This window comes from Meles meles, chromosome 5 (assembly GCF_922984935.1).
Source record: "Meles meles chromosome 5, mMelMel3.1 paternal haplotype, whole genome shotgun sequence".
Classification (NCBI taxonomy): Eukaryota; Metazoa; Chordata; class Mammalia; order Carnivora; family Mustelidae; genus Meles; species Meles meles.
Window position 1 is genome coordinate 130,884,459 of NC_060070.1, and position 61,068 is coordinate 130,945,526.

General features: G+C 38.9%; 2 protein-coding genes across 14 annotated transcripts; one reads left to right on the plus strand and one right to left on the minus strand.

The window, feature by feature from the left end:
* Positions 1–4,543: 4,543 nt before the first annotated feature.
* PRPF4B (pre-mRNA processing factor 4B) lies at positions 4,544–43,245 on the plus strand. Of its 13 annotated transcripts, XR_006818284.1 has the most exons (18): positions 4,544–4,721; positions 12,584–13,783; positions 15,875–16,051; positions 19,837–19,992; positions 21,586–21,667; positions 23,036–23,246; positions 26,739–26,812; positions 28,567–28,657; positions 29,309–29,456; positions 30,705–30,842; positions 31,460–31,613; positions 34,676–34,790; positions 35,378–35,529; positions 36,890–36,976; positions 38,616–40,515; positions 40,773–40,845; positions 41,291–41,336; positions 43,069–43,245. XR_006818284.1 is itself a non-coding variant. In XM_046004562.1 (15 exons), the coding sequence occupies exons 1-15, from the start codon at positions 4,585–4,587 to the stop codon at positions 38,817–38,819; spliced, it is 3,126 nt and encodes a 1,041-aa protein (XP_045860518.1). In that variant the 5' UTR covers positions 4,544–4,584; the 3' UTR covers positions 38,820–43,245. The 13 variants fall into 13 exon arrangements, 2 of the variants coding, with proteins under 2 accessions (XP_045860518.1, XP_045860520.1); XR_006818282.1 differs by having other exon boundaries at positions 38,616–40,845; XR_006818281.1 differs by having other exon boundaries at positions 41,291–43,245.
* Positions 43,246–47,469: 4,224 nt separating this feature from the next.
* On the minus strand, positions 47,470–54,444 carry FAM217A (family with sequence similarity 217 member A). Its single transcript, XM_046006424.1, has 6 exons — positions 54,382–54,444; positions 52,200–52,284; positions 52,028–52,041; positions 51,350–51,424; positions 51,196–51,263; positions 47,470–48,733 (listed from the first exon to the last, which is right to left on the minus strand). The coding sequence occupies exons 1-6, from the start codon at positions 54,442–54,444 to the stop codon at positions 47,515–47,517; spliced, it is 1,524 nt and encodes a 507-aa protein (XP_045862380.1). The 3' UTR covers positions 47,470–47,514.
* Between the last annotated feature and the right edge of the window lie 6,624 nt (positions 54,445–61,068).

A 61,068-nucleotide genomic window follows, 5' to 3' on the forward strand; every position in this document is an offset into this window, starting at 1 on the left:
TTCTTCCTTAAGTTTTCATGAATAATTCATGTAGTAAAGTATATAAAAAGCCTATGTAGAAAAACCCTTAGACACAATGTGATGATAGTATTTAACCATATACCAAATCTGGGAATAAACCATGCATGTTACCAAAAAAATCATAACAAAAGAAATTTAAAAATACAAAAATCGAAAAAACTTTACATGTAGAAATAGTGTTTACTAATAATATGATCCAGGCACTTTCACATTCATTGTCTCAGTTAATTCCCATAAAAACCATTTGTGATGAGAACCATTATCCTCAGTGTAAAATGAGGCTCAGAAAGGTTAAATAAATTGCTTGAAGTGGCAAAGTGGTGAAGCCCAGGTCAACTCCCCTGGAGTTGGAGAACGGTCATGTTCTAAATACAATTCTAAATAGCGCTTCATCATGGTCATAAACAATAGCGCAAAACTGAAATGACATACACATCCACCAACAAAGAAAAAAAGAGACGTCACCTAGTTATAAAAATGTTTACGGAAACCAGAATTATGTAAAAAAAAAGATGGGTGTGTTACATGAAAAAGCGAACTATAGCATTCTACTCATGAGTACAAGAAAACTTAGTATTTCATATGGAAATTGGCCAAAATAAGCCAATACCTTAATGCTGGTTCAGTTTGGACAATAGAACTCTGGGTGGTTTGGTTTTGTTTTGCTTTTTGTATTTTCCAGATTTTCGTGAATGCATCAGAACTGTTTTTAAAACAAAACAAAAAACTAAATTACATGGAACAAAAGTAAAAGTTTTTGTTTAGTAATTTAAAAAAAAATTCAGCCTCCAGTGTCTTCCCAGCTACGGATTCCAAGTCTAGATCCCAGCTACGGATTCTGAGTCTAGATCTAAACTAGATAAAACCTTAAGTATTATCTAAAAGGGGATCTACATTCTTTTAACTGACATCTGAGAACTCTCCTCGGAGGAAGAGTTTTCTTCAAAGGATTTTATGATGCACTTTTTGTTCTGTTGGTAGCCTACGCTAAGACGAGCCAGTTAAGAGCTTATCAGGATTGATGCCTGTGCAGCTAAGGTGGCCCAAACATAATAATCTCTTTCCATAGGAGGAACATAATTCAGAAGCACTTTCAAACTACCCCTGGAGTGTGTATCTTGAACGAAAATAATAATACTTAAAAGGAACCAAAGATGGTAAGAAAAAAAAAAAAAAAGAGTACATGCTTGTTCCCAAAACCTTGTCTCTGGGGCAGAACACTTTGTGGTATTGTTTGGTAGCGGGGATCCAAGCGTTGTGGGTTTTACGCTCCCTGTCTGCAAAACACAGTCAACGTCCGCTTTTTTGAGTTCGGCCTTCGCGGGGGTCAGCAAAGAGTGCTGGGTCCCCTGGGCCCTAAACCGCGGCTCTCGGACCTACTCACAACTGGTCGGATCGGCCCCGTAGCTCCGGAAAACCGCCCTCGCTGGAAAGGTACCGAGAGCGGCGAAGCTGACGGGGGCAAAAGGGCGCAGGCTAAGGGCCCGGGGAAGGAAACTCCGCGGAGGTTGGGCGGTTTCTCCAGGCGCCACGAAAACGTACTGATCCGAGAAAACCAGCTCTCCCCCTACAGCCGTGGATACCGGACAGGAAGTACTGGGAACCGTGGGCCACTGCCACCCTCAGGCACGCCCACCCCTTTCGCCAGACGCACGCACGCACGCGCGCGCTTCTCTGGGCGCGCGGACCGAGGCCCAGAGTCGGGAAGCCCGTGCTCGCCGAACCCCCGCCTCTTCAGGGACTTCCGGCCGGTTGGTTTGGCCGCTACGTTGTCCCTTCTGCGCGGGCTGGGTCTGGCTGTGTCTGCACGTTTCCGGTGCGGTGGTTCCCGAACTCTGGGAGGAAAAGCAGAAGAGTGAAAACTTGGACTTAACATTGTCTCTTAATAAACGTTTGCTGACTTATTAAAGTAGAAAGTGATGTTTGCCTTAATTTTAACTCCGCCTTGCCTAAACCCCATTCTTCCAAAACTACAACACAGTTTCGGGTGCACTCTTGACAAATCCCTCTTAGTGCGGTAGTAACTTACTAACTGGTAGTAACCGTGTGAGGGAAAGAGAATTGGCGAGAAAATTCTAAAGGAAATTTGCCAGCATCATTTTCTGAAGTGTTTTGTTTTTGCTTTTACTATGCTCTTTTTTAAAAATTTGAAGGGTTTGTCCAAATCTAAGTCTGAACCAGTCATAATGTGGCTTCAAACCTGAACAGCTTAGCGTCTATTCTCCCCACCTGTTCTCCCTTACCCACACTGGTATAGCATGGTCAGCATTGTCGGATCACTCTGTTACACATTTGAAACTAATAAAACATTGCATGTCAGTTACACTTCCATTAAGAAATTTTTTAGATGGTGAGTGCAGTGTGTAAACCTGACGATTCACAAACCTGTACCCCTAGGGCAAGTAATACATTATAATGTTAATAAAAATAATTAATAAAAAATATTTTTTAAAAGATTTTATTTATTTATTTGACAGAGAGAGAGATCACAAGTAGGCAGAGAGGCAGGCAGAGAGAGAGGAGGAAGCAGGCTCCCTGCAGAGCAGAGAGCCCGATGCGGGGCTCGATCCCAGGACCCTGAGATCATGACCTGAGCCAAAGGCAGCGGCTTAATCCACTGAGCCACCCAGGCGCCCCTTAATAAAAAATATTTTTAAGGAATCATACAGCAGAGGTGACAAGGCAGATAATACTATGGTTGAGGAAATTGAGATTTGCCTATGAGCTCTCAGTAATAAGCTACACAACAATAAGGAAGACACTACAGCCTTGGGACCCAAGGAAAACAAGATATCCGGATGCCCATCCAGTGCTCTTTCCATTACTTTTAACTCAAAACATTTGAATTATCAAAGAGCTGTGTGGGGGGGTGCTCAACAAGTAGATGCTAAACAAATGATGTTTCTGTGGGAAGCAGCAGGGTAAGAAAGGAGAACGACGGGAATTAGATTTCACTTCATATCCTAGCTTCACACTTGGGAACTAAGTAATCATAAGTTACCTTACCTCCTGGTGCCAGTGCACTAGGCTTCTTTCGCCTTAAGGTATATTCTACTTTATATCCAAGATGAGATCTCTTACAGATTTGTACTGGCTTCCAAGAATAAATCTGAAATAGGTTTGCACATGCATACACTATGTCCTTCTATTTTAATTTTAAAATTTATTTTTAAGTGATTCTTTGTTATTTTAATAAAATCTGAGCCAATCTGGATACAATGTCACATGGCCTTACCTTCATGGGGGTTGGGACAGAGAATATAATAAATCATAAATATAAGACTGAATTCACGCTACTTTTGAAAAGATATATAGGGATAAGAATTTAGAGGCAGAAAACAATTAGAACTCTGAAACCCCAACCTACACACTATTAGTACATAAATACACATATGGTTGAATATATAAACCATCTTCAACATATTTCTGAAAACTTTTTCCTATGAAAAATGTCTTCCAAGTTATACCTGAGTCTCATTGTTAAGGAGAAAGAAAAATCCTTCCCAAAGAAAGCAATATAATTAAGGACCATATAAAGAAATGCTACAGTGGAGGCAGGGAGGAGAGGGAATCCACAAAAATCAGTACTTATCCAAGGATTAGTGCCCCATATTAATAGAGTCCACGAAGGTAAAACGTCTAACATTTTGAACATGTTTAGGTGTAAGCCAATGAGGGACTCATTTTGTACAAACATTTGTAAATCTTTCCTTCTAAAAACCAAGATATATAACAAGCCCAGATATTCTGAGGTCAAATTTCTATGGCGAAACCAAACTCAGTTGATTACAAGAATAAAAGCGATCGGCACCCTGATTTTGGGTTCCAGAGTATAAAGATAGATATTTTTGAAAGAGAACGAATATAGAAATCAACGTGGTGTTAAAAGCTCTCCAAGCTAGTAAATATTTTCTCATAAAATGTTTCATTTAATCGATTACTGTAGAACTCATTATAGAAAAAAAAAATGACATGAAGTGATTTGGATAAAAAATACTACTGAACCAGCAAACCTAACGACTCCCGAACTGCTACCCCCAAATTAAGCAAAAGCTGAAAGGAAATGCAAAAGTTTCAAATAAATGTATAAATAATAATTCCATATTAAAAGACATTTACGTTCTAGATATAGTCCTAACCTCCTAGTATTCTCAAAATGTCTTTCTACAAACTTTCCCTTAATGCCATTTCAGATTGGATTATCTAGCCAGTAATAAGGCAACCCAGCAGCAAAATCATTTTGTTTGCCCTCGTTTGAGAATTAACTCAACTCGTGGGCCCCTCAGTGAAACCTGCTCTCGAAACCGCACACGAAATACCTATATCCGACTTCCTTATATAGCAAGTTATCAGAACCAAATGTCCGGTGCCAATACTGACAAGCGGGTAAGCCTAAATCACTCACCCCTAAACCCTTAGCAGGTGCCGCCTATACCTCCTCACGCCCAACCCCCGTCCCGGAAGTTGCGTCATGGCGCTCGTGCGCCATGTCCCCGGATGCACTTCTATATCCGGATTCTTAGAGCGGAATCAGAGCTCAGAGGTTCCCTACGCGGTTAGCACATGCGCGAGGGGTCTGCTCCCTCTTCCTCCACTTCCACTAGCTTCTACCGTCCGGGAAGCCGCCGCCACCGCCGCCTAGGAGTCAGGAAGTTCAAGATGGCCGCTGCGGAGACTCTGTCGCTGCGAGAACAGCCAGAGTAAGTAGTCTCCGGGAGCGGTGCGCAAGGCCGGCGCCTGGGAGACTGCCGAGTGGGAAACCGCGGAGACCTGCACGGGCGGGCGGGAAAGTTAAGGCCTAACGGCGAGAGCCAAACTTTGCCTTTCCCCGCGTGATACGTTGTTGGGCGGGAGGCGTGGGGGGCGGGCGGGCGGACGGCCTTCGAGCTTCGCTCTCCCGGAGGCCGCGGCTGTTGGGTCGAAGGCGGCCGCGGCCTGCCGCGCGTCGTTGCCCTGGGAGGCGTACGCGCGAGCGGCCTCTACAGGTCCCGTGCGCGAGGTGGCTGCCGCGACTGTGCGGTCGCGCCTTAGTATTCCTTCCTTTGGGACCGAGCGGTGCTCCCTGGCTGCAGCACTCAGTGGCATCGGTGTTGGGCACCCGAGGAGCAGTGGCGGGAGAGGGGCAATCCACAAGACTTTGCAAGTCTTAAGACGTCCTGCCGTCGTCCCGATGCTGGTGTCCTAAAGGACTTGAAAACAGGAAAAAGGAATGCTAGGGCCACCCTTTTTGACCCTCCTAGAGCTATATAATAGTTTGTCGCTAGCGGGATATTTCATGTCCCCTCCCCTGTGCTTTTACTCCCGAATCATTCCTTAATATATTTTTTTTTTCTCCTTTGCCTATTGGCAGCTTATTTGCCAACTTCCAAACTTGAGGCAAAGTAAGATCAAGTTCTTGGTTTTGAGGCCTGACATTTTTGGCCTGAGTTTGTAGGGCTTCTTTGGGAGTACAAGAGGAAGAAGTAGTAGCTATTTCCAAACCCAAGCACTTTATGTCTATAATTAGGCTAAAGTAAGAATCGATGTGGCCAAGTGAAAACATAACTTGTATATGCTGCAAAGTCTAATCGTTGCTTAAAAGTAGTATTTTGTTCTGTTCATGTTGGGAAAACTCAAACAAGAACCGAAAACAGTGGATTTTAAAACAATTCCTAGAGCGGTCATTTTGTGCATTAGCATTATCTGATTTTTTTTTTTTTTAATCCATTTTAGGAAAGAGGTAGATAAAGACTCCTAGCAACTAGGGACTGGGAGGAGAAATTTTTACTACCAGGAGCCCCAACATTTCATTGCTATATATTCTGTTCTAGACTCCTCAATCATTTGCTTTACTCAGAGAATTATACTAAGCTTTTCATTAAGGGCTTTTGACGATTGCTCTATTATCTTCACAAATTGACTTAGAAAAGAGCAGATGGATTTCTAAAGTTTTAATGAAACTTCACCATTTTGTTTCTCATTGAGTCCACAGTGTGGCACGTTCCAGTATTTATGCCAATACAGTACAGATGTTATGCAGCTGTTTTTTTTCTAGCAACCTCTTCAAAGTTCTGCAGTATCATGTCCATTTATTTGATTTCAGGGACCGTTCAGATTAATTTTGAGAAGTGCTTGAGTCATATTTTATATGCATATTCAAATTCTAGACTTAATAATTAGCATTTATTTATGCCTCTGCAGTATGAGTGCCCCTGAAATAAATAGTCTTTAATTCCACCTCGCCTCCCCCACAGAACTCTTGGTATAAATAGAGTATTTGGTCTGTAAGTGTCCCACTTAGTTGGAAATGTTTAACAAATAAAATAAATTTTGTATGAAAGCAAGTACTGTGTGTGCTCCTTATAGTGAATGCTGGAATATAGTGTCTAAACAGTTCTTTTAGAGGACACCAAGTAGTTTACAATTGTATGAACTCTGTTCGAAGTGGAACATTTGGGAAGAAATAAAAAATTTTAAGTAGTTGAAGGCCTTTTAGTGGCTTTTACGTTTGTCCATCTCTTTAGCTCAGCCTCTTTGATGGTTTTAAACATTTAAATTTTTATCTGCATTCACTTATTTGCACTTACCGAGTACCAAATACTGTTCAAAACACTGAACAAATATCCTTATAACGACCCTATGGACGTAGTTGCTGTTTTACGAATGATCAAACTATAGCACAGAGAAATTAAGTTAACTTGCCCAAGGTCACATTAAGTGACAGATCCAGGATTTAAATCCAGGTAGTCAAATTCTAGAGTCCTGCTCCTAACTATTCTGTTCTCTAGTCATCCACTATACACTGTGGCTCCTTTTAAAAACAGCCTTTAAGGTTTGAAATCCTTTTTATTGACTTCCAGTGTCCCAGAAAAGGTCCATTTTATTTTGATGTGACAGCTCTAATTCTTTGAAGCTTAATTTTCCACACCCGATTTGGAAAAGGAGGGGTGGAGGAGTTCATTTTAAGACTAGTTGGTTTTTTTTAATCCATTCTTATTTTTACATCTACATTAATTCCGTATTAAAGTAGTTGAAGTTGTCAGAGAAACAGGCTTAATTACTTTCTTTGTAAAGACGTAATGGCATTCACTTTGCTCACCATTCTCTGTTTCCAGAGCATAAATTGAATGCCTCCCAAATAAGATGTCATTAAGAGTATTCTTTTTTAAAAATTTGAAATAGGAAATTAAAATAACAGTAGTGGTTCCTAATCAGTCTTTATTTTAAAGTTGTTTCATTGTACCAGATGCTCAGAGACCCTTGAATGAAGGATGAAACTTACATGTTGCATTTAACAATAAATGATAAAACCAGTTTTTTAATATTCGCATATAGTCTGCACTTCAAATCAGCTTCGTTTCCAAATAATGTGATTTGAAGGATATTACTCAATTCTCAGTAAGTACTGTTTTATGACAAACTTGTTATAGACCATATTGGTTTAAATGTAGACCTGCTAAATGTGTAAATTGCAAGGAAGTGTTAAATTGCAGAACGTAAATGCTAAAATGTAAATTTGCATATATGGGACTTAAATACCTATGTTTATTACAGATTTGAACTATGCAAGAAGACTATTTTGTTATCAGGATATCTTTCCATAAAGTTTTAGAAGAAAGTTGTTGATGTTAAACCTAAATTAGCTGCTTTCGCACAAGTTTGTTACGTGTAATATGCCATCGATTCACTGAGTTCACATTTTCCTGATTTATGTAGTCAGACTTCAGCTGGTATTTTCTATGGAATTTGCATTGAGAGAGCAACTTGAGGGTGAAGGTCTACGAACCCTAGTGTAGGAGAACTCTAGAATTATTAAGGTTAAACTAGTGGGCCGTAAGTGCTTTTCGCATCTTTGTCAGTAGTGTAATTATTTCTTTAGATAACATTCATTAAGTTACGTTAGAAGCTAGGGCCACTTGGATAAATAACTCTGAAGTGACACTGGACATCACGATGTAGCTTCTAAATTCTCAGAAGCTTTAGGAGCTGGATTTTCTTTTGAAGGAAATTACTTCCTCTCTGGGTAAACTGTTAAGAATTTTGATTTGCAACTCGTTGAACACTTGTAAATTGTAGAAAGCACTATAAGAGGGTTCAAAGAGTAGATTTTTCTTGGGGAGGGAGGTAATTAAATTTAAATCATTTTGAGGTACTGCATTCACCAGATAGGTGTATGCAGTGGACATATAATTGAGCAAAACCAAAATGTTTCCTGGCAAGAGATCAGTGTAGTAAGCCGAGCTATAGTCTAGTGAATACAATTTTTATGTGTTATCTATATAAATCATTTCATTGACAACAAATTACTAATTGAGTACCTGGTTACTATAGGTTCAAAAGTTTACTAGGCCTTAGGGATAGAGCAGTGAACTAAGTAAATTACAATTCTGCTCTCATAGGGCATATGTTACAATATGGAGAGGCAAACAAGAATTAGGTGGTGGCAGTTACTTCAGAGAAAAAAAATAAGAGAAACGGGATATGTCTGTGGTAGGGTGAGGGTAATGATTAAAATGAATTGGTGAGGAAAACTGGACTGAGAAAGTAATTTAAGCAAAGATCTGAGGCTGGGGAAAGGAACCAGTAATGTATATGTCTGGGAAAAGCATTCTAGTGGAGATAATGGCAAGGACCAGTACCAAGGCCCTGAGACAGGTTTTAACTACTGTTTAAGGGGAGTGGTGTGGCTAAAGCATAGTGAGTGTGGGAGGAAAATAGTAGGATCAGTGTGTTGGGGAGGTTAGGCAGATAGAATGCGGCCTTGTAAACAGTTTTGGTTTTTACTCTGAATGTGATAGGAAGCAATAATCAAGTGTCACACAGAGTAGTGATATGATCTGACATTTTAAAAGCATCTTCAATCAAATGGAAGAGCTCTTGACTGACTTGTAATATTAGCCTTCTCACTAGCTTGATGTGTGTTTGACCAAAGGCATGATGACCCTTAAACTTCCTTGAAACTTAGTCTCCTCTGTCCTGGAGACTTAGACAATATTTCTTCAGTAATTTGTGTGGTAGCCTTTTATATATGAACTTATTGCTACAACAAACCTGTGATTTATCAATACTGTTATTTCCCCAGTGTACAATTAAGAAAACTGAGGCATGGAGGAACAACTTGCCTAAGGTTGTTACACTAGGTGTGTCATATTGGAAACACCATTTGAACAAGGTAGTTTGACTCAATCCATGCTCTTTGACCATTTTACTGAAAATAATACTCTTAGTGTCAGCCCTGACAGCTCTGCAGTGTTGTAGTGAGTAAATCTATTTATCCAGTAAGAGTAATCTCTTACTTTTGAGGCACTTGGTTTGTGCTAGGCCCTATCATGAGCCTTAACAACATCTGTTAACAGCCATGCAATCCTGACAGCTTGCTTTGAGTAGATACTGTTTTCTCCATTTTGTAGATGAGGTGCCTTCAGGGCAGAGATACTGAAATTTGCCTGAGGCCACACAGCTAGTAAGTATTGCAATCAGGATTTGAACCCAGATAATCTCACTCTGGAGACTGTTTCCTGAAGACACATTAGAGGGTCTATATAGATAGTTTTGAGTTTTAACTTATCACTAGAATTTTGTACTTTGGGACTGAGATTTTATATACCTGAAAATCATTGTCAGCCTTTAAGCAGGTTCTCCATACTTGTCTCTATATCTTAAATTAGCCTAATTCAGTTTTTCTCACAAGTTTCCCCCTACAAGTCGAGTTTGGGGGTGGGGGGGACATACACCATTGCTTTCTAGATTGATGGGAGATTTCAGGTGAAGGGATATGGTTACTTATATGAGGATACAGCTATATAAGGAACAGAGTTGAAATGGCTTTATATTGGGGCACCTGGGTGGCTTGGTTGGTTAAGCATCTGACTCTTGGTTTCAGGTTTTGATCTCAGGGTCTTGGAATGAGCCCCATGGAGGTCCCCATATTCAGCATGGAGTCTGCTTAAGGGTTCTCTTGCTCCCTCCCCCTTTGCACACTCTCTTTCTCTCAAATATAAACCTTAAAAAAATAAATCTTTGTATCTTCTATTTAAATCTGTGATCTCCCCTCTTTCCTCGCCATAATAGAACCATACTGGGTTTTTTTCTCCCCCATGTAAAGATAATACACTTTGTTTTTTTAAGTCTTTGAGAAAATTTGATGATCCCAGAAAACCTTGCTATATTTATTGTCATCTTTGTTCCCCATTAGAGAGAAGTCAGTCCAAACTAAAACCTGTCATCCAGAAGATTTCTCTGCAGCTCTCTTCAGTACTCACAGTTCACAGTACCAAAATGGAGATTGGCAGTCGGATAAAAATTAAGGTTCTTGCTATGTGGTAGTTGTATGTTCTTCATGTTCTCCACACCACCTCATTGTTACCAACTAAGAACTTTTCAAGCATACCTCTAGTATGTCACCTCCCTTCTCCAAGCCTTCTAAGTTTACTGAAGACTGAGACCTGGCTGGGGGACCAGACTCCCCTCTGACTCCTGCTGTAATGGCAGTGTCCTTACAGACCACTGTCTAGCAGTCTAACCCTGTAGATCTGGGCCTCTGACCCCAGTGAGCCTCTGACTCTATCTCAGCCATTCTAGGAAGAATCTCCTATAATACCTTTTTATCTCCTGGAATTGGTGCATTTGAGATCTTAGCCATTAGACCAGTTTCTTCACAAGTTTGATGCCCTGGCAACACTGATCTGCTTATAGTTTGCTATTTATAACTGTGCCTTTTGTCACCTTCCCCTCCCCCCCATCTAGAGTACTCTTTTCCTTTCTTGTTAATTTCTTATTACTCAACCTTTATTTTCTGATCCATGTTCCTTCTCAATAAATATTTCTTCTCTCCTTTTAGAGTCTCTGCTTAACAAATAGCTTGGGTTTTTCTGTGATCTCCTTTATCTTTTTCAGAGTGATGTTAGGTGATCAGTGTTCCATCATGCCCTTATTTATGTCTTTTATCACTGCATTCTTCCAGTGTTTCATGTGATTTTCTTTTCCACTGGACTATAATTTCCTTGAGGATGGCTGGTACTAGTCTTACACATCTGTTTTCCTGCTACCTTCCTAAATGCCTGTATTAAGGGCAGTAATTAAAAAAAAAAAAAAATTGAATTCCGAGGTGCCTGGGTGCCTTGGTGGCTCAATCAGTTAAGGGTCTGATTCTTGATTTCAGCTCAGATCATGATCAAAGGGTCATGAAAATGGGGCGCCTGGGTGGCTCATTGGGTTAAGCCTCTGCCTTTGACTCAGGTCATGATCTCAGGGTCCTGGGATTGAGCCCTGCATCAGGCTCTCTGCTTGGCAGGGAACCTGTTCCCCCTCTTTCTGCCTGCCTCTGTGCTGCTTGTGATCTCTCTCTCTCTCTCTCTGTCAAATAAATTGATAAAATCTTTAAAAAGGAGGGGGGGTCATGAAATTGACCCCTGGATCTGACTTTGTGCTGGGTGTGGAACCTGCTTAAGATTATCTCTCTCCCCTTCCTCCCTCCCCTCTCCCGTTCTTTCTCTTAAAGAAAAGAAGAATCGAATACCTTAGTTCTTAACTTTGGCACAAATAATAAATTTACTAGAAGTACAGAAGTGCATAACTTGAAGGACTTAGACAAAATAATCCATATCTTCCTCCAAAAATAGTGTGATTGTCAGAATAGATGATTTAAAGTCTGGGATGTGATGTTTTAGTATGGAATGATTTTAGAGGAGAAGGTTAAATAATGCTGTTGTATTCTGTGTTTAGCCTGGTATTAATAAACTGCAAGGATTTAGCAAAATAATTTGGAATCAGAAACTCAGCGTAGTCTAAACATTTAAGCACAAAAGCTACCCCTTTGGTGTAATTAATTTTATTAACATTATTTTTGCATGGCACCAATCAATATGAGCATACTTTGGGAAACTGATCTTCCATTTGAAATTTAAAGAGATTAAATAGCCCATTGAATAAATATTGGTTGAACTGTAAGCTTTGGCTGATATTGAACTATTGTTGACCTACAGGAGATCAGTTGATGCGATTCATTCTAATACCACATGGCTGCTCAGTGGCCACTACAGGCTGAGCTTCGTAACTCCTGGTCAGATCACTGTGAAATTTTAACTCTTGGAAGGTGTGTTACACTCAACATCAGCCACCACTGCACATTGATAGAATGCCTGTTTTAGATATAGCTGAATACTAGTTGTAAAGATTTTAAAAAGAAAAGTATACTTCTCCATTTAAAGTGGAAAAAGAGATTGGGGGGTGGCGCGTAGCTTTGATTTTAAGTCTGTGCGGGAAATTATGGTTTAAAAAGTTACTGAGTGACTGTAAATCAGTATAACATTTTATTATACTGGTTTTGGATTTTCTTTTTATTAAGTGTGAGTATTTTAACCTCCCTCATGTATATAGCCTGTGTATTTGAGTTCAACCATTAAGTTAAATCACTAAGTCAGTTTTTGCCATATAGCTTTGCAGTAAAACGTCTGAAGCTGTTCTGAAAATATTTCAGTGACTAACTTCATGTATTACATTGAGATGTATTTTAGTATTATTTTGTTGTGACTAAATGCTTGATAAATGATACAGTTTTGAAATGTGTTTGATACATTTATAGGATAGAAGATGCTGACAATTCTGAAAAGAGTGTAAATGAAGAAAATGGAGAAGTATCAGAAGACCAATCTCAAAATAAGCACAGTCGTCACAAAAAAAAGAAGCATAAACACAGAAGTAAACATAAGAAACATAAACATTCCTCAGAAGAAGACAAGGATAAAAAACATAAACATAAGCATAAACATAAGAAACACAAAAGAAAAGAAGCTATTGATGCTTCTGACAAAGAAGGTCTGTCTCCAGCAAAAAGAACTAAACTTGATGATTTAGCTTTGCTGGAAGACTTGGAAAAACAGAGAGCCTTGATTAAAGCTGAACTTGATAATGAGTTAATGGAAGGAAAGGTCCAATCTGGGATGGGGCTCATATTACAAGGTTATGAGTCTGGCTCTGAAGAAGAGGGGGAGATACATGAAAAAGCAAGAAATGGAAATAGGTCTAGTACCAGATCTTCCAGTACAAAGGGGAAACTTGAACTAATGGACAATAAAAATAGTACAAAAAAGCGAAGTAAAAGCAGATCCAAAGAACGGACTAGACATAGGAGCGATAAAAAGAAAAGTAAGGGAGGTATTGAAATAGTTAAAGAGAAGACAACTAGGAGCAAGTCAAAGGAGAGGAAAAAGTCCAAAAGTCCATCCAAGAGAAGTAAGTCTCAAGATCAAGCAAGGAAATCAAAATCTCCTACCCTTAGAAGGCGATCTCAAGAGAAAATTGGGAAGGCCAGATCTCCTGCTGATGACAAAGTTAAAATTGAAGATAAAAGTAGGTCAAAAGACAGGAAAAAATCCCCAATTATAAATGAAAGTAGAAGTCGTGATCGAGGCAAAAAATCCAGATCCCCAGTTGACTTAAGAGGTAAATCCAAAGACAGAAGATCACGGTCCAAAGAGAGAAAATCAAAACGGTCTGACATGGATAAAGAAAAGAAGCCAATTAAATCTCCTTCTAAAGATGCTTCTTCTGGGAAAGAAAATCGGTCACCCAGTAGAAGACCTGGTCGAAGTCCTAAAAGAAGAAGTTTGTCTCCAAAACAACGGGATAAATCAAGGAGAAGTAGATCTCCACTTGTAAATGATAGAAGGTCTAAACAAAGCAAATCACCTTCCCGAACTCTGTCTCCTGGTAGAAGAGCCAAGAGCCGATCCTTGGAAAGAAAACGAAGAGAACCAGAAAGGAGACGACTTTCTTCTCCAAGGTAACTTGTTTTCAAAATGTTAATACTTTTTACCAATGCACCAGATTTTTTAAAAAGGAGAAACTAGAACTTGTGGACAATAAAAAATAAGGTAATGTAATCAGTCTTATGGTTTTAAGTAGTCTTACAGTAGTTTTATGGTTTTAAGTCTTACGGTAGTTTTATGGTTTTAAGTAGATCTTGTTCACTGTATTAATATTTGTACTTTTTCAATGAGTAGCTTGACTAAAAGATTTATAAATACAATCAGTCTTTTTCCCCAAGTTCTTAATTTAGTATCAGATTTGCAGTCGTTCCTTTAAATCTAAGTAATTTGGCCGATAAATCATGTATACCCATTTATATAGTCCCATTTATGGGAAGTGAGGGGAATTTATATAGTACTTTTAGTCCATCAGTTTTTTTCCCTCAAATTCTTGTGATTATCCCCCCTCACAAAGTGGAGTGACTCTCATATTCAGTTTATAAGTGAGAAAATTTATAAATTGAGAGATTATTCCGTTTACCTCGCATCATAGAACTAGTAGGTATTTAAGGCACAAGAAGGATTTTAGCAGAGTGGGTGGGGATTATTTAGACTAGTTTAAACTACTTTAGAAACTGATTTTTTAGTATCTTTATGTTGAATAATTAGACATGTGAAATTATCAGCCAGGTTTAGCTTAAAAGAAGGTTTGCTTATACAACGTAAAGATAAATATTCCTGGCCATGTATTGTGTGTGAATATAAATACAAGCTGACCCTGAAGTTTAAATCGTTTTCTGAAAAATTTCACATTGAGACAGTGTTGCTGATTATGTCCTCTAAAGTGTTCTAAATCTTTGTCTCTTTCAATTTGCCTTCAATTTAAAAAGGAAATTCTGAGCAGTTTATTAAGGACTACAGTTGACTATTTGGAACAGTTGTTTTGTTTTGTTTTTTAATTACAGGAAAGGTACTAATTAAAGAGAAATTCAGATAAGGCAGAAGCCTGTAAAGTCTTTCCCTTTTCATCTCTCCACTACAAGTTCTTTTTTATGCACATACAATTATATGAATGTTCTTTCTTACAGAAAGGGAGTCCTACATGTTAAAATATCTGCTTTTTTTCCTGAAACTTTACTGTGATCGTAAAGATCTCTTTTAGCTCTTTATATAGCAGCACCGTATTTCATAGTATATATATGCAAAGTTGAGCTTTGAACAACATGTTATGGGCACCAGTCCTTTATAGTCAAAAACGGGCACATAACTTTTGACTCTCCCGAAACTTAATTACTAATAGTTTGCTCCTACCTGGAATCTACCAATAACTGAACACATATTTTGCATGTTCTAGAATTATGTATACTGTACTGTTATACTTAAGTTAGAGGTAAGAAAATCCTAAGGACGACTAAATACATTTATAATACCGTACTGTAAAAACAGTCTGCATGTGAGTGGACCTGCTCCATTCAAACCATATTCACGGGTCACTTCTATTCATTTCCGTATTGAAACATGAAAATTTTGGTTGGTTCCAGTTTCTCAGGATTACTTGCAAAGATGTCCATTGTTTATGTGTGAAGTTTTTAATAGAATAGATTCATAGAAGTAAAAGTTTAAGGTAATGTACATTTACATTTTATAAAGTATTGGCACATGTCTTTCCAGGAAAGTTATACAATATGTATTTCCTTGAGTAGATGACTGTCCCTTTCTCTAAACCCTCAGTTACATTTTCTTTGTTCTAAGGTTAAGAGTGATTGTAAGATGCTTTTACATGTAATATATTAAAAATAAGACTATATTACAAAAATGTCAAAATTTAGAAAGACAAGTTTTATTTGAGTTGTGTGTCTGGAATTAGAATCAGTGGCTTAACAACGTGAATAACCTTTATAATTTTTCAAATTGTGAGACCAGAGGAAGTAGACCTTTTACTGTAGTGCATACCATAATACCAAAATGTCATTGTGATTTTCTGAATTCAGGTTTTGTTGCAAAACATGTTAATCTCTGTGCACTGTCTTCAGGTTAGTGAGCCTTTCTTAAGATGTCTTTTATGTGCAAAACAAATTCATTAATTTAATATATTTTTCTATTAACCTGTATTTGGTCCCTTTAAGAACACGACCTCGAGATGATATCCTCAGTAGACGTGAAAGATCAAAAGATGCCAGCCCGATCAATAGGTGGTCTCCAACCCGAAGAAGAGCAAGTAGATCTCCCATTAGAAGGCGGTCTCGTTCCCCACTCAGACGTAGTAGGTCACCCAGGAGAAGAAGCAGGTCCCCTCGGAGGAGGTAGAGATATGTTACGTATATTGACCTTTTTAATTCTTTAAACTCTGTATGCTTCTCTTGTTAGCTCATTTGGTGGGTTCATATTACATGTGGTGGATTTTCTTAAAGACCATTTTTCTCTGTGAAAAATTGTAGCTGCAGTCCCGTATGGTTTCCTTTTTTCCACTTTGTGATATTTCACACACACTGATTTTCCTTTAATTTATCTTTTTTTCAAATTTAAATCAGTGATTCATTAAAAACAATCTTTTGAAAGGGAGACACTTTTATCCTACTTCTTGAGAAAGATAAATCCTACATGAGCTATGCTACAGGTTTGTTTTGTTTTAAGCAGGATGGATCATAAGGTAATAAATAAGTAGCCCAGTTTCCAGTCTTTATGTAATTGCGGCTCTCCATTTTTCTGTTAACTTGTATTCGGTACCCTTAGAACATGATCTCAAGATGCTATCCTCAGTAGTTGTGAAAGACTCTTGGGCAAACACTTGTTTAACTCAACAGTAGTAAAAACCATTTTTTGTGAAGCACACGTAGTGAGTTGGTTAATCAAAACATTGGTTTGTAAAGCAGGAATCATTTTAAAATATATGCATTAAATTTTTTATAAAGGTGTATCTATTTTAGGGAAAGCATGCAAGTTGTGGGGGGAGGGGGTTGTGCAGAGGGAAAGAATCTCCCGCAGACTCCCCACTGAGCGCAGAGCCAGCCTTAGGCTCCATCTCACAACCTTGAGATCAGGACCTGAGCCAAAACCAAAAGTCCACTACTTAACCTTAACCAGATGAGCCACTCAGGCAGTTCTGTGTTTAAACATTTTAACTCAGATGTAAGTGGACTTTGATTTGCCAATTTTTTTAACGTTTTTAATTGAACTAATACATTCATGTAGTTTAATATATGTGCTGCCGAAGCGAGCACACATTCATGTAGTTTAAAAAGACAGCACACCAAAGGCTTATATTCCAGTTGGTGGATACATCATTGCATTATCTCTGAGTATTTTTGTATACTAGATTTCTTGAAGCAGAAGTGCTTTGTTGGAGGTTGTGTATGTTTAAATTTTTGAAGTTATTGCCATATTATCTATTGATTTCTTACTTTGGGCAGTTATGTGTGTTTCTTTTCTTTTTTCTTTTTAAGTGGACTCCATGATCATTGTGGAGCCCAGTGTGGGGTTTTAAACTCAAAACCCCACCTGAGATTAACACATGAGCTGATGCCGAATTGGGTACTTAACAAACTGAGCCACCCAGGCACCCCAGCATCTCCTTTTTTGTTAATTCCACCCATCACACTTTCTCTTCTACCCAATTGTATAACATTTTTCTGTGTTGCTGTTACAGTCATTATGCTCTTGTGAGTATTGCTCATTGTTGAGCCAAGTAGTCAGGGGAAGGGGGCAAGGAAAGACCTTACTCCTAATGCTCCTGACCTTCTGGCTCCAAACTGACTAATGGGCCTGCTTATACAATTACTGTAGAATTTATTTTCCCTTTTCTGTCCTCCGGATATTCCCTTGTTTCTGTCTTATTTTGTGATTCCCTTTCCTGTGTCCAGCATCATCAGGTTTTACTTCCTTGCTTTGTTAACGCATCTCCAGTAGCTTCCTATGAAAAGGATATTTTGGGGGACCTTTGTTTTTCAGAAGCCCCCCCTTTTTTAAGTCCCCATTGCTGATATGATTTGTCAAGGAGTAGAATTGCAAGTTGAAATAATTTTTTCTTAAGAATTTTGAAATTGTTACTTCACTGATTTCTAGTTTCCAATACTGCTAGTGAGAAGTCCTGTTCTGATGCCTGGGCATTTCTTAAAGGACTTGCTTTTTCTCTCTCCCTCTCTTTATAATAAATGTCCTGTGTTCTTGAATTCCACTATAACATGCCTTGGTGCATGGCTCTTTTCTTTCCATTAATTTTGTTGGGCACTACATAGGCCCTTTAAAGCCAGAATATTATGGCTGCCTATTCTGGGAAATTTTATTTCTTTTGTTTTGGTTTTGGTTTGCTTTCTTGCCTATTTGCACTCTCCCTTTCACTGAACCTTCTGTATTGTTCCATTGATTTCCCCCCACACACAGTCCTCTTTCATGCTTGTCCTTTTGTTCCACTTTCAGTCTAGGAGATTTTCCCATTCACCCTTTCTTATCTTTCTATTGATTTTTTTCCCCCCTGTGCTCATTATACATATTTATTTTTTATTTCTAAGACTTGTTGGCTGTTTAATTTTTTTATGTCATTTTACTCACGTAAGTAACATCTCTTGGGTCAAAGGTGATAATGAGTTTATTTTATAGAATTTTTGTTCTTAAACTATTAAGTTTTACCTTACCTATGCTTTGTTTCTTCCCATATTTCTTTTGTTCCTTTACCTTTTTCATTTGAGCACTTTACTCATAAACAGCTAGATCCTTCTTGTTGCCTATTCTCATTTAAAACTTAGCCACTGTGAAAGCTGAATGGAAGCTTTCTTCCATTCTGAGAATGTAGAATTTGTGTATTCTTGGATATCACTTCAGTGTAACTAAATCTCTTTAGCATATCAGTGACTGTAGCCCTATTCTTTTGGGCTATCAGTTTTCCAGAATTCTCTCATCTGCTGGAGAATATTGACATGGCTGCTGGGAGAGTTGTGGTTCTGCATAATGTAGACTTCCCCTTAATCCTTTAATGTTCAGTACTCTGCCTCCCTGCTACCTTGGGTCAGTTTTTATAACAACCTACACCTCTCTATAAAATAAATCTTAAGTATTATGCCAGAACGTGAAGGGGAATGTTTGGCATTTTCTGCTGAGTAAGGAATGGGACTGTACAGAGGCAAGCTGTTCCTAAGACTTTCAACCAGTTCTTTTAGTTTTTACTTCACGCTGCATCCAACAGAATGTTGTCTCCCATTCCTGAGGCTTTCTTGGGTTTTGTGGCATGCATTTACTGGTTTCTTACTTACTTGTCTGTTCCTATTGGATTAATATTTAAATTTGATTTGTTACTATTCTGTCCAGTTCACACATCAAGATTTTGTTAACATTTCTGTTGTCATAGATCTTCGCATTCTCTTTGCCTGAGGATTTTCTTTTCAGTTGTTCTTTTCATGTTATTTTAGTAAGGTTTCTTGAGAAATGTGACATAGCGTGGTAGTCAGATGTGACATTAACTGGGAGTTTGCCAATTCTTTGTAGACTTAGCAGCCTTTTCTCTTTGGAGTTCCATAGCATCTTTCCAACATAAACTTCACCTTTAACGCTTGAGCCATGATACCAGTTTTTGTTAGACATGAGGCAAGACCTCAATGCACTTAAAAAACGTCTGAAAGCCATATTAATTAGACTTGGAATTTTTGTCATGTTTATCTTTTCTATATCTTATTACCAGTGATCTCTTCTTAAATTCGGCTTTATTTAAACATTCACATAAAATCACCCTTTTTGGTGTAAAGTTATATGAGTTTTGACAAGCACATAATCACCATAATCAAGAACATTTCCATTGCCCCCAAAGTTCTTCTGTGCCCCTTTGCAGTCCAGTAAGAACAATAGCTGTGTTTTAGTTATCTTCAGTGAAGCTGATTACCCCTGATCTTTCTGATATGTTACTTAACTTTAAATTTTTAATTAATCTCTTTTTAAAAGATTGCATTTTTAGAGCAGTTTTAGGTTCACAGCAAACTTGAGCTTTTCAAAAGTACAAGTTCCTATATACTACTGCCCCCAACACATCCACAGATTCTCTACCTTTAACTGGTCTTTAAAATATATATATGTATAATTCCCTCCCTCCCCCCCAAAATAGGGACAGAGGTCGGAGGAGCCGGTCACGCTTGAGAAGGCGGTCTCGATCACGGGGTGGTCGTAGACGTAGGAGCAGAAGTAAAGTAAAGGAAGATAAATTTAAAGGAAGTCTTTCTGAAGGAATGAAAGTTGAACAAGAATCTTCATCGGATGATAAGTAAGAATGGAATTTCCCACATTTTCCTTTTTCCAATTTAGACAAATACTATTGGACCTGGAAATCTTTTAATTTCCACCTGGGTACTGAATTTATTAATTAGGTCCTGAATTTAAAAGTTTATTTATTTATTTTTTAAATTTTACTTATTTGACAGAGAGAGAAAGAGAGATCACAAGTACGCAGGCAGGCAGGCAGGTGGGGCCGGTGGCGGGGGGAGGAGCAGACTTCCTGTTGAGCAGAGAGCCCGATACGGGCCTCAGTCCCAAGACCCTGAGATCATGACCTGAGACGAAGGCAGAGGCTTAACCCACTAAGCTACCCAAGTGCCCTAAAAGTTTGTTTTTTGTGCATATTTTATAGGTAATGTGGCAGAGATCATGGTTTTCTGAATTTAGAGGTTTCAGTTTTGGCTGGAGTAAATGTGAACCTTCCCTTTTTCATTTTTATTAGGGATAACAGATCTGTTAGATAGCCCTACCAATCTTGATTACAAGTTTTGCAGTGGTTGGGGATGGTGGGATATAGTAATTTTTAAACTTCAGTTTGTGAAAATGGTAACCTACTTTGCAGTTGAGGCTGTCTGTTGTTAGGAATGCCTATTGCAGTGTGGAAAATACAGAAACAGTTCAGTGTCTAGTGAGAAGATTTTTTAATGTGAATTTAGTTGTCTGGTTGGAACATCTCAAAAAATAAGATAATTTAGAGCAGTGATCCTCAGCTAGGGGTAATTTGCATTTCTGAGGACATTTTGGCAATATCTAAAGGTATTTCTGGTTGTCATCTTGTAGATAGAGATAAGAGATACTGTTCAACATCTGCCAGTGCACAGGGTACCACTCTCTCCCATAACGAAGAATTGTCAAAATGTCAGTAGTACTAAGGTCATGAAAGCCCAGTCAGAGCTGTGTGATATGCAAGTTAAGTGAAGGGTGTTGAACATAGGTCCTGATACCTTTAGAGTACAGTTTGCTTACTGGTCTCTAGTGAACATTCAGCAGATCATAAAAGAGGCTGTGTCGGGAGGGATTGTAAAGATTTGGAGGCCTTCGGGAGGAAATTGGGACCAGTCAGGGCCAGTGTCTAGAGGTAGAGCCACATTCCCTGTCGGACTGTATGCAAATATTTACATCTGCATTTTTTTATAGAAAAAGGATCCATAGCTTTCCAAGGATCTATAGCTTTCTATGACCCAGAGAAGGTACTGGTTTTATGTGTCTCGCTCTTGTTCTGTTAGGGGTTAAAACTGAGCCTGGCTAGGTGAAATGACTTTAGTAATACCAAGGTCATGGTAGAGCCCCTGGTCACTTTTTTGAACTTAAGGATCTTTCTTTTCTCCCCTAGTTTGGTGCCATGAAACAAGTGAGGAGAAAAACGAGATATAGAGGGTTAAATTACTTGTCAGGATTCTAAACCAGGCAACTGAGAGAGTTTATAAAGAGAGTAAGATGGCTTAAAACTTTTGCTGGAACTTGTGGATGACCTACATTTTCTAGTTTTTATTTTAATACTGTGTAACTGTTATGGTTTGTGACTTTCTAATTAGGGATGTTTGGATTAATTATGTATATATATGTGTATTTTATTTTAAAGCCTTGAAGACTTTGATGTAGAAGAAGAAGATGAAGAAGCCCTAATAGAACAGAGAAGAATACAGAGGCAGGCAATTGTTCAGGTATGTGATATTAGTAAAGTGTTGAGTAATCCTTTTTAAATAATTACTCTTCAAGTAAAAGGGTTTTTACTTTAATAAAGAATCAGTGGTAGTAGCAATTGAGGAAGTCTTAAAGAAGTGTATATGTGAAATTACCTTTATGAGATTTGAAAAGATGGTTTATTAAGTTGAAATGGTTGTCCTTTTTGTTATATATAGGATTAAGATATAAACCTTTTATTAAGACAAAATTTGAATTTTTTTAAGAAAATCCTCATAAATGAGTATAGAATAAATTGGAGGAATTTCATGTAGCAAAAAAATATGTACTTGTTTCTTTGTGGAGGGGAGAAAAACCATTTTAATGTCTAAAAAAACAAATATTGTGTACAAATTCTTGTGTAAATGTGATTGCTTAAATGGAACATCTCAAAAATAATTTTAAAAGTAGTTTAGAAGTAAGTGATTTAGAAAATGGAGTGGGGAGAGGGTATTACACATAGCTGTTTGTGTGGTCATTTAATAATAAGATTACCTGCCTTGGAAGATTGTCCATTATGTCTCAGGCATCCTGAGATAGAGCCATGGCCACTAGATCCTTTGTGGATGGCAGTCCCTGTAAAGTGTAACACCTTCTCCTGATAATGGGAAGGTGAGTGATAAAGTTGAGAACACATTCTGGAAAAAGTGAGAAATGTTTAGATGCTATAAGGAAGACAACAGGCAAAAGAAAATAATAGTTTGTGCCAGTTTACCTACACATACATAGCAGATCATAAATCAGGCACTGGTAGGTCAGAGCAAAGGAAAACTTGAGTCACCAGAGGATGTGGGCAAAACTGGAATTCCAAAAGAAACTTCACTGGGGCACTGATGAAATTGTTGTTACTAAACTGATATCCCTAGAGACTTGGTTGAATCTTTTTTTGTTCTTGCCCAGGTCCACAATCCCTTATCTCCAGCCCTTGGGGCCAGATGTGCTTCAGAACTCAGAACTATTTGAATTTTAGAAAGGTAATACGGTGCATCTATGTATATTACTTAGCCCCATCAGTGGGGTCTAGAACAGCACCCCACTATCAAACACATTAGTATTTCTACAGTGAGACATACTGTGTTCACACTGGGGGAGATAAAAATAAGACTACAAATAGTATCACATCTGTTCAGGTGAGGTTTTGTCACCTAATGAATGTGCACCAAACATTGAAAAACTTTTTCAGAATTTTGTGGATTTTGGAAATAAATGTAAGGGATTGTGGATCTGATTCAGTCAAGACATCAATAACCTTTTAAAAATTTTTACCACTGACAGTCTTTTCAGTGCAATACTTCTTGGCAGATATGCATCAGATTTTATGAAAATAATATGTTGTATTGTTGTTACAGAAATATAAATATCTTGCTGAAGATAGCAATATGTCTGTGCCATCTGAACCAAGCAGCCCCCAGAGCAGTACCTGTACACGGTCACCTTCTCCAGATGACATTCTGGAAAGGGTAGCTGCTGATGTGAAAGAGTATGAACGGGAAAATGTTGATACATTTGAGGCCTCAGTAAAAGCCAAGCATAACCTAATGACCGTTGAACAGAATAATGGTAAGTTGGATTTTTGTTTTGGTATGCTTCTCACTGAATTTTTAGCTCTGTAAATAATGAAAGAGATTGGGGATGGGTAAAAGTGAAAGGGATTAGAAATTTTGCCCCTACTAATTCTTAGGGTAATACAGTATTAAATGTGTCCCAGTGAATGTCCTTCATAAATGTTTTCAGTTAGTTTGTATAATCTAAACAGTGTTATACTGAATCAGTAAGAGCATGCGACTCTTGATCTCAGGTTTATGAGTTCAAGCCCAGTGTTGGGCATAGAGCGCACTTTAAAAAATAAAGAAAATGTCATTTCCTTCTGTTTTGCTTGCTAGAGTAATTTAAAGCAAATCCCAGCCATGATTTGATTGATTTCATCTGTAAATACTTCATTGTATATATATCTCTTCTAGATAAGGACTTTAAAAAAAAAAGCATTACTTGGGCACCTGGGTGGCTCAGTCTGGTAACTGTCCAGCTCATAATTTCGGCTCAAGTCATGATCTCAGGGTCCTGGGACTGAGCCCCATTTCAGGCTCCATGCTCAGCATGGAGTCTGCTTGAAGCTTCTCTTTCTTCCTCTCTGCCTCCCCCTGCTCGTGCTTTCTAAGTAAACAAAATCTTTAAAAAATAAAAATAAAAAACATTATATCTAAAGAATTGGTCATTTTTAAGTCTTTCTAATTACAGTTGGTTGGTTTGAATCAAAATCCAAGTAAGATGCACATATCTCTTAAGATTTTATTTATTTATTGACAGAGATCACAAGTAGGCAGAGGGTGGGGGCGGGAAAGCAGGCTTACTGCTTAGCAGAGAGCCCCATAGGGGGCTCGATCCCAGGACCCTGGGATCATGACCTGAGCCAAATGCAGAGGCTTTAACCCACTGAGCCACCCAGGCACCCCAAATGCACATATTTCTTAATCTCTCAGTCTTTAATAGTTATTCTCATCCTTCCCTCCCCCGATTTCCATTTTCTTGTGGTGATACTGAGGCCATGTGTCCTATAAACTTTTTCTTTCCAATCTGATTTTGCCACGTTCTTGTTTCATTTATCTTGTTTTCTCTATCCTCTGTGTTTCTTGAAAACTAATAGAAGTGTTAGAGACCTGAGTAGATTTAAGTTAATTTTGGGGGGGCAAGAATACTGCCTCAGTAATGGTGTGTACTTGCATTGCATCAGGTGGTGTATCGTGGTTTGTGCTTGTCCTATTTTGATTGAGATTGAGATTGTGTGTTTAGGTAAAATAATCACATCTGTCCAACATGAAGTTGCCCTTCAGCTGTTCACCTGGCAGTTTCAGCAGCCATTGGTGATCATTCCTTAGATCCACTGTTTTTCATGGAGGGTGAGGGCACGTGGGCACACTCCAAAGTGGCAATTCTTTAATTTCCGTAATTCTTTTTGAGTTATTAGCTGTAATTCCGTAAAAGAAGAGGTTTCCATTCTTTGGATACCTGGGAATTACAGTTTGTACAGGAAAGTCGGGATAAATGCTTGGTTGTTTTCTTTTATTGACTAATACTTACCATAGAATAGAATTGGTACATTAACAACCTCTGGAGGTGGACCGGTGAGATTGGGGTGGTTTTTGTCAGGTTTTTATTATTTGGTATCATGTACTTAAATTCTCTCTGCAACTGAGATGGAGAGGGAGGGAGCCTTTTTAAGTTGGTTTCCAGTGTCTTTTTGATCCAAACCCTACAGGACATATTGGTATTAATATACTTATTAATGTGTTTCTTTCTAAGACTGGTTAGCAACTAAGGTCAGGTGTATTTAGGCTTTTGTAATTTATGCGTTTTTTTTGTGTTCCAACTAGTGAACTCTGCTGTTGTAATGCAGAAGCGGCTGTGTTCCCAAGAAAACTGTGTGAACACCAAAATTTAAAATTTCATATAATTTTCACATGCCACAAAGGATTCTCTTGTTTTTCCCTAAAAACCTTTAAAACTGTAAAAATGGGCCATATAAAAATAAGCAGGGGACCAGATTTGCTCCACTCTGTAGTTTGCAAACTCCCGTTCTACATTGGAAGTTATCACAGGATCACCTTACACATTATCATGTTCCAGAACAGAAAGAGCCATTGCTCCAAGGAACCGTGGTTCCATTTAATAGCAAATGCCATTTAGACTTCACAAAGCACTTAGGAGTGCTCATTATTCATGGGACTTTTCAGTGGACAAAGCTAGGACATACATACATTTTTGGAAAGGGGAGGTTCATACTGAAAAATTACCATTTCAAACTTGAGATTATAGGGGTTTTAACCTTGATTTTTTAGTTTTTTTATAGTGAAAAATGTGATTCTTAATAACATGATTATTTAGGTTATTTTGAAGCTCTTTTTTACATAGTTATCAGTATGATCACCAATATTGAATGTAGTGAATGCAAATTGAAAATTTAATAATTCTTTTTATTCTTGGGGTACATTCCAAGGTGTAAAGTCATTGGAAATACCTCTGTATGCTTACACCACACATTCGCTAGATTTAGGTTATTTGCTTTTGATTTTTAGTATCTTCTGTTTGATTATTAAAATGTCTTTCACATGTGTGTGTATTTTGCCTACACAAGCACTCACAGAAATATGCACACTTACTGGTATCAAAAGATCTTCATTCCTTTTTACAGTTATGTGCTATTCCAGTGTGATGACTGTGCCAAGGTTTATTCGAACTGTGTCTTCTAATGGTGGATGTTTGGGTTGTATCCAGTTGTTGATTATTCATTGGAACGTTAATTATAGTGGCATTGTGCTCATTTTTTAAATGCTTAACCACTGTGTCTTTGAAATCATTGCCTAGAAGTGAGGTTGCTGGGTCAAAAGAATATAATTGTGCTGTGTTTCCTTACTCTGTAAGGCTTGCACAGTTTTTGCCCCCTGCAAGTAATGTCTGAGTACTTGCTTATCAGGGCCTTGTTACCAGGATATTGTCCTACTTTTTGGGTTTTTTAGCCCATCTCAAAAGAGAAAGGGTATTTTGTTGTAATTTTAATTTGCATTTCCCTTACTGTAAGTGAAATTGGATGTATGTTCATATACTTAAAGCCATTATATTCCTTTTAAGGAGTCCCTTTTATTTTGCCCAGATTTTCTCAGGGTTATTGGACTTTTTGGGGGATACATAGAGATCTAGATCTATAGTGGGGTTATTAACCTTTTGAGATTTAAGTTGCAATTTGGAAATAGAATTTTTTAAAGAAGAACTTTGATTTTAATACATAGTCATCATTTAGCTTTTAGCATATTAATTTAAATATTGGAGGAAAACAGTGGAGAAAGTACTGTCATTAAGCCTTTCAACTTTCTAAAATGCATCCTTTTAGTAAAAAATGCATAACTTCATACATACTAAGTAATACAAAGTGACTTTAAGTTGTGTATTAATGAAAAACATGTACAAGTTTGAATTGCTAGTGATACTACATTGATGACTTATTTATGTTTTAATTTATATCTCTTTTTCAAATTATTACTGTCAATTTCCATTAAGGTTCATCTCAGAAAAAGCTCTTGGCACCTGATATGTTTACAGAATCTGATGATATGTTTGCTGCCTATTTTGATGTAAGTAATTTTAAATCCTAAAAACATAACTCTTAGACAAAATATATAATAGGGGCACTTGGGTGGCTTAGTTGATGAAGCGACTGCCTTTGGCTCAGGTCAATGATCCCTGGGTCCTGGAATTAAGCCCCACAGCAGGCTCCTTGCTCAGTGGGGAGCCTGCTGCATCCCCTGCTTGTGCTTGCTTTCTCCTTCTCTCTCTGTGTCAAATAAATCTGTATTATAAGAAAAACATACATATATATATGTATAATAAGTATGCGTTTGTGTTGTACAAAAAGAGAAAAAAGGATAAAGCAAATTAATACATGTTAACACTTGGACAGTCTGAGGGTATCTGGAAACTCTTTGTACTAGTTTTGCAACGTTTCTCTTAAGTCTAAAATTAGGTCAAGATTTTAAAAACAAGTATGGCAGAGCAATTCAAGAGCTTCAGGAAAGTTAAACACCAAATGACTTAAGCGTGTATTTTTTTGAAACAACTTTTTTTTTGGTTTTACAAACTGGGGTTGGGGGAAGGTTGTGGTTCATAGTTAGCTGAAACAAGGTGATGTCAGTAATTTCCAGGCCTGTATTAGAACAGAGTCCACTTTGGACTTCGATACTATGGGTGATTGAGAACTTGGGATTTGGATCCTAGTACATTCACTGAAAAGCTGGGAATGTTATTACAAGGAAGTGATTAAGAAATTTTGGTTTTTTAGCTATTAGTGACTTTTCTTGAAAAAATCTTAAAAACATATTTTATAAGTATGAGACCATTTTCATTATAAATTCAAGAGAACATGAGAAATAGGGAAGCTTTACCAAGGGAAAGTGGACGTAAAATAGAGAAATTAAAAATAGAGTAAGATTAAGCAGTCTGTGTCCAGGACCCTGAAGACATTGGTCATTGGCTTAAGTAATGTACCTGTACTTTGCAGCAGGAACGTCAAAACGAAGCTTAGGTTAAGAGAGAATAAAATGATTAAGCCAGTGAAAGTATCCATGCATATCATTTGCTTGGACCTGGAAGGGTCTGCCGGGTATCATGGAAGATGGTGCATCATACTCTTCAGAAGTGCCAGATACTCTTAATTTCCCACACGAACTGTTAGTGCAGCATATATGTGAAGAGAAATCGGGGGTGTTCCATGGACAAGGCAGTAAAAGAAATGTGAAAATTGGTAGGAGAGTTGAATACTGTTAACCGAATGCCCATCTGTAATTTTTGTCCTCCTTTGTCTGGTTTTTTTGTTTTTTTGTTTTTTTGTTTTTTTAAGATTTATTTATTTATTTGACAGAGATCACAAGCAGGCAGAGAGGCAGGCAGAGAGAGAGGAGGAAGCAGGCTCCCCGCGGAGCAGAGAGCCCGATGTGGGGCTCGATCCCAGGACCCTGGCATCATGACCTGAGCCAAAGGCAGAGGCTTTAACCCACTGAGCCACCCAGGCGCCCCCCTCCTTTGTCTGTTAATAGCTGTAGAAAACCAGAGCTGGATTTTGAGTTTTTATTTTCATTTATAATCCCCTCGTCATAAGAGTTTTTGAAGATAACTTTGTTAATTTTTTTCCTGAGCATCATTGTGATGTGAGACTTTGCTAATTGTGTTTCCAGCTACATTGCATTTACATAGGTGATGGTAAGAGTCTTATTTTGGCTAAAATGTTTTTATTAAATTATAGCTGGTTTTCCCCATTTGGGTTTTAAAGGAAGTGCTTTAAATGTCTGCCTGATCAGTAGGTAAATAGCTTTTGTTGCCTCCTTCATTTCAGAGTGCTCGTCTTCGGGCTGCTGGCATTGGAAAGGATTTCAAAGAGAATCCCAACCTCAGGGATAACTGGACAGATGCAGAGGGCTATTACCGTAAGTTCACAGTTCTGATTAATTTTAGGTTTGTTACAACATTTTTTAGAAGTATGTTGCTTGATGCAGTCACACATTGAAGAACTCTGAAAGTCACATCACAGTGCCATCACTTAAAATGGATGGCACATCTAATAGCTGCGTGAACCCATGTTGTATTCCAGTAAGCAGCTCAGGAGCTTCATGCATAGAAGTGAGGTAAAGACTTGATGTGCAACCTAAATCTATTCAAAGTTGTTTTCAGCCATGAGATAATCCTCCAGGAGGAAGGGGGAACGTCACTTCCTCGTCTTGATCTGAAACCAAGAAAAACGACACACAAGGAACTTGGGATGCCAGTCATGCAGTATTTGTCATTCAGGACTACAGTTGGAAACCCTTCAGTGAGCACATTTCTTCCCTACTCAATGTTAAAATCCTCAGCAGTTAATAGGAAGTGGGCATGCAGCTTGAACCACATTATGAAAGAGTGACTGATGGCGGCTCATCTTTGATTCTCTGTGGTGTCTAGGAAACCAGGCACACACTAGAGATTTGACACTTTTTTAAAGTGACTGCACTGTGTTTCTTTATGCTTTATTATGTATATCTCATAGTTTTGTTAAGTATTTATTATGGTCGAAATTCCCATTTTTTAATTTACTTTTTTAGGTGTGAACATAGGTGAAGTCCTAGATAAGCGTTACAATGTGTATGGCTACACTGGCCAGGGTGTCTTCAGTAATGTTGTACGAGCCAGAGATAATGCAAGAGCCAACCAAGAAGTGGCTGTAAAAATCATCAGAAACAATGAGCTCATGTAAGTTCAGAAGACCTATGTAATGAAACCTAAAAACACAGGTATTCACAAGTGAACATTTTAAAAAAGTAACACAATCTGTAAAACTATTGCATTTATAAAATGACAGAAGGCTGGTAGTGAATCTATTGCCTTTTTTTATTTTGTATAATAGAGGTAATTGCCAAACCCATAGGTTTTAATAAGCAGTCTATACCACACACTGAGCCGATGTTAAAGTTAACTTGCCATCAGCTTTAAAACACTGAAAAGAACTGTTATATTACAGATATATATTAACATCTTCAGCTACCATAGGCTTAGAAAATATTTTTAAAGCCATTTTAAAAATATGGCCTATTTGACAAATGATAACTCAAATTCTAGAGGAAAACCAAATGCTAATATTAGGTAAGGCATCTGTTCTTAGACTCGTATATAGTGTGGTTCCATTTTTGTTAAAATAGCATTTACATCAAGACGTCTTTGAAATAAAAATAGGTAAAATTGGGGGCACCTGCGTGGCTTAGTCATTTAAGCATCAGACTCTTAATTTCAGCTCAGGTCATGATCTCAGGGTTGTGACATCAAGCCCAATGTCTGGCTCCAAGCTGGGTGTGGAACCCGCTTAGGATTCTCCCTCCTCCCCTCCCCTCTCCCTGGAAAGAAAAAAAAAAATGTTCAAGATTGAATACCCTTCAGGCAAGGTGGGTTTATTCCTGCAGTATTTCTTTCTGTTAATTATTGTGGAAATAAGCTCCGGGGGAACAGTATTTGACTAAGTATAAAGTATTGTGACATACAATGTCATTGTGACATTATTTTTGTCACAATGTGACTTTATTGTGACATACAGAATTGTCATTCCTCAACAGGTTTACTGTTAGTACTTAAAAAATCTGAGCTACTTACCATCTATATGATACATCAGACTGGAACTAGTAAATATTATTTAGTTTGCTTCTGTATTCAGTTTGTTTTTTTTTTTAATTAATTTATTTTTTCAGCATAACAGTATTCATTGTTTTTGCACAACACCCAGTGCTCCATGCAAAACGTGCCCTCCCTATTACGCACCACCTGTTCCCCCAACCTCCCACCCCTGACCCTTCAAAACCCTCAGGTTGTTTTTCAGAGTCCATAGTCTCTTATGGTTCGCCTCCCCTTCCAATTTTTTATTTTTTTATAAACATATAATGTATTTTTATCCCCAGGGGTACAGGTCTGTGAATCGCCATGTATTCAGTTTTGAACTAATTTTCTTTTCAGGCAAAAAACTGGCTTAAAAGAACTAGAATTCCTGAAAAAACTTAATGATGCTGATCCTGATGACAAATTTCATTGTTTGCGACTCTTCAGACACTTTTATCACAAACAGCATCTCTGTCTCGTATTTGAGCCTCTAAGGTACACTGTCAACCCTTACATTACTAAAAATTCAGATAAACAGCATGAGAAATTTCTGTGTGTTTATTTTTACTAGTTAGCTCTGGTTTTGTCGTTTACTTTTGGTTAAGAACTAGCTTTGTGACAATCATTAATGTAGACAGTAATTGACCATATGTTGTGTGTCAGACACTAACCTAATGTAGCCTTCAGCTCAACAAGAGATTCTCTGAAAGTTAAATACTTCAAGGAAGGATCACAGTGTAATGAAAAGAAATGGGAGTAGTGAAGTAGAAATACAGTTTTGATCTTCAAAAGTATGGCTTCAGTTTTGGACTTTGAAATGTAAACCCATTCTAAAATCAATTGGAACTTTACCACTGTATGTCTTCCCTTCCATTTATTTTGAAAATTGAGTTTTATTAGAAAATTGTGTTACATACACACAGGTTCATGTGCTTTCATTTCAGTGTAGAATAATTTGTTAAACATCTGGGAGGGCTCATGAACAGATACTTTCATTTTAGTTAATATTTTGGATTTGATTTTACTTTATGCTTGAACATGTTTTTGCCTTTTTTATTTCCATTTTGCATTTTAACCCCTAATTTTGTGGGTTTTTTTTTCTCTCCTAAAAGTATGAATTTACGAGAGGTGTTAAAAAAATATGGTAAGGATGTTGGTCTTCATATTAAAGCTGTAAGATCCTACAGTCAGCAGTTGTTCTTGGCATTAAAACTCCTTAAAAGATGCAATATCCTACATGCAGATATCAAGCCAGACAATATCCTGGTAAGTTAAACAATCAGGCTGCCTTGTACATCCATATAGGTTACAAGTAATGTGATAACCACTGTATTATTCTAGAAATGATGTCTTAAAAGAATAACTCAGCATATTACCCATTACAAAGGACTTAGCCAGTGTTTATTTTCTTAGAAATCAGTCTGTGAAATTTTATAGTAAAGTACAAAGAAAGAGGAAATAGGCTATTATCTCAGTTTTATCCTTTAGATTGATGGATTTAGAGTACACACAAATCCCAAGAGGGCCTTAATATAGTAATGATGGGCTTCCTCTGGTACCTAAACACAAAAAAATGCACATCTTGCTGATTTAAAATAGTGTTCCCAGCTCTTTGTTCTCTGATTTGTGGTCTCACAGGCTTAGAGACATTTAAAGGAATTATCTCTTAAATAGTTGTATAGAGTAGTGTTTTTATAGGTGCCCAGGAATGGCCCAAAGACAGAAGAGCTCAGCTGTGATTAGGTGGTAAGTTGAAAGGTGTTCCTTTCACATTCTTCACCTCTTAACTAAAGATTTCTGGAGTGGTAATACGCAACTTTCACAGGGTTTGTGTTTTTTAAATTTAGAAATAATACCTTTTCATAGGGGAATGATGAATGCACACAATGCATACATACCACTTCCTTCCCTGGCCCCATTTCTTTAACCCTGTTCTGAGGTATTCAGAATTGGGGGTATGTTCACAACTTGGGGAATTCCTAGCTTGTCTGCTGATAACATTCTACACTTTTTTTAAGATTTTTTTTCTTTATTTGACAGTATAAGTAGGCAGAGAGGCAGACAGAGAAGGGGCAGCAGGCTTCTCACCAAGCAGAGAGCCGGATGCAGGGCTCAATCCCAGGACCCTGAGATCATGATCCAAGCCAAAGGCAGATGTTTAAGCCTCTGAGCCACCCAGGCCCCACTAAACTTTTTTTTTTTTTTTAAGATTTTATTTATTTAAGACAGAGTACAAACGGCGGGGAGGGGCAGCAGGAGAGGGAGAAGCAGACTCTCCACTGAGTAAGGAGCCCAACGTGGGGCTCGATCCCAGGATCCTGAGATCATGACCTGAGCCGAAGGCAGATGCTTAACTGCCTTGAGCCACCCAGGTACCCCGTATTCTACCCTTTTAAAAGATTATGACCCCATTAAAGTTCATTAAGGACACCTCATCAATAGCTTAGCTCTTATTCAGATTTTTCTTCTTTTTTAATACCTTAAAATATTTCCTTCCAGATGACCACATTAGTTAGGAAACATGGTGTTGTAATAGATTTTATTTGACTTCACAATCTGTTACACATCTAATATAACTTGGGTGTAGAGGAGCTAATAATTACAGTGAAATAAATGAATTGTCGACTTCATGTTACGAATGAATTGTAGATTTGTCTAGTCAGCTTCATAGTTAATTTTTACCTCAATTTTATTTCTTTTAAATTGTGAAATGTATCATCTGTATCAAAGCATGTATACAATATGTAAAATTTAAAGGTAACTATGCAGTGAACATCTGTGTAACCATCATAGATGTTAAAGAATAAGACAGTTGCCAGAATCTTAGGAGCTCTTGTTTTTAAAACTTTGTTTTCCTTAAGTTAATGCTATGCTAGTATAGGTTTACACATGAACTTCAGACACTGAATGTTGTCTCCTTCCTGAGAAAGGGGGAAAGTAGACATCAGAAACTAGAGGGAGCTGTTTGTGAATGAAAATCCAAACCTTTTAGCCCAGAATCAACCATCAGTGTGGTAAGGAGTACCATGTTCCTCAGGGAGGATAGATGTTGTCTAGTCAAACTGATGGAGTGCGTATAAGTATGGATACCCAGCAATTGTTAAAGGCATTTTAGCCAGCCCAAGAGTCCTACTCATAGGTTCTAATTTTAAAATTGTCCCAGGATTTCTCTGGGTTTTAAACTTCATCCTTAAGTAGCTGAATGCAGTTTATACCTTAAAAAGCTTCAAAAGTACTTTTGCATTTGAAGATAACTGATTTTCCTGGTCCTCCAGGAGAAGAGAATGGTTATGGATATGGGAGTGAGAAATAATCATTTCCATTAATAGCTTAATTCCATGGATATCATCTGTAATGGGCCAATCTGTAACACTGACCAGACTTTATGATATCCCAGTAGAAAGTGCCTAAGGCTATTTATTTAAAATGTTATGTTTCTTTGGGGTGGGAACGATAGGCCAAGTTCAAGTCCCAACTCGGAATTTGTGTGTGTCTCTTTTGAAGGGGGGAAGGGACTCTGGAATATGAATTACCTTCACTTGTTAATCCTGAACATGCTTCTGACTCATGAGTGGCAGCAGCCATGGGAGCAACTCCAGCCTTTCTCAGCAGATGTCACTGTTACTGTGTATGTTGAAGTATTTACAAAGGAAAAAAGAAACAAATAACTAATATAGAGTTCATATTTATCAGTTGTGCCAAATGTATTTTAACATTTTCTTGACTAATACCTTCTTCATATTTAAGGGATTTAATATTTTTTTAGACTTGAAGTGATTGCTAAATTTGGGATGGTCTAGCAGCTACGGATGAAGAATGTTTTTATTCTGTTTTTGTCCAGATTTAATCTGAATCATCCTCTGCTTTCATTGCTGTCATAATTTTCTGGCAACTGAAAGTTACCTTCAGTCAGTTGAAAGTTAATCTAAGTCTGATTGCTTATTAATGAATTATCTTCATGTTCCTTTAAATAGCAACTCAACTTTATTCAGGTATTCTGGGGATTTTTAGAAGATGCTTTGCTTCAATGAGATTTTTCTCTACCCCCCTTTTCAGAGTAACATTGGTTAAAATTGAATGTACTTGGTATTATCCCATATTTCATTACTGAGAAAAGTTCTTTTACTAATTATATTCAAATATTTGATAGCTCTTCATTTTTTGTAAATAGGAAATTGAATTATAAGATAATTAGAAAAGGAATTATAAAACGGGTAACTTTGTTTTCAGTATTGGAAGTAACTTCTCAAAGCCAATTATTTTTATCTGATTACTTGCCTTAATTATTTCTGGCATGAATTAAACTTCCATGATAAAATGTTTTGCAGGTTAATGAATCAAAAACTATTTTAAAGCTCTGCGATTTTGGGTCAGCTTCACATGTTGCGGATAATGACATAACACCTTATCTTGTCAGTAGATTTTATCGTGCTCCTGAAATCAGTAAGTTTCTTCAAATGTTTTTTGACCTGGGCCATCATACACAGTGGAAACAGCATATTTAATGTCTAAGTACTGTTTTCCATCGCACTTCAGCAGCTGCACGAGGTCATTGATGAGGAAGGGAACCGTAGCAAGTTCATCCTCCTCAGGTGGAATGGTGGTAGTTGTGACAGGAGTCTTGATCATGTCTGGCAAGAGTAGCAAAACAGTTGTGGAAAATCCTCGGCTTTAGAAGACTGCTCTTGATTACTCAAGGTCTGATTATCAAATTTATGGATTGTATGGGACCTTTGTTTTTTGCTCTTCCTGTTGCCTTGGTTGAGGCTGGTTAGCATCTCCACCAAAGGTGAAATCAGAAAAGAAATATACATTTCCTTCTGCCCCCACCCCCCCCGCCCTTTCAATTCCTTTCTCATTCCCTCATTTTTTAAGAGTCTGTTAAGAATTAGTGGGGAAAAAACATGAAGCTAATGCCAAAGTGAGGTATTAAGATTGCAGTTATGTAGGCCAAGCTAAAGTAACCCCTTATTAACGAAAATAGTTGATTGTTTCTGTCATTGTCTATTAAACTTCAGTTTTGTTTTCAGTTATAGGTAAAAGCTATGATTATGGTATAGATATGTGGTCTGTAGGTTGTACCTTATATGAACTCTACACTGGAAAAATTTTATTTCCTGGCAAAACCAATAACCATATGTTGAAGCTCGCCATGGATCTCAAAGGAAAGATGCCAAATAAGGTAGGACATTAACATGAGCTATTTATTGGTTGTTTGTTTGGTTGTTTTTCAAGGTCTTAGCAATAGCTTACTATAGACCAGTGGATTGCTGACACTTTACTCATCACTAATGGCATAAAACCATTTCAGAAAGGCAGGTGTATGGTTACTGTGACTGCTTAGTTCTTTTTCATTTCTGCTATTTAAAAATAGTGGTTCTAATCATCCAAGAGCTATCAAAAGTGATTAAGAGAACTCCATTTTCCTGTTCACCTCTAATGTCTCTTTGCTTTTCTTTACTCTGTTAAGCAGGAGGGTAGGGTCCTACAGTTTAGAGTAGAAGTGGAGTTGAGGAAGAGAGATTAATGAGCATAAATTTGTTAAGCACCATACATGTATATATGACTGTTTCATGTCTTTGTTCTTCCCTTGTTCCATTTATTATCCTTTAATGATGGGCAGAGAAGCAGCCTTGGGAGCACACCGTTATTGGTAACAGCACCAAACATGCTTGAGAGGTGGAATGAAAAAAGATGCAGGTCAGGTTAGTTCAGATGTGAAGAAGGGCTCAGTTGTCAGAGAATGACGGGGTGAATATTGGAAAAGGAACTTGATGGCAATCAGTTTATTAAAGATTGAAAGTTATTTGGGGAAGGTACCAAGAAAAACTCACTTAAAATTGACCTCTTTCTAACATAAAACTTACCCTTAATGCTTCAGGTACAATAATTAGTTTCAGAAATGAAGCAGAAACTTCAGCCATTTATAAACCTGTCTCAGGGCCATATCTTAAACTTTGATAATTTTAGCTTATTTGCTGAATTTCTGAGCGAGTACAGATTTTGCCCCATGTAAGTCAGAAGCCATTGTGTTTTTTAGGTACTGTCCAAATTCTCTCATGTTGGACTTGTTTAGAATAAGTTACACAGAAATTAGTTATGTTGGTATTTGTTTTAACAAGGTCTGACCTGTATCATTTCAGGGCTCTTGGAACATAGTTTATAAAACATCATCGGGTTTCTTAAACTGCCAAGAGAAAAGGCCTCAAATGTGTATTATTTTTCCTAAGAACAAATGATTTCATATTTGAGTCTCAGTTTTGAGTAGTGAAAGCATCATGTGATATTATAATTGGTTTAAGTCATTGCCTGGGAAAATATAATTTCAGGTTATTAAGTAGTTTCAGGCACAGCATTAATATTAGCTTTTCAAATATGTTAAACCCTCCAGAGCAAGGAATCTAAGAGATTCCTTAAATGAGAAGAGAAATCCAGAGAGACTAAATAAGTCTTACTTGTGACTTGTTATGTATTAAATTATTGGTAGGCCAGACTGTTTTGTGATAGTTCAAAACCCAAGTTTTATTTTGCTTTATTGCCAGATGATTCGGAAAGGTGTATTCAAAGACCAACATTTTGATCAAAACCTCAACTTCATGTATATAGAAGTTGATAAAGTAACAGAGAGGGTAAGTCCCTTTTAACTGTGCTACGTTAAATGATTGTCTTCTTGTAAACAAGCTGAATACTGGGTGGTACTAGGAGTTGTGAATATTTAAAACACTAAAAATAATTTCTCTTTGCTGGTGGCCAATTCCTGAATAAAACACAATGAGGTTATGAACAAGAGGAAGGAAATTAAAAATGTTTGTCTAGTATAATGAATCTGTTTTTATGATAGATCATATTTAGGCCCTCTTCCTCTGTTCTTGGAAGCATTTTCTTTCTCTGCCCTCCCATCCAGCTTCTGGACTGCTTACCAGAGTGATCTTTTTTTTTTTTTTTTTTTTAAGATTTATTTATTTATTTGACAGAGAACACAAGCAGGCAGAGAGAGAGGAGGAAGCAGGCTCCCTGCTGAGCAGAGAGCCCGATGCGGGGCTTGATCCCAGGACCCTGGGATCATGACCTGAGCTAAAGGCAGAGGCTTTAACCCACTGAGCCACCCAGGCGCCCCACCAGAGTGATCTTTTTGAAAACAAATCTGATCATGTTATTCTCGGTGCTTAAAATCTTTATCCTTTTGTTGGGTTCCTCTCTGATGAACTCTGCGGTCTTGAGCAGTTTGCCCACCCCCTCAGGGTCTCTGTAACCTCCCCCATTCCACACTTGGCAGTCAGCTGAAGGGTGTGCCATGTTATGTATCTCTCTGCCTTTGTTCACAGACCATCCTGGCCTTACTTGCCTCCTCTCCTTCCTCATCCCCTAAAAATAACTTATCCAACTTCAAGCCTCAGGGGAAATACATACTCTATATGAGCCTTTCCAATCCTCTAAGTTGAAGTAGGGACTTTTCCACTTTTTTGCCTTATTTTATTTATTTATTTATTTATTTATTTATTTATTTTTGCCTTATTTATTGTCTGTTCCTAACTTTGTCAGAGCACTTAACCAGCACACAGTTTCATGTCTGTCACCACTTCAGGGCAGGGAGAGGAGAGTTGAACCAGGAAGTGCTTACTGTTGTTATTACTAATTACAATTATTGCTATTAATCATATAATTATTAATTATGTAACAGTGTGGGCATTTTCATAGACTTCCTGTTAGCAGTTTGATCTTTTTACAAATTTACAGTATGTTTTTTAAAAACCTTCATAGCTAACTTGGGGTTGGTTTTTTCTTTTCTGGTGGGGGGGTTGGTTTTTTTTCATTCAGTTTTTTTCAGTTGGTTCTTAAAAAGATATAGAGAATAGGGGCATCTGGGTGGCTCAGTTGTTAAGCATCTGCCTTTGGCTTGGGTCATGATCCAGTGGTCCTTGGATCAAGCCCCACGTCGGGCACCCTGCTCAACAGGAAGCCTGCTTCTTTCCCTTTCCCACTCTCCCTGCTTGTGTTCCCTTTCTCGCGGTCTGTCAAAATAAAGTCTTAAAAACAAAACAAAAAAAAAAAAAACAAAAAAAAAAAATGTAGAGAACGGAGGAAGCCACGTAGAAGTTTTAAATGAATAGATGATATATATGTATCATCATCTATATATATATATGTATGTATGATATATATGTACATATATTAAAATTTCTGATAGACCATGCAGTCTGATTTAAGATACATATACTCAGTAACTCTTTAAAAGTAGACATACACATCTTTAAAAATTATTTTTAGGAGAAAGTTACTGTCATGAGCACCATTAATCCAACCAAGGACCTGTTGGCTGACCTGATTGGGTGCCAGCGACTTCCTGAAGACCAACGTAAAAAAGTACACCAGCTAAAGGACTTGTTGGACCAGATCCTAATGTTGGACCCAGCTAAACGAATAAGCATCAACCAGGCCCTACAGCATGCGTTCATCCAGGAAAAAATTTAAACGAGATGAAGAAGCTCCAAGGGTTTGAGTAATTAAATACAAAGACTGAAGAAATTTCACAGCAGTTTATTAATGTATATAAACTTATAAATATTTCTCCAGCAAATTTGAGGAAGCATGATATATTTGAATTAACACCAAGGGTGATATTTCTTTTAGAAATGTTAGTTAATCTGTTTTGTGTCTTATGTGAAATTTCACTGTAGAACTGTTTTAATTGCCAAGACTGCACAAAATTACAGTGCTAATGTACATGGTTGCAGTTCACATAAAAGACAAAAGCATCTGTTATAAAATGAGTAGTAATACTGGGTGGTTGATTTATTTTTAGCAAACTTGGCTTCATATTGGTCTTCAGATAAAATGGCCAGCATAAATGCTGTTTATATTCACGTTTTCCTAGGTGTGTGTGTGCAGGCCACAGCAGCATGCCCTTGGTGTAGTCAGTGCCGAAAGGGGTCTGTTCCTTCTTGAGCCTGCCTGCAGGGATGGTCTCCTCTTTTAAAGCAGGTTGTGTACAACATTCAGTACACTGAAGGTAAGCTAAACCATCAACATCACTGGTGTTTTAAGATGTTATTTTATTGGAACAGTTGACAATGAGGGATATTAGCTTTGTGGCGGAATTCCCTGCATGTGTGATAGCTGATGTTGTGTTATTTTTGGCATTGCAACTGTGGTGTAGTTACAGTTTCCTTTCTGTTCATCGCATTTAAAATCGGAAGAGTGTGCGCTTGATGGACACAGCGCCTTCAGTGTACTGTTTCTTACTGACTTTCAGTTTTTTAGACCAACTTGCTATAGACTTTATATACATTTTGTTAGATACAGTTCGTAGTGACGTAGAGACAAGGCATCGTTTTCCTTTACTAATGACACATGTTGAGGCCTAATTCTGAAAGTCCTCATATTTAAAAGTTAGACAACATAATGAAATTTTTAACTATTTGTATGTCATTTTGAAAGTGTACTGCTTTATGGTAAAAGTGTTTTTCATTTGTTCATTGTTTTCATTATTTGTGATCATGTTGTCTTTCAATACAGGCATAAACCTTCCACTCTTGAACAAAGCAGCTGCTTTTTAAAAGCGGTAATTGCTTCTTTACCTTTTATTTCTTTTGTAAATGAAGCTTTTCTTTAAGAATGTGACTTTAAAGTGTTGTCTATTGCATAAAACAGTTGACACTCACTTATTGTAAAGTGAAGATTGTTCTCCTGCATGTGAAGTGGACCATGCAGATTTCTGTATGTTCTCAGTATGCATCACTAGATAATAAAGTCTTTTGTGAACAAGGCATTTGTAGCCATTTTTAAAAGTTTTTGTCTTCAGTGCTGGTAAGTCAGGTAAACCATAAATAGTTAAAAAGCAACCTTTCATTTCTTCCTTTAAGTCTTTAAAAGATTTTTTTGTTAAAGATGTAAGCTTAGCCACAAGTTGATTGTTTTATTAATAATCAGGATCCTAACTATTTCATCAAAAAAAAAAAAATCCTACAGATATTGTCAGCTTTCAGTGTAGTGAGATAATTCCTGTAGGTTACGGGGTGTAATTCAGGATTTAACTAATGTTTCTGCTATTTTCTCACTTTTCCTTTTGATGGTGCGGAAAGAGAAAAGGAAAACGGGGCACAGGCCACTCACCGCCTTCTCCAAGGGGTCTGATTTGCTGAGACACCAGCTTCACCTTCTTAACAAGGTTATTTCTGACAGCATGTGTAGATAAACATTTAGCAACAATTTAAAACCAAATCATGTAAATCAGCTTGGTTTTGCAACACAAAGGAATTTGTATTTTTAACATGGTAGGAGAGAATTTTCAGAAATGTATGTACATCTTTTCTGTTTGGGTGGTAAAATTAATGCTTGTCTTCCTAAGCATTGTGGAAAATAACCAGATTTTGGGGGTTTAAATAATATTTTTAAATTGTAAATGGGATTTTTTTATTCACCCAGGCACCTAATTACAACAAGCATGCACATTTTGGTGCATTCAAGAATGGAAAATCAGAATAGCAGCATTCTTCTGGTGGGTTTTGCTCCATTTAAAGACATGAACTACAGCCAGGAAGGTGATAGATGATATAATAAGCCAACTTTGAATCTACACCCCGTCTCTTCATGGTTTTAGACTTACTAAAAATAAATAAAAGGTGGTTTCCATCTTCAGGTAGAGTGAAGCCTTTTAAATAAGGCCTCACGGGTGCAGCTTATCTACCTTACCAAAATGGGTAGTGATTTTCCCACCATGACTTACTTTATTTTGGTGATAATATGCTGCATATTCAAGTCTTTTGTAGTTATTTTCACTCAAAGTAGTAAACATTTTGATGTTTCTGGTGATTTTCATGGCTTCATTTTATATAATTAATAAGTAAGTTAACTTCCACTAGAAACAGTTCATCTTATGCCTTCAAAACTATACCTATTCCTTAAAAAACAAAGTTGCTTGTTACTTGTTCTTTGTGTTTTAGGTGCAGTTCAGTGGAAGATGATGACAGCCAGAAGACATGAGCTAAGGTTTCTGTCCTATAAAAGATTTAAAAAAAAAAAAGAAAAAGAAAAAAAGGAATTCTCCATTTAATTTTTGTCTAATTTTTTAGTTTTCAGCATTATGATTTGGGTTTCATTAATGTTTGGCACTTAGAGTAGTAGTGCTATTGTGGTGTTCATCTGTAAAGTGCTTGTTTTATCATACTTCCTGCTTCCCTTCATCCCTCCCAATAAAAACAGTGGTCAAATGTAGTAATATTATGAAAGCCTCTTGAATGGTGAGATTCCACATAATACATGGCCGTCAAAATTGGTTCCTAGGGGTTAATAGAAAAATAGAAACCACCACAATCACATACATCAAAAAGTAGTTTTTAGCTTTAGTTATCTCCTTGGCAAATGCAAAAGAATAGAAAGTGGAACTTTAAGAACGCTGTTGCCCAACTCCTTTAATACTCTATTCCCTGAATTTCTCTTTTAGTAACTATTTTTGCAAGTACTTCAGTCATGGCCTTAAGATAGATAAAATATTTAGAACCACTTTCAGTTTTTCTTCTTAAGTGAGAGAAGTAGATCTTTGTTCCCAAATTAAGCATTCCTAGGTTTGTCTACTCTAAAGGAGCCCTGCAAACATTCTTTATATACATATACATGGTTTTATTAGAATTAGTAATTTTGCTGAGGCAGAGATTTGGAATTTTGTAAGACCTCTATTAGATGGCAGTCGTAATTTAGTGCATTATCTTTAGCCTGCATTCATGTTTCAAAGTAGCTGTATAGTTTTTAAATAAGTTAATCTCTGATAAAGCATTTGGGTTTTTTTAGACTTCACAACAAAATATCACATGGTTGTGAGACGTCGGGGTTCCTAAGTCTTAGGACATAACCCTCGAAAAGGTCATAGTTCTTTCTGTAGTCAGGGGGTAAGTGAGATCCAGAAAGCAGATATGCTGTAGCCCCCATTCTCTATGTGGACCTTCTTCTCAAAGGTATCGGACATTAGGTGGGAGCATTGAGGTTTTGAAGGAAGGGAGTATCTTGTCATAAATTTTAAAGACCTTCCCAGTATTCCTGTTCACCTCTTAGTCCTTATTAGTTGCATCCTTATTATTCCCCAATGTAGAACTCATTCCACTCTACTACTTTCAAAATAAGTTTTTTAAGATACTCTAATTTTTTTTTCATTATAGTAACCACCTTTTTTTTCTCCAAAACAAATACTCAGGACATTTCTACAATACAAAAAATGTATGTTTTATGGTATGTGGTAGAGGCAGAGAAATGTAATATTCTCAGATCTGTTTGATATTTGCATTCCTCCTACTATGCTCTACTTGTTCTTTATCATCATTTTGTAATGCTAGCTGGTTATGTAGAAATAAGATCTCTGGAATGAAACAGAGGAATCACATGTCTTCAAATTTAAGCCAAATAGTTAAAGAATGCCCTTTTAAATGTTGGAGATAGGAAAGAAATGGATACTCAAGTAATTTCATTAATTATGATGACATCATTGGAAATTGGGCTTCATAAAAAGTGTTTCTTTCCTTTTCATACCCTAGTTCAAGCATATAGTCAACATGAGTTTTATCATCCTCCTAGATGGGATGTCTTCCTTACGGAAATGTTCACTACAAATTCATTTGTGTTTTTTTACATGTCAGTAATGTACACTAAATTGACTTTAAAAATGTTTTCCAGTTATTTGATAGAGATCATCATGGCATCTTTAATTTTTTTTTTCTCCTTCTGTATGTAGGGTAAGGGACTGTTCTTCTGAAGAATCTTTCCGTTTAATGATCAAGATGTGGAAGCTGCTCTCTGAAAATAATATGTATCCCGGTTACTGTGGTATCATGTGAATTGTAACTTGCATTTTAGCAGCAATGTTTCCAATTATTGGAAAACTTAATAAAATATGCCTTTTGTTACCATACTGTTTCCAGATTTTTCCTTTGCTGGAGTTTACTATTTTACGTTTTGTTTTAAGTTAAAACAGCATTTCCTCTCTAAGGTTTCTGATATGCTATTTCACTGGTGTTCATAGATGTGCTTTGAAAGGTATTCTGTGCCCGGGGCGCCTGGGTGGCTCAGTGTGTAAAGCCTCTGCCTTCGGCTCAGGTCATGATCCCAGGGTCCTGGGATTAAGCCCCACACATAGGGCTCTCTGCTCAGCAGGGAGCCTGCTTCCTCCTCTCTCTCTGCCTGCCTCTCTGCTTACTTGTGATATCTGTCAAATAAATAAAATCTTTTTTAAAAAAAGTATTCTGTGCCCAAATATGATTGGCAACTGTCAGATTAAATTTAAATATTTATGTTAAAACTTCTCAGAAGATATCTGATATGCATTGTGAACCTCAGTGAAGGAGAAAGGTGTAGACAGAAGTTTACCAAACCACTTGGCAGAACCTGCTGCATGGAAACAGCCAATTTAGTATCTTCCTTACAAACATCAAAATACTTCTAGCAGCTAAGTGCAGAACACATGCCAAATAGAAACATCATAAGTAAGGAGGTAACTCCCTTTTCTGTAATGATTTAAATCAGTTGGTTCATTGTACATGGGGAAACCTGACAAATATGGACCATATCTTTATAGTCTATCCACTCCTCATTTTCTTCTGAGGACATGTACTCAAAACAAAAACTTGTAAAATACCTAAGAGGGACAAGGAGATCGAATCTTCAACACAAAGCAGGACTGGAGGAGGCAGGGCCAGAGTGTCTGGCTGTGTCGGGTACATCCATCTAGCAGGTGCCTAGTGGTCGAGTCCTGGTGTGGTCGAGTCCTGGTGTTTCTAAGAAATGGGCCAGAATGGTGTTTCTAAGAAATTGGTCAGAAATGGCGGTGGCTCTGGACAGCCGCCTTGCAAAGGCCCCAGCTGTAGTGTTCTACTTGGGCTGGCAGAGGATGAAGAACTACATACTCTCTCTAAAGCAACTGACAAGGGTCATGAGATCCTGCTTTTTATTAGGGAAGGTAGTATGCAGGGTGCATTGGGTTTGGTGGGGGCTGGGGGTGGGGGGCTGTGGCAAACTTTGAAGAGATTTTTCTCCCTGTGCTTTCATTGATGAGAAAGAATCTGCCTCGGGTAAGATCCAAAAAGAGCTAAGAAAAGCTCACATAACTGTCCTCAGTACTGGACAGTCAAAGTATGGGGAATTTTTAAGCAAGCCGGAAAGCCAGATTGATCTGAAGTTTCCTGAACAAGAATCACTTCAATTTATAGGTATCTTTTAGAAGCTGCCAAGTGTTTCTTCAAAAATAGTGGTGGAGGAAGCTGACTTCCAACAGGTTTGAAAAATTGCTGTCTTCCAAGTTTGTTGGTAACTACAGTGCTCCCAACCCCCAATGGTAAGTTTTTCTCTTAGCCAAATATTGCCTGTTTTACTCCCATAATTTTACAAGATGAGTTTAGGGTGGGTACATCTACTTCCCATGTATGTAACTTTTCTGACCTCATTTTAGGGACTTGATTTAAACAAAAAATTCCACTATTTTTACTAATATAAAATAAGTACCTGTGCCTTATAATTGAAATCAGCATTGCTGCTAATACATTTTTTACACAGTTAAATTTAAAACAATTTGGGACTAATAGGAAACTCTGATAAGTGTTTCAGTAACCAATTCCTTTTTTAGGTCTAATGGCATCCTAAATAAAGTAGCTCGGTTATGTTTCCAGTAAGATTTGCCCTACCTGTCTCCAAGACATCAAAGCCTCCCACCCCACCAAAGCAATCCTTCAGTGCAGAAACCTATTTCTTGGAACTGCGGACACAGGGATCTTCCATTATCTCTACCTCTGAAATACCCCTTCCTACCTTCTGTTTCATGTCTCCCATGTGCATTCCCACTCTTGGTCTTCCTGGAAACGAGGGCTTGTGTCTTCAAGCATGTTCCTGATGGTGGACACATGTCTTGTAAGAAGCAGGACGTGAATAATCTGAGTTGTTACTCCAGTGACGGTTAATTTAGTCCTGAGGCGGCCCATTCCATCCAGTCTGCCCTCCTGTGTCATTCATATCTTTCCTCTGATCTGTTTTTTAATTTGCCAGACACTTGATTCAATCCTTATGTGATTATATGCGCTAAAAGATCCGCTACCTACCTGACACATTAGGAAAGTGAGGAACTCAGGTGCAGATCTGTCACGTGGCAGAGCCTGGCTGTGGAGAAGGCCCTCATGACTGCTCTCACATAACCGTCCTCGAGGCTGGGCTGAGTCCTTTCCCTAACGCAGGGTATCTACATACCAGGCAATGACTGGGATAGAGTGCTGAACAGAACAGGCATGTCCCTTTCCTGAAGCTTTTACAGATAAAAATTACATCATTATGACCCCAAAAGTGAAGGGATAAGATCCAAGCAGGTAAAGAAGGTAAAAATGAGAATGGGTACAAAGGCTGCCAAATAAGGCTCAGGACTCAAGTTAGAATTGTAAGAATGAGAGGAAAGGTGGTTGAGAGGGGAAGCTGGGATGGTGTGAAAGCACAAGTCCATTTTTACATGCTGTTCTGGAAAGGGATGTTCTACCACTTGGGATAATGACACCAACTGTATGGGATTTAGGTAAAATACTGTTCTATGGTAAGTTATCCTGAACAGTTTATTTTTCTATTGTATTGATACAGTTCTAGAAAGTTCTTTGAAATTAATCTAAAAACTAAACCTACTCTCTCTGACCTCTGCTTCTAAGAAAATTCTTTGAACCTTATTCTTTCACTAAAAATAGAATAAAGTGAAACCACAGTTGCTTTCTTCAACATGTATTTGAAGTGTGTTTTAGTTCATCTCCCCTATCCCAATCTTGAATACTTCACCTTGCTTTTGTGGGGGGGGGGGTGTTGTGGTGCAGCAAAGATGATACACAATATTGACCATGCCTTGGCAGTGGGCTGGGAGTAGGGAGAGCTTTTTACTTCTCATTTTCCTTTGGGCAATGCTTGAAGTTTTCATCGTGTTATTTTTAATGTTTACCGAAAACTCATTTGAGGACAACCCTGTTGGGACCCCTCTCACTCCTGAGAGCTTTTTCTGGCTCATTTAATAAAACTATTTCCTCACAAAACAAAACGAAACAAACTCATTTGAATTCACCAACCATCCACTGAAACCAAAGCACACTACACCCCCCACAACACCCATTTTACATCAACTTTTTCCTTTAAGACGTTTTTCGAAGTGTGATCCAAGAACCACCTACATTAAAATCACCTGGGATGTTTGTTTACAGTGCAGGTCCCCCAACCCCACTCCTGGATTCCACATCCTTGAGGCTGTGAGAGAACCCGGACTCAATTTTTTTTGTTTGTTTGTCCCTGATTAGGTGCAGTAAGGTGTGTCAGTCGCATAGTCTCCCCTACACAGACGCACTTTTCTTTTGAACAAGTTAAGATGCTTTCTCCGCTTGCATTTCAACTAACGGGGCGGGGCAGTTTAGACTTGCAACAACAAAGAACTTTGGAAAAATTTCCACTAACATAACATTTCGGCTGCTCTGTGTACATCAACCTTTTCTCATTTTTTTTCCTTTGACATTCCAAAACTGTTGTTAGGTCTGAGTGGAAGGGGGTTGTTTCATGCCTACAACTATCATTTGGCCCCAAGAGAACGGATCTCGCTTTCATGTGTATGACAGAAGACCTGGGAAAGGAACGATTTTTAAGATACACTGGAGGATCTAGAGGACCTTGCATATTAATTCAACAAAATCACAAGTAGTTTAGCTTTTAATGGCCAAGCAAATACCAAAAGATAGGTCAAGATGATAGACAAAGGAGATTTTTACAGATAGTAAAGGAGAGGAAAAAAAGGTATCAGAGTGGGAGAACTAAAAAAATAAATTCGCTAAGAGGTAATTTACTCAAAACTGTAACGGAAAATGAAATACACCAGCAACCAGTCGATTACAGCATTTACTGATGGTGGAATTCTACTGGGAAACACAACAAAAGAATAATCTTTTGAATAGTTTACTAAGGGAAACATTCCTTTGAAACACGACATGCAAAACATTGTCAAATATGTCAGGATGGAAGCTCTTGGATTTATAGACATCTCAGCAGTGCTTTTCACAAGTTCCACTCCACAGCACATCAAGTTATTCATGTGTGTAATACCTGTATCTCGGCATGATGAACCGTATTTTAGCCAAGCTTCTTGGCAATAGATTTGCTCACATTGAGATATAAGAGAGAAAAGTTACTTTTGATCAATGGGTGAACACTTGTCCTTACCTACAAAAGAAGGCAATAAACAGTTTAACTTCTGAATATAGAATGGTTTGTTCAATTCTATGTTTTTCTGGTAAGGTTTCTTTTTGGACCTTGGTGCCTTAATGTCTTCTCTCTGATTTTCGGGAAAAGACAGAGGTATAGGCGAAACTGGTATTGGAGACCTTGGTGGCAGACATCTTGTTGAGACCATTTTAACCAACGATTGAGTTGTTTGGGAAGTAGTGGGCTTGGCTGAGAGTTCTTGGCATGGATTTAAAATGGAGCTTTTGAGATTCCTAATGTCATCACAAGTTGCAATCAATTGTTTGGTTGTGGATGAACTTTTTAGAGATGGTGGTCTAGAAGCCCATTTGTATGTGTTGCCAGCATTGCTCCAATTCCATTTTGAAGCATTTTGTTCAAGTTTGCAAGACCCAGAACTGCTTTTTCTTTTTTCGCGACTTTTATCTGCACAAGTTGTCTGAAGACTCAAAGAGTCCGAAAGTTTGGGCTGTCTCATTTTGGGGATAGCTTTGGAGGAAAAGGGTCGTTCAGCAGCTGCTGGAGCACAGAAGGTAGTTTGTAGTCGGGGCCTTTCTTTTTGTATAGTCGTGTGTTGTAATCTTTCCATTTCCAGTAAACGAGTTATCAAACGCTCAATAGAGCTTTCTGGAGGTTCCACTGTCGCTTTCCAACTTTCAGCTTTTGAGAGGGCTAATTTGTGCAAGTCCAGAGTATTGAAAGGAGAAGGGAGAAAATCAGGATATGGAAATACTTCACTTGGTTCCTCTGTGAAAGATTCCTCAACGTTTTCTATTGTTTCTGGCTTTAAGTTCAGGTCCATCTTTTTAAAATAGCTGAGCAAACTATCATTTGCTTTTTCACTTTCTGATAAATCACTTTCATCTGTTAAGTTTTCTTCTATACTGCTGTTTCCGTACTTCAAATTCCAGTTTGGGGCAGACAAAGTTTCACCATTATTGTTTTCCACAGCTGAACATGAATTAATATGAGGCTCATTTCTGTCCTTAAAAAAGTCTCCATCAGCATAGGGCCAGCAGAGGCCCGATGGCACCTGTAGGCCTGGGTAAGAACCAGGTTGCTTATCGACTGAAGCAGTAGCCAGTGAGTGGTTCAGTGTGAAGAGCCTCATGGGGTTATTGGTTACGTTAAAGCCAGTTTCCACTGCAGACTTCTTGAAATCCCTTTAAAGATTTAAATAGTGAATGATTTGTTGACTAGAATTAAAATGCTGTTAAAATGATAATCAATAAGCAAAATCATCAAAGACTGGGTAATGTTTAGTTTCTAATGGCCTATGTGTATCTATCTGTAAGAGATACATATTCATTTCCAAATATGCTCAATTATATACAACTACATACATTTTTTAAAGTATAGATTAGAATATTAACTAGACAGCCCCCTGTACATGCCCAGGTGACTAGATCATTCTACCCACAAATGACTAGCTGTTTGTATGAATGCCCACTAGGTTAAAAATGGTAATTATATTTATTTGCCTATGAATATTTGTACATGCAGTGATGATGTCTGAGAAGGGGGCTCTCCAACTCAAACTGAAATTATAGTGAAACGTTCAGGGATCTGGGATCAGATGAAAGGAATCTCAAAGAATGTAATTACGTTACTCAATAAAGTCTACTTTAGCCACTGTGGTTTTAAAAAATCATGCGAACATAAAAGGAAGCAAAACAATGTTTACCAAAAATTATCCCTTAGTAGAAAAAGGAAGGAAGAATGGAAAGGAGGGAGGGAGGAAAGGAGGGAGGGAGGGAGGGAGAAAGGAAGGAGGGAAAGGAGGGAGAGAGAGAGGAAGAGAAAGAGAGAAAAAAAGAAACTACACAATTAAAAAATTATCCCGTAGTAATTTTCATTAGATGGTGCTCTTTTATGAGTAGTGCTTCTAGATAGTTTATTAGAATGAAACTGCAAAAGAGAGATGCCATAGAATATTGAGTTTATAGTTCTTTTTTTTAAAGCTTATTAGGAATGCCGACATTGGAAGAGCTGAGCATTAAGTGACATATATCGTCTCACTCTCTTATCGCTTCCTTTAATGCCAGTTTACAACAAAGACAGCAAAGTATTCTTGAAGGATTTTGAAAAACACTTCTATTTCTATAGAAGATAATAAAAATTGATTGATTCAGGTAAATTTTAGTTAAACTCACTTGCCTTTGTAAAACAATAGAAAAGTCACTTTAAATCTACAATTGAGAAGAGACAGGATCCCTGTTGTTTAGTGAAAAGAGCATGGAATCTGGGGCTGAGGACCTAGGTGTGAAACCCTTTGCCGCCAGAGGTAATGACAGTACCAACCTTGGGGTGGTCTGAGAAGCAAAACAATTACATGAACGTACTTTGCCAAAATGTTAAATGCTAAATAATAGGTATTTTCTTCTTGAGCGCATACTGAGGAGAAACATTTCAGTAACGGAATATCTCACTGATACGGGACTTCCAACTCAACAACATACTCGGGCTTCCCCAGGATTAATAACAAATACCTAACAAACACCGGATTCTGTTTAGTCCTCACAACAACCCCACAAGATAAGCACTTTTATTTTCTTTTATGGGGAAGGGAACTGAGGCACAGCGTGGCTAAGGTCACACATGTAGTAAGGGATGGAGGTGGGATTAAACCTGAGTGGCGGCGCCCCGTGCTGGTAATCCTAGCCACTGCCCTCCACTGACTCAGTTTACGTTTGCTGTGTGTTAGCAGGATAACATTCAACTCGTTTCACTTGACCTCTCTCCTTGAAACCCTTGTTCCCAGCAGAGTTCGTTCTAGTCAAAGTAGCCTTTCCTATGCCCCTCACTCTGACATTCCCTTAGGACATGAGTCACTACGGTCCCTTTAGCACTTCTTGGATTCACGCCTCGAATTTCGGCATGACGCTGAGTTTTATCCTGAGCCTCCCGGAAGGAACGTCCTCTGACTGGGAGACTGCTCCTCAAAAGCAGGGACAAAACTGAGGAACTAATTCTAGTTCTGATCCAGGACTTGGGATCTCCATTAAACAACACACTGTATGTTAAAGTGACCCGGTGTTCAATAAACGGAATCGCCCATGTTAGTGACCTGTGTCTGTGAGACACGCTCCAGATGGTTCCAACACCCACTAAAGTTTAAGAACCAAAAAATAAGAATTCAAACCCAAGTCAGGTGTGCGAAGCAATATACTGTAGCACACAAGAGCATGACTCTGGTATGACTTTGGGCAAGTTACGTACCTCGTCACCCTGACTCAATGTCCTCACCTATAAAATGTGGATGTTGACAGCAGTGCCTTACAGGATTGTTGCGACAGTTAAATGAATTAATATATACAAGGGACAGAGATCATTCCTGCCCTGTGGACTACTATTTTTCTATTACAGTTCCCCTTCCCTTCTATCCATGGAAGCTCTCATTAGAAGCGCACAGGGACCTCTGAATTTTTCATATACAGACGATCTCTGTGGTGTATGCCAGCCACTTCCTATTTTCCGGTGAGTTTCCATAATTTCCCACAAGGGGCACACAATACTTTTTCTTCCGGTTGTCTTTTCTCCTTGTCTATCAGAGGAGTAGTTAACCTATTTGTATTTAAATGTATCTCACTAATTTAGGGGTTTATGGAAACAAATATTCTCTCACCTGTTCTCCATGGTACTTCCTTCCTTAAAAGGATAACTCCACAACTGAAATATCCCTTGTTTACTATTCTGATAACAGAACAACATGGACATTTTAGTAACTGCAAAGATTTTCCTGAAAGAAAAATACTTTGAGTATGATGACTAAATCTCACCTGTGTTCTTTTGTGAGCATGTTCTGACAAATTTAGGTCTGGCACCAGTTGCTCTACTGGAATCTCCGAATGGTTCTATAAAGCAGCAGAAGACTTAAACACAATACATCTCTATTCCCTGTTATTGTTCTAAGAATGTATAGTTCTTGTTCTAACCAAGAAATATATAGTAAGGTCATACGATACTCCCTTTTATACATACAGATATCACTTGTTTTTACTGACTTTAGCAGGAATTAGCATAATCTGTTACAAATACCAACAGTGTGAACTAATGAGCCTCGAATATCATTAATATTATCTTTATTTTACTAACTGTTAAGTGTTTTATATTTTGCTCAAAAAAAGTAGATGAAAGATTAATTGTCTCACCACTTCAAAACAAAACATTACTCATTTTAACTGCCTCACCATATCTTAAGAGCTGAGACTTCTTTTGGCAATGACTACGAAACACTATAGTCACTACAATGTTAATTTCCATTTCTGACATGACTATATTGAAAAAATATATAATAAAATATTAACTTAATGACCAGTTTGCAGCCCTGTAGAACAGAAAAGGCTTTGACTTGTTTGAAGAACTCTACAGAAATGAAATTGAAATTTTTAATGAACATACATATAATTTCAAAACAGTGTTTTGTGAATTATTTAAAGCCAAACATTTATCCTTACCTTGTTAATTTTGCCTGAAAGAATGTATATGGAAAAAATGACAATTAATAGTTACATAAAACTGGTTGTATGAAAAACAAACCCCCTTTAATATGAGTGGTTATTCATATTGTAAATATGAATGAACATAAATTTGCAGTATTTATAAATACACACATCTAGGATTTCTTACCACCTGCTGCACTATCCTTTCCAGGTGGGAGATTTTTATTTTCAGGAGCAGGTACTTCTGAATCCAAATTCCGGTGAGACAAGTTCTAAAACAATATTTGTTTTAGGATAAACTTAATGTTAAGAACACTTTAAAAGCTCAAGTACATAATTTTTCATGTCTGTGGCTAAAATATGAGAAAGGCAAAAAGTTTTGCGACCCATTCTCCTTTATATAAAGATACTACCAGTATTTGTGAGAAGCATGCAGTGTTCTCTTCTCAAATTATTATCAGCTTGACAACACCTATTAGGAGATAGGCTTTTACAATAATTTATGGTTTCGTTCTCATTTTGTTAGAAATAATGACACACAGGTTTTCAAAATTCATTTTAAAATTTTAAAAGTTTAAAATTTTATATTTTAAATTTTAAATTTTAAAAACATAATAAAATACTTAGTTCAGTGTGTCCCTGGTACACAATGGCACATTCACCCAATTTCCTGTATCTAAACACCAGATCTATAAAATCTTTCCGTCCACCAAAGAAAATTCTCTAATCTTCAAATTGTACTCAACACTGACCAGCCTGCTACTCATTTTAGACTCCAGACATTGAAACACACTCAGGAAATACTCAAAAGCAAGCGAAAAAATGAATAGGGAATGGTACTAATATGTACTGAGTATTTATGTTCCAGACATTGTGCTGAATGCTGTGGGGGAAAAATGTGGGGTGTGTGCAGGAGAGGATTATAATAATTTATCCCGGAATAGGGAAAGTGAAGAGGTGAGGAGTTTTGGTTTTTTTTTAAGTAATTTTTTAAGAGAAAACTCAGTTGCTTTCTACCTCAATGGAGAAAATCCTTTGTAAATTAAACTCAGCAACACACAAATAAAATGTTAGGTATCACCCCCAAACTAAAGCAGGAATAGGGAGAATCAGCTTAAATACAGTATGAGGATTTAATTGGCCCACAAGAAAATTATGTCCTGCTGGGAAGGTAGCTGAACGTTGGAAGGTAGGCTGCAGATTATCATTGGAGATTAATTCCCTGTTCCCCAAGATGACATGTAATTAGGTCTAGTCTCTGTGAAAATCACCTGGGGAGCATTTTAAAAATGATACTTGAGAGGCGCCTGGGTGGCTCAGTTGGTTAAGCATCTGACTCTTGATTTAAGCTCAGGTATGATCTCAGGGTCATGGGATCAAACCCCAGTTGGGCTTTGCACGAAGTGGGGAGTCTGCTTGAGATTCTCTCTCTCTCTCTCTCTCGCTCTGCCCCTACCCCTGCTTGTGCTCTCTCTAAATTAAATACATCATTAAAAAATGATACTACTTGATGTGGCACCTGGGTGGCTCAGTGGGTTAAAGCTCCTGCCTTTGGCTCAGGGCATGATCCCAGGGTTCTGGGATCAAGCCCCGATCAGGCTCTCTGCTCAGCGGGGAGCCTGCTTCCCCCTGCACCTCCGCCTGCCTCTCTGCCTACTTCTGATCTCTGTCTGTCAAATAGATAAATAAACTCTTTAAAAAAATGAAAAATAAAAAAATGATACTACTTGAAAAAAATTGTTGTAAGGTCTGACTCAGTAGGATGAATGTAAGTCTCAATTATTTATATTTTTAAACCATCCTGACAGATTAGACTTCTTTCAGCTCTCTGATCCTGGTTCACTAATGTACAAAATAACATGTGGCAGAAATACTCTTACAGTGACATGGAAAGGGAAGCTGATTAAAAATTGCAAGGTGAGATCATATAATAAGATAAATATAACCCAATCTGTCAACTGATAAGGGAGGTTATCAGCTACACACGAGGTCTGCTGGACTGCAAACTCCTTACAGGTTGGGAATTGATAACGCTTTCTGCCTGCCTTACCAACATTTCTTACAGAATATGTATGAAAGAATAAAAAAAGGTGAGCACGGCCTGCAGAAGCAAGGTAGCATCTTTCAGGAAATCCAGAGCAATAAGAACCATTTCCAAATTCGGAGAGAAACTGGTTAATTTTTCCTTTGTTAAAAGAAAGAAAAAAAATCCCATTTGATATTCCAAAAAGTGCCAAGAGGACAACTCAGTGCAAAATGCTCACAGAGAGAGAAAGCTGCAGGGATGTAGGTAGACAGTCAGATTCAGTGGGAGTGAGGTCTTGACCGGGGAGGGGCCCAAATGCTCAGGTTAACACCATTAGCCTTACCTCATGGGAGATGTTGGATGCACGCAGGTTGGTACCACTGTTCTCACCATTTCTTCTCCCCATTTTGCTCCTCTGTTTCCTTAAAATCCTATACAGGTTGTGGGACAGGCACATTTATGGGTAAGGTACAACGACGATTGTTTTAAAACCTTGAGCTTTGGTTCCAGTCTAAAGGAGGTCCAACAATGCTTCAAGTGCAGAACAGGACTATGAGGGCACAGGAGGGCTAACAATACGAAATCAGCCAGAAACAAGGGGCAAGCCAGTCCAAAAAAAAAAAAAAAAAGAAAAAAGAAAAGAAAAGAAAAAAGAAAGAGGAAGAAGAGAAAAGGCACCGAGAAAAGCAAATTGTAAGAACTGACGGAAGATCAGGAAATTAAGGTCTTAGGTGAGAACAGAGACATTATCAGACAGAAAGATAAAATACAAATTAGAAAGAACACGGTGAATTATCTGGAATAAAGCAGGGCCATGAACTCTGCTTTTAATTATTCAAAACAGGTCCTACGTTTGAAAGCAGGATTAACCTTACAGGCAGGACAGGCACCCCGTGTGGGTTTCGGGGTCACTAAAAGGCCCACAGGGCCAAGCACTACTCTCCAAGCCCAGCTACCACCGTATGTAAGCCCACTACTGTTCAAGGTAGACGGGTCAGAGAACTACAAGATAACAGGTGGAACCACCACTGGTTAAGGTAGGACTATCTGGAAAGAATCACAAATTAAAGCCACCGCAGTAATCAGTGTATTTGCGAATTGTTTACAATTTATTGTCTCCTAGAGGGAAAGGTGTGTCCTGAAGAAACGGAAAATACAGTTCAGGTAAGTTTTCAATCAGTAAGTATTGCTCCCCCTGCTCCATGCTAGGCCCTGGGACGCGACAATGAAGAGGAGGCAGTTTGCTGAACAGGCGGCGCTGCGTGGGGACACCCACGTGTGTGCCACGGAGTAGGAAGCCGGGCGCCTGGAGGAGGGGCCCGAGGACACCGGGGCCTTCGTGATAAGGGGTCAGGAAAGGAGCCTCGGGGCAGGAGGGCAGGGAGGTGCAGGTGGGCGGCCCAACGCCCGCGAGCGAGCAAACCCTCCCGCTCGTACCAACCCGCCCCCGCCTCCCCCGGGGCCAGGGCCGCTGGGTCGCGAGCGCGGAACAGGGGCCATCAGGTGGGCTCGCGGGCGCGCCCCGGCCCCGGACGCTTACCCCACGGCTCCGCAGGCCCACGTGTCGTCCTCGGCGTCGTCTCCGAGGGCGCTGCCGCCCCGAGGCCCGGGCACCTCCGCGTGCGGGGCGAACGGCTTGACGGGCGCCCCCTCGGACTCGGCCTTCCTGCGGCGGGAGGACAGGGAGGGCAGCGGGCGGCGGCCGGCCGGGAGCACGGCCCCCTCGGCGCTGGACGGCCTGCGGGCCGCCGGGACCCACGCCGGGCCCAGCGAGGCCAGCCTCGGCCGGGGCGGCGGCTCCGCGGGCCTCCCCCGCGGCCGGGTCGCCCGGCAACGACCAAGGAGCGCGGGCGCCCCCGACGGCTCCGCGTTCCACCGGGGCCACCGGTATTCGGGGGTCACCAGGCCGCCAGGCCCGCGGCACGGGCGGCGCCACCGGGGCAGGGCGCCGAGCCGGAGCCCGGGCCCCTGCGCCCGTCCGCGCCTCCCCAGCGGCGCCCCGGCCCGCTCGGCCATCGCGCGTGGAGGGGCCGCCCTCGGGCTGCGCAGGGGCGGAGGTCACGGCCGCCGGGGCCTTCCCAGGCCTTCTCGGGCCCTGGCCCTGACCCTAAGCTGAGAGCGCTGCCTGGCGCCCCGTGGGTCCCTGGCGCCGGTTGGAATAAAGCCAGCAACTCGGGGGTGTAGTGCGTTAGACCAAGCTCGCTCTATGTATTTGCACGGATAATGTACGGTTCTGTCCGGCTTACAGTATATGATTGTTAAATAATGAAGAAGGAAGGTATCCCAGCTGAGAGCAAGCCCCCCTCTGGTCGTTCCCGATCAGTCATTGGTCTTACCGCAGAAAGAACAAAAGTTGTTTTTCTACCTGGGATACGTGTAGATGGTACGAGGCCAATTTTGTCCTCCAAATGCCAGAGGCAATTGGATCATTGAGGCATTGAGATCATGACCTGAGCCACCTGTGCGGTGGCAGAGGGAGGAATGTGTATACACATACACACACACACACACACACACATAAATGGATATATTATAGATATATATGGATATAGTATGGATATATATACACGAATATAATATGGATATATACACATTATTTTGTACATATGTATATAACAAGTATATATATATATATAAGTGAATACTTACATATTTATGATTGCTATGTGGGTGTAAGTAAGTAAACGAAATGTTTACTAATATGTTTACTTAAAATGTCAGAGATATTTTTTATAATAAGGCACTGACATTTGAGGAAGATATTTTTGCAATCCTTTGCTGATGATACTATTGCATTCTGTTGGGTTGAACATCCGACTGTGGATTCAAGCCCCAAAATGCTTCATTAAGCATCTAAATGCACTGGTTCTTAACATTTGGGGGGAAGCGATGCCATGCTCCTCTGAGAGTCTTCCCAGAAAAATGCACATAGAAAACCAAGTGTCCAACATAGTTTCAAGGGTTTGTCAGCTCTTGGATCTCCCTCCTCCACCTCCTACCCAGAGGGGTCTGTCTCCTTCTTCTGAACATCTGTTTTCCTTTTAGTAAGGCTGGCTCTGACCCAACTGCAAAGACCCCTTCCTATCCACATTACTCTATTTCATAACACCCTATTTTAACTTTTTCTCTGTACTCTTCACAGTCTTTTTAATCATGTGTGGTTTTCTATTGCCTGTCTCTTCCCAATAGAGTATAAAACTATGATGGCAGAGGCCTTGCCTGTCTAGCTCATTGACATACCCCGTCACTTTAAAACTGTGCTAGGCATGGGATGCCTAGTGGCTCAGTCAGTTAAGTGTCTGCCTTCTGCTCAGGTCATGACCCCAGGGTCTTGGGATTGAGCCCTGCATTACGCTCCCTGCTCAGTGGGCTCTCCCTGCTTGTTCTCTCTCTGACAAACTGTGTTAGGCACATAGTAGGAGCACAGTAAATATAGGAGAATGAATATAAGATTAGCATAAGCCTCTGTGGAGGTCTCCCTCCTAGGTGCTCTCTTCTCCTTCAGACCATTTTCCATTCTGCTGATCAAAAGCACTGATCTGCTCTAATGCCCTCCTAATCCCAAAGAATAAGCCAGGTTTTAGTGTCTGCTGATCACTTCCAGTGCCTACATATACACCAACACCTCAGATATTTTGCAATTTTTCTAAACACTCTGTCTCCTCCAGGACATACACTACCCCCCCCATAATAGCTCCTTCTTTTTTCCCTCCTCCCTCCTTTTACCCACCTAGTTAATTCCTATCCATATAAATCTAGCTCATAAATCATCTTCCCTGATCCCTCAGGGAAGAATAAATTGCTATGATGATTTATTACAATATCTCACTCGCTATCTTTTCCAATGCCTTAAAGGCAAGACCTGGCCTGATTCTATCTGGCCTGGTACCTGGCATATAGTAGGTACTCAATAAATGTTTGAATTAATTTAATTATTCCAGAAAATAACATTTGCAAGAAATAAAATTTGGTTACCATGGGGCAGGCATAATGTTGAACATTTTATGTAGATTAACCAATATTATACTTTTTTTTAAAGATTTTATTTATTTATTTGAGAGATCACAAGTAGGCAGAGAGGCAGGCAGAGAGAGAGAAGGGAGGAAGCAGGCTCCCTGCCGAGCAGAGAGCCCTATGCGGGGCTCGATCCAAAGACCCTGAGATAATGACCTGAGCCGAAGGCAGAGGCTTTAACCCACTGAGCCACCCAGGCAGCCCCCAATATTATACTTTTAACAACACAATGAAATTTGTCCCACTAGTTATTCCTATTTTACAAATGAGCAAACTGAGCCTTCAAGATACTGTTTTTCCCAAATTACAGTTACTTGAATTGGGTAAATAGTGGGGTCCATGTACTACCAGCTAACACATACAAATATATCTAGCTGGGAAAAGATTTTTTTTTCTGTTCTCCGGACAGGAGATGAAAGTGATGTGTGCATATGTGTATTCACGCATGCATGTCATTTATTTAACATCCACACCTCCCGTCGTCCTTGCTTTTTGTTGGTTTCTGTGTTTTCCTTTGGTTTCAGAGCATGAACTGATCTTTGATTGCTTAAAGTCCCTCTGAGATTCGTCATCCATAAATACATCCTCTAAGATTCTCTCTTTTTTCCCCCTAAAAACCTTTATCAGTTCGACTCTCCCTCCTTTCTCCAGAGACTTTTTAAATGCTTTGACATCAGCATAAAAATCATAGAGTTTTAAAACGATCGTGACAGCCTCATCCCTGTAGAGAGTCTTACAGGATAGCGTGCAGTCGGGGTGGTGAGGAGACATGGCTGAGGGAGGGGGAAAGTAAGCGTGAGACACTGTGGTCATGGGAAATATCAGGGCAACGACGACGAGAATCATACCTACTCCGAGACTTTGAGTCAGGGTTGGCTGTCATCCAGCCTTGAAGGAAGTCATTAGACAGTGGATTGGCCTCCAGATCGGAGGCAGCTCTCACATCTGTCCTTAGCCCAACAGAATACACCTTCCTTTGAGGCCTCCCTAAGACCCCTCTGGGAATTCAGCTCTTAGAGGTAGCATCAGTCTTGCCTTACTTGAAACCTGTATCTCTTTAGCTAACCCAGTGAGGAAAGGTGAGGTGATGTTCTGTCTCGTGACGTTGAACAAGCTCTTACATTCCTGCCACACCACAGAGGTGGTGTGAATTGGTGGAAAGAAGGGAAGCCTTGGGCCCGTCCCTTGGTCGGTAAGCATGCTTTGCTGCTCACCTCAGCTTCCCCTACTCTGAGAGAGGTGACAATTTGGGCCCACAGAAAACTCTTTCTCGGAAAGCACTTTGATAAGACATTCCTTTTTGTAGCCCAGGGAGATGCAAAGAAATGTCAGTGAAGACACTACTTAGCCTCTAATTATCCTGCGGGGAAATCCTTCTCTTCAGCCCACCTCTTTCAAAACCTTTCATATTTTTAGGTAACCCACATGTTTGCATCCACCTCCCTTTATTTGTCCCAGCTGCATTGTCAGCATCACGGCTGGCTATTTACTGCCATGAAATCTTATTCGGTGTAATTATGTAAATATTTTTAGGAAGTCAAGACCATGTTTTCTAATTAATGACATGCATTTTTGTTCTCAGGTACATACGAGGCTATGCAGTGGGAAACACTGCAGTTCAATGCTGGGCAATTGTATTTCGTGTGTGGTTAAGTAAACAGTCCTGTGCTTCCCCCGTTTCCAGCTTCTGCTTTCTCTTTCACTCATGGACAATCAGATTTATCCCCGACTGAGGACTCCATTTCTGTGAGCATTTACCTGAAATGTCCTAACTTTCTTGGGTATGTACAATTCCCTTTTAGGAAATATATAGGAAATTTTTTTTTTTTTTTTTAGTTAGAAGTTGTTTTTCTCTTTTAAAAATTCACCTTGAACACTTTGCTCCCTTGTCTGGGAGACCACCATTTTGTTGCAAAAGTGTAACAAATCTTGCTTAAAATCTATTCATTCCTAGAATGAATGTGATAGAGCTGCCAGGAATGTCTTTCCAAAAGACAAACAGACCCATGGGCAAATTCTACACCTGCAGAAGTTGCAGCCAGGACTTTCAAATAAATTCTCCGTTGTATATGTCCAGCTCTATTTTAGATTTTTCTGCAGGACTTGATGCCTGCTGTTGGAATAGCTTTATGGCTTCCTGTCCTTCAGACATGTCTATGCTCTGCAGTCGCGTTTTCTTAGCCTTACATCACCAATACGCTTGGAAGCTTTAAGTTTCAGGGTCAGGACTTACTTTCTGGTGCCAGGAAAGGTGTAGCCTGGGTCCTCCTCCTGGCGGCTGGAACCCTCCCACCGCATCTGCTTTGATCGGAACACTCTCTTTAGAACGCTTTCTTTAAGAAACTTGGAGATGATCTTTTCCCTTTGGACATTACTGAACACTTTGCCTTCTGGAAGCCAGCTGATCTTGTCACATCCGCCGTGGCAGAGGGGAAGGGGAAGGTGTTCAGGAGATACAACAGCCCTCTTTGGAACAAAAAAAGGAATTGCCGTTTACCTAAAAGTCATGAATAAGAGATCAGCCTAACTAGGAAAACAACCCTGTGTCCTGCAGGTGATATGCTGTGGGATCAATTTAGTTAATAACACAACTGGTGCTCTACCTGAGCGGCGCGGCTGGCCCTTCCTAGCAACTCACGGTCGCCACAGAAAGGGAGGGACTGGCTTAGGAGGATTCTCTCTCGTTGTTTCTTTGAGAAAATAATTATATGGTACCACTGTGGTTGTGGAAATGGAAATGTATCGATCATGGAAGAACGACACTGGAAATAAGCCAAAATCCAAGCAAGATACAAAATAGAAGGGTCTGTTTCATCAGAGCACATTCCTTCTGTAGGCTGAGACCTGGCTGGCTAAGGTTAAGATTATAGAACCCGTTAGCAGCAGGGGGGACCTGGGGTCCTGAACAGTGTTCTCTCCACTGTGGCACAATTAGAGGAAACTGCAGGAGATGGATTCCTTGGAGAAGTCTTATCTGTTGCAAAAGACATGTATCCATCAGATAGTTTACTTAAAA

Bases quoted from the DNA above. Each gene is read 5' to 3' on its own strand.
- PRPF4B (XM_046004562.1), top strand. From the start codon at position 4,585: ATGCGCGAGGGGTCTGCTCCCTCTTCCTCCACTTCCACTAGCTTCTAC. The intron at 26,813-28,566 runs GTAAGTAATTTT...CCTTCATTTCAG, and splicing joins TGTTTGCTGCCTATTTTGAT to AGTGCTCGTCTTCGGGCTGC. The intron at 35,530-36,889 runs GTAGGACATTAA...CTTTATTGCCAG, and splicing joins AAGGAAAGATGCCAAATAAG to ATGATTCGGAAAGGTGTATT.
- FAM217A (XM_046006424.1), bottom strand. From the start codon at position 54,444: ATGGGGAGAAGAAATGGTGAGAACAGTGGTACCAACCTGCGTGCATCC. The intron at 51,264-51,349 runs GTGAGATTTAGT...TTCTGTTATCAG, and splicing joins ATGCTCACAAAAGAACACAG to AATAGTAAACAAGGGATATT. The intron at 48,734-51,195 runs GTGAGAGAATAT...AAATCTTTAAAG, and splicing joins GGAAGTACCATGGAGAACAG to GGATTTCAAGAAGTCTGCAG.